The following is a 71,630-nucleotide window of genomic DNA, read 5'->3' as shown; positions in this document are numbered from 1 at the left end:
ATTTAGAATTGCTATTTACATAGATTCCCACTCATTTATTTCAATGGGCTTTCTTCAACGGGATTACTCTTCTCTGGTTAAATGTTCACACCGTCTGGAAATTTATAGCATAGAATGGAGTTGGAAGGGACTTGGAGGTCTTCTAGCCCAGTGGTCGCCAACCAGCGGGCCAGGGACTACTGGTGGTCCGTGAGAAAATTTTGGTGGTCTGCAGAGAAATGTCTTCCCCCCCAAAGCAATTAATCCAGGCTGCGCAGGAACACAAGGCTGCGCCACCCACATGGCCTGCGGGAACACAAGGCTTGTGTCGCTTGCATTGCGAACAACATGAGTTAGTGAGGGGGGGGGAAGGGCGGAGGGGGGGGGAACTTGCCCCACACGCCTCGCCTGGCCACCAGGCTGTTTCTTTCTGCTTCTTTCGTCTGCTTTTGGCTGTACGCAAGGAAAGCAAAAGCCTTTCTTTCTCTCCCCCAAACTCTACCAGAAATGAGTCTTTGGGACCCTCCCCACTTTATCTCCTTAAGTCCCAGTTCCCAGGTGTGGCTTGTGAAGAGGGGCGGGGCGCTCTCCTCCCAAGTTGTCGGGTCGGCCTACGCTGTTCCTGCCTCCTCTCCACTCTCCTTGCTCAGGGATCAGGAGGGAGCCGTCCTTGCTCATCGACTGAGCTCCATCGCGCCTCATCTCCACTGCCTGTCCTCTCTTCCCCCCCTCTCGGTCGTCCTGCCTCTGTTCAGCCATCCCAAGCCTGAGGGACTCATGGCTGCCTCACCCTGCTCCTCCCCGTGTTCCTCCGAAGCCAGCGAGGCCGCCCCACCAACCTCCGTCGGCCCCAGCTCTGGCGGGTCATCCTCCGCGGACTCAGGCTCTGAGGGGGCTATGACAATCATGCTAATGGTTTGTCTGGAGTTGTACAGGTGTTCCTTGACTTACAACAGTTCACTTAGTGACCCTTCAAAGTCACAATGGCAGTGAAAAAAGTGACTTTAGGACCATTTTTCACACTTTATGACGGTTGCAGCTGCCCTATGATCATGTGACCAAAATTCAGATGTTTGGCAACTGGCTTGTACTCATGACGGTTGCAGTGTCTCTGGATCACGTAATCCCATTTGGCGACCTGACAAGCAAAGCCAGTAGGGAAGCCAGATTCACTGAATAACCATGGTAGTAACGAATCAACTGCAGCAATTTGTTTAACCACTGTGACAAGAAAGGTCATAAAATGGGGCAACACTCAAATTCCTCACTTAATGACAAACATTTTAGGCTGAGTTGTGGCCGTAAGTCGAGGACTACCTCTATAGTCATTCTCAGTGGCTCCTGAGCTTATCCTGAAATGATGACTTTGAAACCAGGCAATATTTTCCATTCATCTAAGCCAGGTTTTTTTTTTCTAAACTTTAGCAATTTCCAGGTATAATTTCCAACATAACCGTTGCTGAGACTTCTGGGAGTTGAAGTCCACGCACCTGGAAATTGCCAATGTTGAGAAACCTGGATCAAACCTTGATCAACCGCAACAAAGATGCCGTTATTTTAATTGGGGGAAGCATCTGTTTCAAGGTCTACGTTGGAGAAAACATGGTGCTAAAATCAAAACCAGAGATGTTTTATTTGAATTGGATTGACTAGCTCATGAAGACATATCTAATACCATGATACCAGATAGAATGAACAAAGACCAATTGCTCTGAATTCTGCCCAAGCTTCCCTGAAGCCATCAAATAAAGATCCCATTTTTTAAAAAAAAATATATAATTACACATTACAAGCTTTCTGAATTGAAAGAGGAGATCTATCATGCCTCCAGGTAAACTGAGAGCAGAGTTTGCAATATATGGTATATTGTCTCTCCGGATGAAATGGGCAGTTAAGAAAAAATGAAAAATAAATGTAAATAAGTTAAGTTGGTGTAGGTAATTTCAGGCGTGGGAACTTAAACATTGTCATTGCATGTTGTATGAAATGAGGTGTTTACTAAGCCATAATTTACTCCCTTTTTGGTATAGGATCATGTGTTTTGTGCAAGTATTTTCAGAGTTGGTTTGCAAAAATTATAATGACCACAAGATGGCAGCAGAGATGATGAAACCTGCAACCTTTTTCTGCCACCTAGTGGCCATTGAATTCTGCAGACCAGATCTGATAGCTCTAGAGCAGCGGTGAGCAACTATGGCTCCCTCTATGACACGTGGACTTCAACTCCCAGAATTCCTAAGCCAGCCACAGGTCATAAAAGGGCCATAGTTGCCCACCTCTGATCTAGTTTAACTCATTCTATAAACTCAGCCAACACATATTCCATCTTATGAAGCTGGATAGCATCACATGAACAAAAGTTCAGGACTGATGGTTCCTGGCACAATCCCTCAAAAGATACTATGCAACGATTCTATATTTTATATGTGGCTGATTTTTCTGGGGATGAGAATGTCTCAGGGAAACCTGCCCTCTCAAATTTTACAGACAAGCTTAAAGTAATCTGGATTGGTCATCGGGACTAGAGGTTTTGTCTTCCGAATTTTTGGACTCATGCGTAAGATCTAGATTGTTGGACAAGCAGGCTCAAAAACAGCCAGGGAAGTGATTGAAGCCTGGGAAACACACCCCACAGCAGTCAACAGAAGTGTGATGACCCAGGGTGGGGGATACAAAATAGACACAGTCACAAAAACCGGGTGAAGCCCCTTTTATTCCTTCACTTTGCTTCCAAGCTCCAAATATCCTTGGCGGAATACAAAAAAACCTCCCACATGAACAGTTACAAGAAGGAGGAAAAAAGCAACATAAACCAGGCAAGAATAAGGGCTGGAGGACGTCCGTAGGTAACACAAAATACTTAGAAGGCGAGGGCTGGGTACAGAGGTGGGATTCTGCGTCAGACTGGTTCAAACACCCAGTTGATGGTCACCTGGCCAAATGTTCCTCGGCTATGTTAGCCTTGCCGTACTCATATCTGCCCCGGGGGGGGGGGGGGGGGGCTGCCCCCCCCCTTTTTCTTCCCAGTAACATTGAAAGTAATTTTGAAAGCTGTGCACGTGCGCAAAGCGTGCAATTAGCAAACCGGTCAGTGGTGGTATTCAACCGGTTCTGCCCGGTTCTGGAGAGCCGGTAGGAGCGATGAGCACCGGAGACCAAACCGGTTCTTTCCACTGCTCTAATGGCTCCGCTGTTGGGCCCACCTGGGCTCCCATACTCACCTTTATCTGCTGAATTTGACGCGCAGCCGCTTTGCGCTGCACAGAATAGCGCCGCGTGGCAGCTGCTGAAGCGACCAGGATCGTGCAGGCTTGCAGGGGGTGAGTTAGAATGCCTCTGCGCCTGTGCAAAGTGTGCGTTTGGCGCGTGCAGGCACCGCAAAGTGTGTGCACATGCACAAAGCATGCCCACCAAGCCACACCCACCGAACCAGTGGCAACAATATTTGAATCTCACCACTGGAACCGGTTGTTTACACCGGCGGCATCCCACCACTGGCTGGGTAGCGCAAACAACAGCCGACACACCCCAATCAACACCTAAAAAGCCACTGACAACAGGCCACTATAAACACCGTGCACAGAACACCACACATTCTGTTGAAAGAAGTTCCCTAAGGATGGGTTCCAACATGCATCCAAAAGCTTGGAAGACAAAATCTCTGATCCCAGTAACCAACCCAGATTGAATCCTGCAACATTATCCTGGGACACGTATATTCTCCTTCATAATTTCAAGGTAAGGATAAAGGTTTCTCGTCTCTCCAGTCGTGTCCGACTCTAGGGTGCACTGCCCATCTCAGTTGCTTGGCAGAGGGAATCGGTGCTGTCCGAATACATTTTCCATGGTCATGTGGCCAGCATGGCAACACAACCTAAGATGGATAGGAATGCTGTTAGTGATACCTAGTTATCTACTTGCATTTGCATGCTGTCGAACTGCTCAGTGAGCAGGATCTCACCCCCTTCTGTCTTGAACTTTCCGGCTGACAAGCTCAGCGTCTTTAATTGTTGAGCCATCACGCCCCCTCGGACAAGTTTAGCAGTTACAGTAGAAACAAGTATGAAAGATCCTTCAATGGAAACTAGGTTAGGGTGGTTGAAGGGGCGGGAGGAAGGCTGAAACCTGGGGACACTCAAGAGAAATGAAACACCTTAGCCATGATCTCATGAGACACCTAAGGTAGCTACTTAATTAACTCCGTTTTTGAGGTCATACAATCACACTGAATCATAATCTTAATAGATTACCTTGGTACCAAAAACGTTGAGTACCAAACAAATCTCTCCCATAAGGAATAATATAATGAGTCACCAACCAGCTGACACCGAAAAATTCTAGTTTGTGCATCGAGTACACAACAAATAGCAATAGCACTTAGACTTATATTGCTTCACAATGCTTTTACAGCCCTCTCTAAGCAATTTTACAGGGTCAGCCTCTGGCCCCCAACAACCTGGGTGTGGTGTCCCAGGATGGGATACAAAAGCAACAAAGTCACAAAAACAGGTGAAGTCCCTTTAATTCCTTCAACTTGCCTTCAAAGGTCCAATTATCTGACTGGAGAAAAAACTCCCCCACAAACAGTTGTGAAAAGGAAGAACTTCCGTTCAAACTCAAAATACATATAAATTATAAATAGAAAAAACAACAACACAAACCACACTGAAGCAATTAATGAGACAAGGCAGGATAAGGGCTTGAAGATGTCCACAGATATCGAAATACACGCACTAGGAAGGACACCAGATAAGATAAGAACTGACAGACTACAAATATTTTCATGCTTTGCTTCCAAAACTGGCCCATGCGCAGTTTGTCCTTTTAAACATTCCTCCCAGCTGCAGCCCATGAAGGGGATCAAGGCCCTTTCCTCCCCCGTAGACCACGCCATTCACGTTTCTCCCTTATCCGCTCCTCCCTGCGTGCCCTAGGATGAAGAGGGGATGGGCCTGGGTCTTCCTCTGAATGCCCAGCCGGACTGTCCCCTTCCCCAGTTTCTTCTACAACCTCCGGAGCCACACTCCCACTCCCTGTAGGATGTTCCTCCTCTCCCTCGGAGTCAGATTCTAACAGGGGCATGACACTGTGTCCTCATTTTACCCACCTTGGAAGGACGGAAGGCTGAGTCGGCCTGGAGCCTGGTGAGATTCAAACTGCCAAATTGCAGGCAGCCGGCAGTTAGCAGAAATAGCCTGCAGTACTGCACTCTAACCACTGCGCCCCTGCGGCTCAATGGATGAGTACCAGGACAAAAGTTTTACGCCAAAACGCATTGAATACCAAATTCGATGAATTTCAAAGCAATTGAATACCGAGATTCCACGTTACAAGTAGTCCTTGACTTACAACCACAACTGAGCCCAAACTAGATGTTGCTAAGTGAGAAATTGGTTACGTGAACTTTGCCCCATTTTTATGACTTTTCTTGCCAGTGGATCACTGCAGTTGTTTAATTGGTAACACCATTGTGAAGTGAATCTAGCTTTCCCCATTGACTCTGCTCATCAGATGGTCACAAAAGGGGATTACGTAACCCTGGGACCCTGCAACCTTCATAAATATGAGTCACTTGCCACTGTCACAAATATAAACCAATTGTCAAGCCTCTGAACGTAAATCATGGATGCCGCAACAGTTGTCAGTGTGAAAAAATAGTCGAAAGTCACTTTTTCAGCTCCGTCATATCTATGAACAGTCACTAAATGAACTGTTGTAAGTCAAGGGCTACCTATATATGCAAGACAATATCTCTAACACGCATCAAACAATCCAGCCATAGTAACACTCCTGTTGATTTTTCAGCAGAACACGAAGCAATATGAGGACAAAAGTCAAAACTATGAGAATTAATGTTCCGGTCCATGAATTTCCAACATCAAAGGGATTGCAATCAATCTTATTACGAAACCAACATTTTTGGATTGGGGGGGAAAAAAGCTATGGTTTCCCCACATTATCTTAATGGAATAAAATGCCTTCATCCAGTTATCTTTAGAAATCCTTGACATAAAAAAGTTTGTCAACTCATAAAATATTTCTGTGGTCTTTTTAGAGTTGGCAACAGAAAGGGAGGGAGGAGCAGTGCGGCAGCTTGCAAACCGAAACTGCATTCCATAAATGTTTCAAAGATAGTAAGTAGGTGATTGATGTTTCTGCCGAGCAAATATGTAACCGGAGAGCATGATTGATGACTTTTGGCTATGGATATGTCCCATTGGAGAATATGAATTATGATATACCCAGGGGGTGGGGGAAAACCAGGGTCAAGGGTGACAATGAATGATGTGTCTCAGAGTTGGCTACACCCAGGCAGTGCTGGCATGTTTACTCCTAATAAATTTTCTTTAAATTTTGGAAGTTTGGCTCGAGACTCATGATTTAAATGGAGGGTAACTACCGGAGCCCTGACACTACCTGTATGTGCAGATCCAAGCAGTTGTTATGGTTTGTCACACAATCAGCCAGGCCAATCGCAGCTCAGTCACAGTCTGGATATTATTGACCTCCTCGGATTCCCTCGCTTCAACTTCTTCCATGTCTTTTGAAAAGATTCAGTGTGCCTTTGTCTATTTAATTGTACCCCACATTTATTATTTTTGCAAATAACTCAAGGCAGCAAATATATCCACGTTCCTCCTATTTTCCCCACAACAATCACTGTATGAGGGGGGGGTTGAACTGAGATGGTGTGACAAGTCCAAGGTCACCCAGTTGGTTTTCATGCCTGAGGCGTAACTAGAACTCACCGCCTCCTGGTGATTGGCCAAAAGTCATCCAGCCAGCTTTCATGCCTAAAGCAGGACTAGAACTCACACTCTCCTGGTGATTGGCTCAAAGTTGACTAAGACTTCCATCCTTCCGAGGTCCATATAATGAGGACCCAGATTGTTGGAGGCAATAGGCTGGCCCTGTAAACCAATTCGAGAGGGCTGTAAATCATTATGAAGCAGTGTATAAGTCTAAGGGCTGTTGCTATGTGTTCAAAAAGCAATTAAGATCCTACAAAAAAAAAAAACCATTTTAACAATGTTGGTCTCCTTCCCAAGCAACTCACTCAGTAGTGGGATTCAAATTTTTTTACTATCAGTTCTGTGGGCGTGGCTTGGTGGGCGTGGCAGGGGAAGGATGCTGTAAAATCTCCAGTCAGAGGCGGTATTTGCCGGTTCTCTGAACTACCCAAAATTTCCGCTACCGGTTCTCCAGAACTGGTCAGAACCTGCTGAATTCACCACCTCTGAACTCACTCAACCTTGAGCAGGTCAGCATCGAACTGCAGACTGCGGCAGACTTAGCCTGCAATACTGGCATGACATGGCATGGCATAGCATAGCATAGCATAGAATAACCACTTAGGCTTATATACCACTTCACAGTGCTTTTACAGCCCTCTCTAAGCAGTTTACAGAGTCAGAATTCTGCCCCCAACAACCTGAGTCCTCATTTTACCGACCTTGGAAGGATGGAAGGCTGAGTCAACCTTGAGCCGGTCAGCATCAAACTCCTGGCAGTGGGAATTCAGAATTAGCCTGTAATACTGCATTCTAACCACTGCACCACCAAGGCTCTTTTCCCAGCCAGTTGAGGTCACGTGATCACTGCTTGCAATCTTTTTGGCCAATTTCCAGCGGCAAAACATCCACTTGGGGGGTGGGGGGAGGGTACTGGATTCCCTTAATGACTGCAGAATTCTCTTAAAGGCCATTGTGGAACCGGTCATAAAATCAGGTCTGACTCGTCTTACGATCACAACAACTTACAATAGAAATTCCAGTTCCAGCTGTCATTGTACGTCGAGGTCTATGCGTATTCAATTGCATGTTTGCAAGAATGTGGTAAATATTGATTTTTCAGCACTGGCTGCGTTAAACACATTAAAGGAGGAGGAGGAAGTGGTGGAACCACCACAATGAGCATGGTGATTCTTGCAACAAAATTTTGATGCTGCAAAAGGGATTCAGAATAGGAAAGGAGGCTCCTGTTGGGTTTCTTGTGCCAACATCACCCCCATGTGGTTAAAAAAGCAATTTCAATTTACTGCTTATGCCTTATGCTGCGGCTTTTTTTTTTTCCATAGTTTTTCATTTGCATGGATGTCTCAAAGGTGCTTTTTGTTTGTGATCCAATATTTTATGAGCTTATCCAAATATAAAATACAAAAGAAAATACTGGGAAAATAAGGGAGGGGAAAGAGCAGGGTGAAGGGAAACAGAAAAGCGTTGACTTCCGATTCCATTTGGTGCAGTAGAATAATATAATAACATCTAACCTCAACTTTTTACTTCTGTATAATAATACGTATAAGCTAGCCATTTCTATAACAACAAATCTATCTAGATCAGCAAAAGCCAAAATCAAAAGCACAAAGTTCAAAACTGGTTTCCAATCAGAAACAAAGTTAATAGTGTTCTTTTCTTGCAGCAAATTTGGCCATCTCTGCTAACTTTAACAGATTAACAGAGTTGGAAGGGACCTTGTAGGTCATCTAGTCCAACCCCTCCCCCACCCAAGCGGGAGACCCCACACCATTTCTGACAAATGGCAGTCCAATCTCTTCTTGAAAGCCTCAAGTGATGATGCTCCCACAACTTCTTAAGGCAACTTCTGTTCCATTGGTTGATTGTTCTCACTGTCAGAAAGTTTCTCCTTATTTCCAGGTTAAATCTCTCCTTCCACCCATTGTTTCTTGTCCTGCCCTCTGGTGCTTTGGAAAATAAATTGATCCCCTCCTCTTTGTGGCAGCCTCTCAAACACTGGAATACTGCTATCATGTCACACACACCCCCAATCCTTTCCTCTAGACTAGCCAAATCCAAATCCTGCAGCCCAGTGGTGAGATTCAATTTTTTTTTACTACAGGTTCTGTGGGCATGGCGTGGTGGGTGTGGCAGGGGAAAGATACTATAAAATCTCCATTCTCACCCAACTCCAGAGGAAGAATACTGCAAAATCCCCATTCCCTCCCCACCCCACTAACCTGCTTTCCAGCTCCATTCTCCTCTGCAGGCAATCAAAGAAGACCCAGCCAATCAGCTGGGACTTGGGAGGCAGAGAATAGATGGGGGTGGGACCAGTCAGAGGTGGGATTTGCCGGTTCTCCAAACTACTCCAAACTTCCGCTACTGGTTCTCCAGAACTGGTCAGAACCTGCTGAATACCACCTCTGCTGCAGCAGTTCTTCATGTTTTGTCTCCAGACTTTTAATCATCTTAGTTGCTCTTCTCTGCACCTTTTACAAAGTCTCAACATCTTCTCCATAATGTGGAGATCAAAACTGGATGTAATATTCCAGGTGTGGCTTTACTAAGGCTTTATAAAATGATACTAATACTTCATGTGATTTTTATTCTATGCCTCTGTTTATACAAGCAAGGATTGCATTAGCTTTGTTGGCTGCTGCTGCACACTGCTGGCTCATGTTTAAGTAATCGTCTACTGGGAGTCCAAGCAGAGGTGGTATTCAGCAGGTTCTGACCAGTTCTGGAGAACTGGTAGTGGATATTTTGAGTAGTTTGGAGAACTGGCAAATGCCACCTCTGATTGGAGATTTTACAGTATCCTTCCTCTGCCATGCCCACCAAGCCACGCCCACAGAACTGGTAGTAAAAATAATAATAATCCCACCACTGAGTCCAAGGTACTAATGGTCCAAAGTCCTAGTGGTCAAAGGTCCAAGTCTAAGAGTTATTGCTATTTCTGATGCTATGGTTTCAAAGGCCGGCCACTGACACCAGCAAAGTAGCTGGTATTATGTGAAATGTAGGTTGGAGGTTGTGGATGATTAGGCTTCTTTACAATATGCAAAGCATATTTTGATCTGGGTTTGAAACAAAGACCAGATCCTGAAATATCCATGAAACTGGTTTGAATCAGTCGCAGATGGAAGGAATAAAGCTCGAAACCGTGTGAACATTCTATAATTTGTTGAAACAAAATGTAAAACCATTTTGACTGTTTTCAGCTTTGGGGAACAGGGGGAATTCAAAAGAGGCCCACCTGGTTGGAAGGAAGGTGGGTTACCCCTGTTCATTTGCACATCAGAGTAGCCACACTGCTCTGTTGATGGATCTTTTTCACCCAATACTGAGGGGATCCACCACAGCATCTTGAAACCTCCCTGTAGCAGAGGTGGTATTCAGCAGGTTCTGACCGGTTCTAGAGAACCGGTAGCAGAAATTTTGAGTCATTTAGAGCAGGGGTCCCCAACCACCAGTCCCCGGACCGGTACCGGTCCGTGGATAATTTTGTACCGGGCCGCAAAGAATGAATAATCGTGAAACTGGGCACCGCCATCTTGTTTCGACGGTGCTTGAGAAAGTGCTTCCGGGTGAGCTTGTTGGTCGTCGGTTGGAAAGCGGCGTTGGGGTGCTGAAGGAATCCTCGCGCCTTAGTTTCGTCGAAGGGGGGGCGGCTTCGAACGAAGAGCCGTCCCAATGGCGGTGGAGTCTCGCGTTACTCAGAAGGAGATTAAGAAAGAGCCTGAAAAGCCCATCGACCGCGAGAAGGTACAAAGGAGGAGTTGAAGGTGGCGGGCTGATTAACAAAGTCAGCCAATGGGAGCTGAATTGGGGGCTGAGAGTTGTGCGTGGCTTAGCTCTCTGCTCTCAATTCTGAAAGTGAAACTAGTAATCTGTTCTGAGCTCCTGAGTTGCTGTTTGTGTTTTGCTTATGTTACGTTGGAAGAAACTACTGGTATTGTGAACTTTACTTCAATAGGTTATTATGTATATAAAGAAGTTAATGATCCTGCTGAATCAGTCATCTGTGTGTTTTCTGGACGTGAATTTCTGCTGCAAATGCTCACAGATGGAACTCATTCTATCTGACCCAGGAGGCAAGGAATGTTGCAGATTCTGCCCCCTAAGGAGATATATCTGGCAGGACCCAGAAGAAGGGGCTTCTCTGTGGTGGCTCCCTCCCTCCCTCTGGAACATCATCCCTCCAGAAATTAGACTGGCCCCTACTTCAACACTCTTTTGGAAGGCCCTGAAGAAGTGGTTTTGCCAGCGGACCTGGCAAAAGGAGCCCATTAAATGGTTAGTATGAATGTGTGTTGTCGCTGGGATAGGAGAGTGGGGGATTATTATTTTAGAATTGGTTTTTGAAATTATTTTTATTTCTTTTATATGGTGCTATGTCCTTATATGCTGCCTCCTAGGCAGCAATATTTTTTTAAAAAATAAAAAATAAAATAGCAATAGCAATTAGACTTATATACCGCTTTACAGTGCTTTACGGTCCTCTCTAAGCGGTTTACAGAGACAGCCTGTGGCCCCAACAATTTTGGGTCCTCATTTTACTCACCTCAGAAGGACGGAAGGCTGAGTCAATCTTGAGCCTGGGGAGATTCGAACTGCCAAATTGCAGGCAGCCGGCAGGCAGCAGAAGTAGCCTGCAGGACTGCACTCTAACCACTGCGCCACCGTGGCTCAAAATAAAATTTCTCTGATTTTATTGTTTTGATCATGGTCTCCAGGCTGACAACAATGAGCTCCGGAATTGCTGAAAATCACCGAGGAACAGTGTCTCGATGTAAATGTACGCCGGTTAAATGCTGGAGTTTTGTGGGACTTTGTTAACTCCTAGTGGTGTGTGGATGGGTAAGATCTGCTGAGGGTAAACATTCATCTCTGTAGTGTTGGTGGAGCTTTTTAGTCTTCAAAAGTCTGCACAGGTCGATCTGCGTGAAGAAACAAAGGAAATTCCAGCTCTTTTCTGCCATCTAAGGAGCATTTTGATCTTTGAAGCTCCGATATAGAATATAGAACATAGAACAATAGGGTTAGAAGGGGCCTTGGAGGTCTCCTAGTCCCACCCCTGCTCAAGCAGGAGACCTTATATCATTCCTTTGTTTGCTGCCACCATTCTTGTGGCAGGATGGGTGGCGAGAAAATTCAGTTAATAATAATAATAATAATAATAATAATAATAATAATAATAATAATAATAATAATAATAATAATAATAATAATAATATATGATAATTGAACTTATTCTTGCAACCCAAGAACAAGCCATCAGAATGAATGCAATCAAAGCCAGAATAGAAAAATCTGCTGATGACCCCAAATGCAGACTGCAAAGAAGTGGACGAAACCATCAATCACATACTGAGCTGTTGCAAGACAATCACTCAGACTGACTACAAACAACATCACAACACAGTCGCTCAGATGGTCCATTGGAACTTGTGTCACAACTACCACCTGCCTGTAGCAATGGTGGGATCATAAGCCTAAGAAAGTGGTAGAAAATGAGCATGCAAAACTACTGTGGGACTTCCAATTACAGACTGACAGTTTTGAACACAATACCCCGGATATCATGATTGTGGAGAAGAAAAAAGTGTGGATCATCGACAGTGCCATACCTGGTGACAGAATCGACGAGAAACAACTTGAAAAAATCACCAGCTATCAGGAGTTGAAAATTGAACCACAGAGACTGGTATAAACCAGTGCAGGTGGTTCCAGTGGTACTTGGCACACTGGGTGCTGTGCCTAAAGATCTAGGCAAGCCCTTGAAAACAATTGGTGCTGACAAGATCACCATTGGTCAGCTGTAGAAGGCCACCTTACTGGGATCTGCTCGCATAATCTGCCGACACATCACGCTGTCCTAAACACTTGGGAAATGTTCGACTCGTGATTTGTGATATGAAACCCAGCATAGTTATCTCATTTGCTGTGTAAAAAAAGACAACAATAACAAGAACAACAATAACAATAATTCCAGATACGTGGCTGTCCAGTCTCTTCTTGAAAACCTCCAGTGTTGGAGTATCCATAACTTCAGGTGGCAAGCTCTTCCATTGATTAATTGTTCTCACTGATATTTTGTTTATAATTGTTCTCACTGATATTGTTCTCACTACTCGTTGTAGAATACCTTATGCCACCAGACTTGAAATTCTAGACCTAGAAAACCTAGAACTACACTGCCTTCAGTCCAATCTAAGTATGGTATATAAAATCATACATTGCAATGTCCTACCTGTCAATGAATACTTCAGCTTCAACCATAACAACACAAGAGCACACAATAGATACAAACTCAAGGTTAATCACACCAAACTTGATTGCAGGAAATACGACTTCAGCAACAGAGTGGTCAATGTCTGGAATACTCCACCTGACTCTGTGGTTTCTTCCCCAAACCCAAAAACTTTAACCTTAAGACTTTCTACTATTGACCTCACCCCTTTCCTAAAAGGTCTGTAGTGCATAAGGCGTGCATAAGCGCACCAACGTGTCTACCGTCCCTGTGCTATTCTTTTTATTTTTCTTTATATGTATCCATGTATTCATAACTATGTTTATACTTATACCTGTTATCTTGTAAGCGATTGACAAATCAATCGCTGGCTGGAGAATTCTGGGAGTTGAAGTCCAAAAGTCTTAAAGTTGCCAAGTTTGGGGACCCCTGGTCTACAAAAATCTGCATGAAGAAATAAAGGAAATCCCAGCTGCTTCTTGCTCTCTAATGCTCATCTAGATATTTGAAGCTCCATATGTGTTCAGATCCCATTCTAGACTGCCTGCTCGGGTTGTCCCACACCCCATTGTTTTCACCTGTGGGTCTTCCCTCCACCCTGCCTTCTCTCACCTTCAGCCTAGGTACTGTAACAAAGGTGTTTTTTAAAGAGGCAACTGGGCAATCTGGTTTTTCTTTGAAGATGTTTCACTTCTCATCCAATAAGCTTTTTCAGTTTTGAAGAAGAAGCAGCAGCTTCTTGGATGAAGAACTGAAGATGCTTCTTGGATGAGAAGCAAAACATCTTCAAAGAAAAACCAGAAAGTCCAGTTTGCTTCTTGAAAAAAATAAAAAAAGCACCTTTGGGACAACCATGACTTGGATGACTTGAGAATCTCCACAGACACCTAGATAAACTGTAGTGAAAGAAATATAGCTGGGGGATGTCCTAGGTGGTGTGGAAATGGGATGAAGGGGAACTAGGATCCAGGTAAGCCTTACACCAGATTAGAGCTTGATATAGAGGTGATAAATGGGAAGGTGCTTTAGTGGCAATGATCTCTGGCTGTGAAATAAATTCCAGGCAATTTTATGGGTGTTAAAGAGGCAAGAGATTTCTCAGCCTTCCCAATTAACCTGGAGGGTTGTGAATGCTACTTTTTAGATCTATGTGGTGATGAACATTCCCACCAAGCTGGGGTACAGCTGTCCAAGTATGGTTTTTAGCCTATTGGAAGGCCAAGTGTCTCTTAGCAATATGACTGTGTCCTTCTTCTTCTTCTTCTTCTTCTTCTTCTTCTTCTTCTTCTTCTTCTTCTTCTTCTTCTTCTTCTTCTTCTTCTTCTTCTTCTTCTTCTTCTTCTTCTTCTTCTTCTTCTTCTTCTTCTCCTCCTCCTCCTCCTCCTCCTCCTCCTCCTCCTCCTCCTCACTTGTACTCCTCCTCCCTGTCCTCATCTTCCTTTCTCCTCCTTCTCCTATTACTTGTACTCCTCCTCCCTCTCTGTCCCTCTCTTCCTTCCTTCCTTCCTTTCTCCTCCACCTCCTCCTTTTCCTCTTCCTCCTCTTCCTCCTCCTTCTGTCCCCATCTTCCTTCCTTCCTTTCTCCACCACCTCCTCTTCCTCCTCCTTGTACTCCTCCTCCCTCTCTGTCCCCATTTCTTCCTTCTTCTTCCTTCTTCTTCCTTCCTTCCTTCCTTCCTTCCTTCCTTCCTTCCTTCCTCCACCTCCTTCCTCCTTTTCTCTTCCTCCTCTTCCTCCTCCTTCTGTCCCCATCTTCTTTCCTTCCTTTCTCCACCACCTCCTCTTCCTCCTCCTTGTACTCCTCCTCCCTCTCTGTCCCCATCTTCCTTCCTTCGTTCTTTCCTTTCTCCCTCCCTCTGTCCCTTCCTTCCTCTCCCTCCCCCGCCCTGCGTGTCATAGTTGTCATCTTGACATTTTTTTTTTGGTCTGGAGACCCTCTTGTTTGGTTCCATCATCAGAACAGATAAGACGAACAATGCTACAGATTCCCAAGAAGCCAAACTTCTCTTGATTAAACTGTTCAGGTGAACTTTGCAACGTCTTACATACAAATGAAAATTAATAGGCGTAAAACAAAATCCGGAGCGTTTTTCTTGCTTTCGGGGAATAAAAATCTATATATTGATGGGATGATGTTAAGCTGAACGGCTGGTGTGCAGGATGAAGAAATGAGCAAGGAACTCATCAGAATGACAGAACGGTGCAAAATGGAGGAATTGCAGAATTTGAGAAATGAATGCAGAAATTAAATTGGAATTTATTGGCAGAGGAACGCTTAATGTTTTGTTCAGAGAGGGACCATTTTCAAATTAAGCTTTCTGCCATTGAGGTCAGCAAGGGATACGGTGGTAACATGGGGGTGTTGTTATTAAAGAATGGCTCCAAATTTGGTTCGCTTTTTCCGTTTTTGAGATTTGTAAAAATAAAATGGACCTTGAAAAGAAAGAAAAAGAAGGAACATTCTGATTCAGTGTTCTTTGATGGAACTTCTGCATGGGTAGTCCTCGACTTACGGCCACAACTGAGCCCAACATTTCTGTTGCTAAGTGAGACAGTTGCTGAGTGAGTTTTGCCCTATTTTATGACATTTCTTGCCACAGTTATTCAGTAAATCACTGCAGTTGTTAAGTTAGTAACAAGGTTGTTAAGTGAAAACTGGCTTTCCCATTGACATTGCCTGTCAGAAAGTCACAAAAGGGAGACTGCATGATCCTGGAAGGCTGCAACCGACACAAAGATGAACCAATTGCCAAGCATCTGAATTTTGATCATATGACTGTGGAGATGCTGCAGGGTCAGAAGTTTGAAAAACAACCATGTCATGTTAGAAATTGTATTTATATGTAGCACCACAGAGCAAACAAAGAGTACAGTCACCATGTGCTTTACTGCTCAACTGTTTAATTGTAACAGGAAACAGGAAAGTCTACTTAGAACAAAAGAGCATAGAGTGTATACCAGAGATCCAAACTTGTAGACACTGCCATCTATTGGCTGAATACTACTGTAGTTGTTGCATAGAAATACATTCCAACGATGAATTCCAACATGTCACTTTTTTCAGTGCCACTGTAACTTTGAAATTATCCTCAATTTATTTCCAACCACATAGTGACCCTTTGAAGTTCCGATGGACCTCAAAAAGGGGGCTTATGATTGGATCCAAAATTGTGAGTCACCCCCACCCCCACGAACACAAGACATTAGCAATGGAGAGCAACCATTTGCAGAGTCTGGTTCACGATCACCATTTTTTGATAGTCTTGCTGAAAACCAGCAGTTACTTTTCAGGTTTTGGTGAAACCGCATCCAGAGCCAACCATTGATTTGCTTAACAACTGTGGTGTTTGTTTAATGACCATGGATTCACTTAATGACCACAGTGATTCATTTAATGACCACTGTAAAAAAGTAATAAAATCGGTCACATGTTTTACAACCATTATGACTTACAGCCATAACGGGCAGTTAGTAACACCCTTGAGGAGGAAAAAGAGACAGATTGAAGGAAGTCAATTAAAACTTTATCACCCTGGTTATTCCTAAATATCTTATATCAGTTTAATAACTCTGTTGGAAGAAATATCCAGGTCCAGGTCCAAGCCGGGAGAAAGGCACCAGAGAGAAAATGGAGGCTGGAGGCTGATTGGAAAAATAGTTCATTTATTGATGAAGCAGAACCACCAAGCACATGTGATTCTGGACAGCTGACACATGGAGTTGAGAGGTGGGGGTTATACCTTCTCTGAGCTTTGCACTTGAGCTTCCTGTTCCTGTGCAAGAACATATATTCTATTGGTTGTTGTAGGGGTTATGTAGGGGTCATAGCTGGCTCTATAGGTTGTCTGAGCTCCCAGGTTTGGTTGAACTTTGGACTGCTGAGATGATACAATGAAGAGGCTTGTGTTCTGAAAGGGTGTTGGGCAATTCCTATTATGGCTTAATGGTTTTGTCCTGGTTTGGATCTTTATCACTCTGCCTTTGTTCGATTTTGCTACAGGGAGTAATGGATTACCAGATTTGCATTTCTAAAAGCTGCCCCAACTTTATCTGCTTGGGGGGCAGGTAGCTGGGGCTCTGAGTTTCTGTCTCCCTTAAGAATTTTTTAATTTCTCTTTTAGGGGAAATATTTTAACCTGCCTTTTTTAAAAAAAATATTCCTCAAAATATTTCATTCTTCTAGGATGATGGTGGCCGCTTCCCAGAGCTTCATGATTGATCAATATTTATATGCTTTCTATTCCAGATACAGCCGATGTTTCGCTGTGAAGACTTAATCTGGAAAGAAGAACATTTCGACTCGAGAAAGTTTATATTCTTATTATTTGCTTTCGATGTAGCATTCATTACTCATTATCATCCTTTTTCCCAGCAGAGATAAGACTAAATTTCCCTTAGGATCTTATTATAAATCAATTTTCCAATTTATCACTCCTGAAATGTTTCATGCATTGCACTTTCAATTCACCTGGTGTATTTTATATGACCTCTCTTATACCACCAAACATGTTTTCTTTGCCATTAATATAGAAACAGCTTCTTAAAACTCATAGATTTGAGGTCTGTGAAACTCCAGTGCTTGTGAACTTGGAAATGTCTGATGTAGAGGTTTTTTTTAGAAATAATTCCTATACCTGTTTTGCATATAGAGCAGGAATAGCATGAATCCAAAAACAGGGGTATATGGATCAGGTTAAATCCAATACCCAGTGAGATTGTTGTATTTTTTTTATCAAATCTCTGCTTTTTCACTTTTAAAAATGCTGCAGAAATCTTAGTGTCTTGTTATATCCTTTTTACCTAACAATCTCTGCGCACAGTTTGTATCAACACTCCTAAATAAATGTAGATTTGCCTATAATATTCCTTACTCCAGCTAGTCTTTAACTTATGACCACAATTGAGCCCAACATTTCTGTTGTTCAGTGAGACATTTGTGAAGTGAACTTTGCCCCATTTTACAACCTTACTTGCTGCAGTTGTTAAATGAATCTGGCTTCCCCATCGGTTTTTCATGTCAGAAAGTCAGAAAAGGGGATCACACAACTGCAAGATGTTGCAATCGTTGTAAGCAGGAGTCGGTTGCCAAACATTTGAATTTTGATCACATGACGATGGGGATGTTGCAATGGTCGTAAGTGTGAAAAACAGCCATAAGTCACTTTTTAGTGCTGTTGTAACTCTGAATGGTCACTAAACAAATTGTTGTAAGTTGAGGACTACCTGTCATCATCATCATCTTCTTCTTCTTCTTTTAATGACCCCATAATCCCTTGCAGGGCGGAGTCTGGGCAACTGAATGGAGCAAGCAGAGTGTTTTAATGGCCAGGTGCCCTTCCTGTCACCAATGCGGAGTTTTGTTCAGCAGATATATTCGCATTGTGCCCAGAGAGAAAAATATTTGCTGATTATGAGGTGAGAGCTCCACCTCTAGGCCACCATACCACTTTTAAGTCAAGGACTATCTGTATACTAATATTTTTTTACAGCACTCTTAGCTCTAATATATGGGAATCTCCCTCCCACCCCAACTTTTTCAAACCAGCTTTCCCAACTGTGCGCTTTTGTGTTATTTATTATGATTTGTTTTATTTATTAACTTTATATGCTGCCTGTCCGGTGGTGGGCTTCAATTTTTTTTTACTACCGGTTCTGTGGGCGTGGATTGGTGGCTGTGGCAGGGGAAGGATACTGCAAAATCCCCATTCCCTCCCCACCCCACTAACCTGCTTTCCAGCTCCGTTCTCCTGTGCAGGGCAACAAAAGGAGACTCAGCCAATCAGCTGGGACTCGTGAGGTGGAGAATAGATGGGGGCGGGGCCAGTCAGAGGTGGTATTTGCTGGTTCTCCAAACTACTCAGAATTTCCACTACCGATTCTCCAGAACTGGTCAGAACCTGCTGAATACCACCTCTGATACACTGACAATTGATAAAAGGATTGTTTTACAACTGATAAGGAGTACAGATGGGGGTTCAAAGAAATATGGACATCCCTGTATCTAGAAAGGGCATTTATAGCCTTTGAGGAGTATGAATGTCAAACAAAATTATTACTATTCCAACTGTTTGATCCTGGATCGCACTTTGAACAGGAAGAAAGAGTAAATCAGTATCCTTGAAAATGTTGCTGTTTATGGAGACGTATGGTCCAACTGATGTACAAAAGTTATAATTTCAGGAAGATGCATCTCTTGAGGTCACATTCCATGGGGAAAATGGTTTTGCAATTAAGCTGTAGTGCTGGATTCCTTGACTTTTACATTAAACAAGCAAGCAAGAGCAGAAATATTCACACTAGCTCGTCCCACTGTCAATCGACTTTGGGAGGTTTGCAACATCATAAAATAGCATTATAAAACAATTTAGAACGGGAAACGGTTTCTGTCTACCTACCTTTGAAAGTGAGAATGGCGCCCTCTAGAGGTGGATCCCAGCATTTCACTGCAAAAAAGCTTAAAATAGATTTGTCCTTGGTGTCATCTAAGGTTGGCCCACCTGTCTCAAGTTTCATCCAAGCTCTGTTGTTCCAGTCCAAAAAATCATCTCAAGAATGTCGGTGAAACTGATGAAGACAGATTCTAAGAGAGTCCCAAAGGTGCTTTTTTCAAATGGCAACTGGACTTTCTTGTCTTTTTTCCTTTGAAAATGTTTAGTTTCTCATCCAAAAAGCTTTTTCGGTTCTAACTAGTGAAGAATGAAAAGATTTATATTCTTACATATTTATATTCTATTTATTTATGTTTATATGTGGAATCTTGTTGCTGATGGTGGGGGAAGTCTTTGCAAAATTCTTGAATATTGCAATTAAGCAAGTTGCAAAACTGTGTTTAGAGTGATGATTTTATTGCCTTGAGGTATTTTTATTGTATTATTTATTGATTAAATTTATTCACTGCCCATCTGGCTGACAAGCAACACTGGCTCTAAACTGTTTAGCATGGAGTATACCTTGCTTTTCTCCATGATCTAATGTGAAAACTAACTATAGCAATATAATCTATATTTAAACATTTCATTCACCTCCAATTCGTTTGCAACCTTCTCATAATCCAAGGTCCCTTCCAACTCTTGTTATTCTGTTCTATTCTATTCTATTCTATTCTATTCTATTCTACTCTACTCTACTCTACTCTATTCTGATTCTAATTCTATTCCATTCCACTCCATTCTATTCTATTCTATTCTATTCTACCCTACTCTACTCTACTCTACTTCTATTCTATAATTTTATCCTCTCTCATTCCTAAACGGAGTCACTCCAATCTGGCAGAAGATGCTTCTCCAGGATCAAAACATTTAGGAGTTAAAAAGGGCTTCTGGAAAACAGATTTGGAAATGCAACTATTCCTCGTGTTGTAAGCTCCAGTCCTCCAATCATCTTTCTTGCTCTTATCTGTACCCTTTTCTAGAGTCTCAACATCATTTTTATATCGTGGCGAGCAAAACTGGATGCGTTATTCCAAGCATGGTCTTACCAAGGCATTATAAAGTGGTATTAATATTTCATGTGATCTTGTTAATGCAGCCTAGTTAATGACTGCCCTAAATTAGAAAACGATGGTGAAGTTTTGCATATGCCTAACCAGCCAGCCAGCCAATCAGAATTTCTGAAAATTTAATTGACTTTTGAGTTTCCAAATCATTTCACATCAACCAGTTGTCAGAACGATGATTTGAACTGAACCAATTATTCAGAGCGAAACTGATCCACAGCTCCTATGGGTTTGCACTTTTAGGATAAGGTAAAAGGTAAAGGTTCCCCTCGCACATACGTGCTAGTCGTTTCTGGCACTAGGGGGCAGTGCTCATCTCTGTTACAAAGCCGAAGAGCCAGCGCTGTCCCAAGACGTCTCCGTGGTCATGTGGCCGGCATGACTAAATGCCGAAGGCGCACGGAACACTGTTATGTTTCCACCAAGGTGGTCCCTATTTTTCTACTGGCATATTTACATGCTTTCGAACTGCTAGGTTGGCAGAAGCTGGGACAAGTAATGGGAGCTCATTCCGTTATGCGGCGCTAGGGATTCAAACCTCCAAACTGCTGACGTTTCTGATCGATAAGGTCAGTGTCTTAGCCACTGAGCCACCGTGTCCCTTTCACTTTTAGGATACATTTAATTGTGAGTCACACCAGGGTGACTGAGTCTGCGGGACAAACGGTACATATGGAACTAAAGCAAAGTACGCTTCATTTTGTAGCAGTGTCATGCCCCTGTCGGAGTCTGAATCTGAGGAGGAAGATGAACAGTTGACAGGGAGTGGGAGTGTGGCTCCGTTGGCTGTGGAGAAAACTGGGGAAGGGCAAAGTCCGACTGGGCAGAGCAGGAGAGAGGTAGAACAAGGGAGAGGGAGTTCAGAGGAAGACCCAGGCCCACCCCCTCTTCATCCTAGGGCATGCAGGGAGGAACGGAGAAGAGAGCAATGTTGGTTGCATGGCTTACGGGGTAGGAAAGGGCCCTGATTTCCTTCATTAGCCACAGCTGGGAAGAGAGTTTAAAAGAAATGCATGCTGAATGCGGCAGCTTCTGGGAACAAATGTGAGTTTATCTTGTATTGACTTTGGTTATCTGCGTTCCTGGCGTCTTCCCAACCATGTGGAGTTATTTGCTCTGTCTTCACGTCTGGAATTCTTGCTTCTGCCCTGCTGGACTCATTACCTCATCTTCCCTTGATTGGATTTATAGTTACAGTTTTTGTTGACCACATTTTGGATTTGAATCTCTGCAGCTAAAGGCTGTTCCTTGGAGAGTTTTTCTCCAGCCCAGAAGGTAACCAGGACATTGGGGGCAAAGTTGGAGCTAATAAAGGGACTCCTACTGATTATCTGACTGTGTTGCCTTTGTGCATGCCCTGGATCATGATAAGCAGTGACATGAAACTAAGGAATGTACAGATCTTGATGGGAGCAGAGAGGGGGCAAATATATATATGTCAGGGACTTCCCCTTGGGAGTTTTATTTCCTTTTCTAAGACGGTTTAATGGCTTACTTTCACATCGCCTATATCAACATGTCACAAAACCCTGTACTTATTTTGGGTAATCTGGGTCAAAGGGGACTTCCTGGATCAAGAGGAGGAGTGTGAGACCTGCGGAGTTGGCTCAATGGGGAAGCATCATCCACAAATGAAGTCTCTCCTCTCAAGTTCCCATCTAAAGCTGCACGTTAGGGTGGGCCAACTGAAGAGGGATGATGGTCCCAAAGGTGCTTTTTTCAAAAGGCAACTGGACTTTTTTTTTTTTCCCCTTGAAGACGTTTCGCTTCTCATCCAAGAAGCTTCTTGGGCGAGAAGCTGAACGTCGTCAAGGAACCATCAAGTCGAGTTGCCTTTTGAAAAAGCACTTTTGGGACAACCATAACTTGAGAATCTCCATAGACAATTGGGACTGATAAGTAAAGCATGAGAGATCTTTGACATTTTGTGATTACTCCACAAAGCAGGAAGGTTTGATTTCTGAGGAACAGCGCCACACTGGAGATTTCTGGAAAGGATGTGGGGAAATTGTTTTGTCTTGCTTCTCGACAGCAGACCTAGGCATTTTAAACCCCTGGCCACATCTGGCTCCTTTGGTTGCCCTTATCCAGCCCATGTAGATTGATTTTATTTTGAAGGTGAATAGAATAACAGAGTTGGAAGGGACCTTGGAAGTCTTCTAGCCTAGTTCTAGTCTTTCGGGCCTTTCTAGGTGGTCATGTGACTGGGTGGGCGTGGCCAACTCAATGTCACTCATGTTGACGGGTGCCTCACTGTCCTCTACTCCCCCCCTCCCCCCCTTCCAGCCACTCCTTGCATGCCTGCCTGGGCTCCTTAGGGCCCCAACAGGAAGCTGTCGTTGGAGCTAAGCAGCCCTCAGGAGAGAGTTGGCCAAGCAGCTCAGTTCAAAATGGATCTGACCGAGAAGGAAACTCAGCAGAAACACCTCACTGAGAACTAGCAGCATAGGCTTTCCAAGCAGAGGGAAAATCTGCGGGAGTGCAAGGCCAGGTCCGGGCGCCTGGAGGCTCAGATGGTCAGCCAGTTCCAGGCCACGAGGCAGCCCCACTGGAACGAGGCCCTCCAGCCTTCGCCCAAAGCCCCACAGCAGGAGGCTGAGGCAGACCCCGAGTCAGAATTTCTGCCCCCCTCTGCCCCACACAAAAAGACTTCAAAGGGGGAGACTCTCTGCAGCAACACACTCATTGTACATATCCAGCCCAGGGACCGGAGTTTGAGGACCCCTGGTTTAGTGCAATATAAAAAATGCAAATCATTTTTCTGCCGACCACCAATATTTTCTCGCAGACCACCAGCTGGTGACCGCTGTCCTAGTCCAACCCCCTGCTCAGGCAGGATACCGTACACCACTTCAGACAAACGGTTATCCAATCTTTTCTTAAAACCTTCCAGTGTTGGGAGCATTTACAACTTCTGGAGGGAAGCTGTTCAACGGATTAATTGTTCTGTCAACAAAGGAGAATATTTGCAGCTCCTGGTTGAGAGGAGGGGTCCTTGGTGCTCTCTGAGCTTGGTTGTTTTCTTGCAGACGTTTTATTACCCAAATTAGGCACCATCATCAGTGTTAGTGACAATTTCTGGACAATTTCTCTATGCACACAAAAAAAAATCCACACATTAAAATAAAAATCATGATCTACATAGTTTCTGAACTGGCAAGAGAAATCACTTACACCTGGACAGCAAACAGCACTCATTAAATGACACGATTCACTTAACGGTCATCTTGCTTAGCAAGAAGTTCTAATTGCAGTTCTAAGTCAACTGGACCCTTCACTGATTCAATCAAACAATCAGAGTAGGGCTGGAAGGGATCTTGATGGTCTTCTTGTGCAACCCCCCTGCTCAAGATCCTATATCATTTAAGACAAGTGACTGCCCAGTCTTTTCTTCAACATGTCCATTGATGAAGCCCCCATATCTGAAGGGAAGCCATTCCACTGTTTAATTGTCCTAAGTTTCTTAATTCCAGGTTGCTACTCTCCTTGATTAGTTTCCATCTGTTGCTTCTTGTCCTCCCTTCAGGTGCTTTGCAGAACAGATCGATTCCCCCCTTCTTTAGGGCAGCCCCCCAAATCCTGGAATACTGTTATCATATCACCCCTACTCCGTCTTTTCTCTAGACTAGCCAAACCCAAATCCTGCAACCATTCCATGTTTGAGTCTCCAGGCCAACATCTCAGTTGCTCCTTTGCACTTTTTCCAAAGTCTCAACAACTTTCTTGTAATGTGGTGACCAAAACTGGATGCAGTATTGCAGGGGGGGGGGTCATATTAAGGCTTTATAAAGCAGGACTTTATATGATTTTGATTCTGTGCCTGTTTATAAAACCAAGGATTGTATCAGCTTTTTTGGCTGCTGCTGCATACTGCTGGCTCATGTTTAAGTCATGAGTATTCATTACAGACAATTCTAATATTTCCGGTATGTTTGCCCAAAGAATATATATGTATATTGGAAGTGGAGACACTTTGAGAGCTGTATGCAACAAAATTTCATTTTAATGTATGCCAATTAGTGCTTATCACCCATCCCCTCCCACTTGTGATTGTAGGACTGTAACTTTGTCGCTTGTATCCATCCTTACAATTTATATTGACTGTTTCCTAGTATGATTTGATTGATTGTACCCTATGACTATCATTTAAGTGTTGTACATTATGATTCTTGATCCTTAACGAATGTATCGTTTCTTTATGTATACGGAGTATTTACACCAAGACAAATTCCTTGTGTGTCCACACTTGACCAATAAAAGTATTCTATTCTATATTCAAAGTGACAATAGAGATATTCTAAGATATTCCCAAAGCAAATCCTTTGTTCCACTAATATGGGGGATCAGACTACAAATCCTAAACAAGCTGTCTGTGTGATAGGTCAGCTAACCCATCAGTTCAGGTCTAAGTTGATGTCAACCAACATAAAGAAAAACAATTAAACTGAACCATCGTATTTTTCCTCCTTTCCCTCATTCCTGATAGACTTGCCCGACACAATGTGAATTGATGGAGGCAAGTTTAGCTATTTGATAAGAGAATAGAAATGCTTAAACAGGTAGTACTCGACTCACAATCACAACCAAGCCCAAAATTTCTATTTGCTAAGTGAGAGTTTGAGTTCTGCGCCATTTTACAACTTGGTCTTGCCACAGTTGTTAAAGTGAATCACTGCAGCTGATAAGCTAGTAACGTGGCTGTTAAGTGAATTTGGCTTCCCCATTGACTCTGCTTGTCAAAAGGCCGCAAAAGTTGATCCCATGACCTTAGGGCACAGCAATTCCCAAGCACCTGAATTTTGATATTACGGGGATGCTGCAAACATCACTGTGAAAAATTTATTAGTAGTCTGGATTTGGGTGCACAAAGGACAGAAGATCCTGACACCCTTCATCTTATGTACGAAGGGTGTGTGCTTAAGTACTGCCCTTTCTTCTTGGAGGACACCCCTAGGAGAGCAGAAACAAACAAGTTTTGAGTCCTAGAAGCTGTCTACCCCACTACCAGCCTTAACGTGAAGGTCTCTCATCTTTTTAACCCATCTTAGCGAAGAAGGAAAGTGGTGCGAAGAACTGGCAGGAGCCTGAAGGCCAAATAAAGGGAGAGGGAAGAAATGAAAGAACGTCACACTTGCTAAGTAGGTATTATTTATTAAGGCTTGTATTCTCCTAGAGGAAAAAGTTAATCTGATGCTGCTCCATTACTCCTTACATCAGAAGTAACAGACAAAGCTATATGTTCTAAATACAAGTCTAAATGATACAGCTTAAAACTTTCATTTAAATTGGAGGTCCTCTTGTGTAAATATTGTTTTTCAGAAGATATCTGCTTTCTAATATAAGTAAAAGATCCTCTACAATTAAACACGTGCAGAATCAATGTGCTAGAGCAACAGGCATGAGCACCAAGAATTCATGCTAAATTTTTGAAAACTCCGGTTGGTGGCCACTTCTTCCGACAGCTTCCTCATTCCACAAAAACATGACAGAAGATTCATTTCTTAAAACAATTGTTTTTTTTTTTTTTACTCATCCAACAGAAGAAATAGGCACACGCACACACAATCAATTTTAAACATCTGAAGCATAATCCATCGTATGAGTCTGAACTAAGATTCGAGATTAAAGCTCACCATTATTAGTATAAAATCTTAAGTGTCTTCCTTGAGAGGGTGAGTGGGGGAAAAAAGGGGGGGGAGAGATTAAAAGTAATGAATTTAATAATATTAAAAAGCAGGGGGAAATTAAAAGCCACGTTTTGCCCAAGCCCCTGCAATGTTGAACATATATTTAAAATGATTAAAAGCTACAGATAAAAGCAAAAAATTATGGTAGGAAACTTGTCAGCTTTTTCTTGCAAGATATGATACAACGCAGATGTTCACTAAAGTTCACCAATTATAGACAAAATAATTTAAGACGTAAAGTACAATCCATGAGGAATATTTCTCATGCAATATCCACAAAAAAATAACTGCAAATGATGAAAATGTACAATTGTATTTGTGTGAAATCCCATTTATACTTCTTGCATGTGAAATTGCCCCAGTGAATTACGCCTTTTTGATTTTCTGTAAGGAAGGCAGAAGTATACTTTAAAAAAAAAAATGTTTTAAAAATAACGAATGTGACAGATAAAATTGAACTTCATAAAATAACCCGAGCTTGCTAAATTAAATGTCAATACTTTTGACACAGGTTATTTCTAAAAAAAAATACAAAACAAACTGGTATTTTTGTTTCTACTTGCCATAAGAATGAAACTGACTGTGGGAATGGTGAGACAAGGGGATCTGTGGTACATAAATATAAAAGCAATGACGTTTATTGTTTAGAAACATAATTTGTGCCGCAATTAAAAGTCTTTGGAAAAAGGCTAATATTTTCAAAATCTTCAGTTGTGGATAAACTTGTTTAACCAACTTAAATTTTTTTTTAAAAAAAAAAACAAGAAATATCTTTATTAATGGATTCTACAGCATTTTACATAGAAAAGATTACAACTTAATGCATATTCAGCTGGGCAAACAAAAAACAAAACCCAACCCCTCCCACTACAGTGTACTTAAAAGATGCAAGATTTGAATTTCCCCTGCAAAAAAGAGATATTGGAGCTGAAAGCTTTATAATCTCCTGATGCCAGAATACACAGCACCAAGGCATTTTTAAAAAAAGATTCAATTTTTCATAATCAAATTTAATATCAGTTCTAGTATGTATATATATATATATAGAGATATGTATATATATATAGCAAACCATATATGCTTATTCTTATTGTTTATTTTGATTCTGACGTTCCTGCAAAGAGAAAAACAGGAAATTAGAATGTGAAAACCCAATAAAAACTCTTTATCCGTCCTAATTTTTTTACAAGCCGCGTCACCCTAAAACAATGGGATACCCAATCTTTTAAAATATGTTTTTGTTGCATGTACCCTGTGGCCTGCATATGATGTAGCAAGATTTACTTAAAATAAAAAACAAGGAAACTGCTTTCATGCCATGCTATGTTTTAAACATACCACAATATAGCTTTTCATGATAATTTTAACTCTTAAAGCTAAACTAGGATACCTAAAGTCAGTGTTTTCTGTAAAATTAAGAAATACTCCAAATACAGAGAAGTACATTTCTTTGTAAATTACAAGTAACACCTTAAAACCAGGTTTAAAGGAGTATGTTTTGTAGTTTCTAGAACTCTATGGAAAGTGACTTTACTGATGGAAAGTAATGTAATCCATGGTACATTTAACTTTGTCTCTGCTGGGGGGGTGTTCATAGAAAATAGATATGAATGGATTATATAACGCGAAAACATTTTTCCAAGAGTGTATATAAGGAACTTTAATCTTCAATGTAGCCTTCTTCTCATCAGAAATAGGTATCATAAAGTACATAGTTTCAGCACAGACCCACAAGCCTGTTATTTTAAGGGGAGAAAAACATTTTATAGTTTGGCCCAAAGGTGCTTTTTCAAAAAGCAAGGGGGCTTTGTTTTTTTCTTGAAGATGTTTCGCTTCTCATCCAAGAAGCTTCTTCAGATTTCTGTTCAGTTCAACTGAAGAAGCTTCTTGGATGAGAAGGAAAACATCTTCAAGGCAAAAACAAGAAAGTCCAGTTGCCTTTTGAAAAAGCACCTTTGGGACAGCCATGACCTGGATGACTGAGAATCTTCACAATTTGTAGTTTGGGATTTTCTTCTGTGAAAACTTTCTGAATCACAATTTTAAAAATGGTGGCTTCAATACCCTGAACAAGTGATGGCTTCTGTTTGGATGTGGTCTTCAACAAGATGGTATAGCATCTATTTCCCATTCAACATCCTCTCATTCCTATTATTTTCATGGTTTTCAAAGGGCTTAGATTAATAAATAGTTTGTCTCCTCAATTTTTTAAATGTTAAAAGGCCTTAAAACCTCTGTGAGCGAAAACCCTTTGGCTGATCAACAGGATAAAAAAGTATATATCCTAATCGAGGTAAATCATGCAAATATTTTGAAGGGTACATTAGACCTGCATGTCTTCAAGCACAGTCTCAGCCATTTGCAGGTTCTGCATCACTTCTGAAACTGAATGGGATCTTAAAAACAAGGAAATACAGTACTCGAAATCTTCCAAGTTTGCTTAGGCCGATGACTACTCCTTAGAAACAAAACTACTGCAGATGCACACTTCACTGCCTAAAGCATGTTCGTGCTAAAAAAAAAGGGCTACGTGGAAGCTTTTACATTTCAGTAACTCCAAAGCCACAATCCATGGTGATCTTTTAAGGTGAAAGAAGCAGAAAACGCTATCCAGAAGGCAAGTTTATTTTGCACCAAGAAATCTGCTTCTTTTTTCCCCCGTGGGTATCAGTTGTATGCATTAATTTATATGTCAGCCTAAATCTAATTGCTCTGTTGTGTTCTGTAAATTATTTGCAAATATTTGATAGTTACTGGTGTAGCTAAAATAACATTTTTGTAAAATAAATAATGCCATTTGAATAGAATGACCTGTCATGCCATTATTGCAATGCAAGGTGAGATCATTTTGTTCTGAGCTTCAGTGTAAACAATTTAAGCTGGTGCAAGCACACACAGAAATTCTACAAGCAAATATTCAGTTGAGAACATTCTCTTCTGTTCCTAATGGAATTTGGGAAGTAAAGATACCACCTGAAATTTCAGGTAATTCAACTAAGCTTACAAAAAGAACAGAAATACTCCAGTCTTACATTATTCCGGGGCAGAACCACATCCTTACAACTCACAAACTAATAAGTCATCTTCAATTGGACTCCACTCGTGATGACATATACTGCAGTATTTCTGCCACTTTCTCAGGGTGATATGAAACTACAGGTAGTCCTTGATTTACAACAGTTCATTTGGTGACCATCCGAAGTTACAATGGTGCTAAAAAAAGTGATTCATGACTGTTTTTCACATGATCGTTGGAAGCATTTCCATGGTCACACGATCAAAATTTGGATGCTCAGCAACTGGTTCAAATTTAATGACAGGTTCAGGGGTCCCGTGATCCCCTTTTGCAACCTCCTGACAAGCAAAGTCAATGGGGAAGCCAGATTCACTTAACTACCTTGTCACTAACTTAACAGTTGCAGCGATTCACTTAACAAGAAAGACATGGCAAGAAAGGTCATAAAACAGGGCAAAATTCACCCAACCAGGATCTCACTTAGCAACATAAATTTGGGGCTCAACTGTGGTTGTAAGTGAAGGAGTATCTGTAGTTTGCCTTTGCTTTTTATCTATATGTGCCAGTCAGCATACATCTCCAATTTTCCAGTTAATGTGATATGCACATAGGAAGCTAAGTCAGCCATACTTGATTAGATGCTGCAATCTACCTGGGCAACGTGTAGACCAAAGAGCTCTTAAAACCAGTAACTATAAGCCTGACACCAGTGGAAAAACTGCAGCTGAGATACAACATAGTGCAGTGGAACCAACCATTTTTAACAGCAGCTGATAAAAAGAAATTAATTCTGTAAGCCTAATAGGCACCTAACTGTGGCCGATTAATATAAATATACAGAAACATTTCCCAGATCTCACTTTTAACAATGAACTCAGTGTCACAGCAACTCTTGTTTACTCACACTTCTGACTTTTGTGCTTATTTTACCCTCCATTTTTATTTTACGCCAGGTACCTGAGAAAACTCATGAGTTCTACCATAATGTGGATTTGCAATTACTATTTTTTAAAATAAGGATAAATTCTTATGTTCCAGCATTTTGGAGAAACTAAACAGTCTATGCTTCTATTTTGTGCTATGGCTTAGTTATTAATGACCTTAAAGAGATATTTGATAAATCTCATTTACAGGTGAATTTTATAATCTTTATAGTGTTTTCCTTTTAAAACCTCAATGGTTCTTTTGGTTTTGGTTAAATCTATCATTGCCACAATGTTTCATTGAGGATGCACTATCATATTGTATTAATAATGTTACAATCAATCAGTTTTACACATATTAAAATAGATCCTATAATTGAGAAGTACACTAATATTTTTTTTCTAAATAGGAGTATTGTGCAAAATTTCAAATTCAAAATACTTCACGTCAAGATAGAATCAATTGTTCTGTGTTTGAAACGGGCTTGCTCAATAATTCTGAAAGCATAATGAGCTTGAGACACCTCAAAAAAGGTTGAAACAGACCACTTTGAACATCAAATAATTGCTTTTGGACAAAATGTGGCATTCTGGATTTGTAAGGTTTTGCATGCCTGTGCTAAGGAGATACCAATATCCAATTTGTGTAAAAAGGCTTTCATTTCCACATGGATACTTTTTAAGCCCTTCCTTCAAATAGCAGCCAGAATATCCCATGTAAGGAACAAAAAACTGCCAATTGTGAGTTTCTTTCTTGCACTCCTCTTTAAAGTAGAAACACATCTAGCTCTTGCATGGATGAGCGATTTATATTTCACTTACAGGTAGTCCTCGACTTATAACCGTTTAGTGACAGTTCTAAGTCACAATGGCACTAAAGAAAGGGACTTATGACCATTTTTCATGCTTATGACCATTGCAGCACCCATGATCACCTGATCAAAATTCAGTCTTATTTATGACAGTTGTGGTGTATTGGGGGGTCATGTGATCCCTTTTTTGTGACCTTCCGACAAGCAAAATCAATGGAGAAGCCAGATTCATTCAACAACCACATTGCTAATTTAACAATTGCAACAAGAAAGGTCATAAAATGGGGCAAAACTCACTAAACCAATGTTTCACTTAGCCACAGAAATTTTAGGCTCGGTTATGGTCGTATGTCGAGGACTACCTGTATTTTCCTGTATCAGCCTACATCCATTACAGCACTGAAAACTAAGCCATATTTAACAAAGCAAACACATCTCAACTTTTTGGCCTATTACAATAAAGCAGGTTTTAAAAAAAGAAAGTGGTAGGGTTGAAGCCTTGTGGGTTAAATCTGAAGAACACGCAATATCTACCTTCGAAATAAGTTTCCTTTAAAAAAAAAAAAAAAAAAGGACAGTCCCTTTGCAAACCACTCAACTCCCATTTCACCTCCAGGGTGGACTTCTTCCCCCAACTGAATTAAAATGTTCTAAAGCCAGTTTACCTTTCGTACCACTTCTTCCTCCTCCTGGCGCTTTTCGTAATGGGAAAAGTCATCGAAGATGGAGGTCGTGTGCTTGTACATAGCAATAATTTTAAGCACTTGCTTCGCTTTTTCTAAGGGCACCTCCTGAGTGTCACGGGAGTTTGTCACTGGCTTGTTGTCATTGTTCTCCAGCCTGATGTGTCGAAGCTGGTTGTTGGGAACATCTTTCACAAAGATCCACTTGACGTCAAACTTCCCCTTCCATTTGTCCTGGGACCACACGCCGGCACTGGTGCCGTAGTCCACCGACGACTTCATTTCTGCTACGCCACAAAAATGTCCACTGCCGTTGACGCTGAAGAGTAAATAGACCGGGCCTTTACTATTCATCGAGCGGAACGCGCTGTCCAAACGTTTGTTGCCATGTTCTGTGCTACACCAAATGGAGTATTTGATGGAACGGTGGATATCGTCCTCGGAGTAACTCTTGATGATGAATATGCGTCCGTTTTTGAGGTTCCACTCGAAATCCTTGGGGTTGTAACTGTGAGCAGCCTTCAGTTTTTCGAGAACGGGGTGGGACTCGCTGCCGGCTCCTCCTCCACTAGGGATGGTGTTCGCTGGAGTATTCCCGGGTGGGTTGCTTTCATTACCGGTTCCTACGCTTTGGCCAAAAGCTGCATTGCGGTTGCGGGGTGCCACCCATCGGTTTTGAGGGGGCGGCGGCTGAGGGTTCTGGTAGGGCAGCTGGGTCAGCGGGGGCGGCTGGGCTGGAATTGGCTGAATGATCTGTGGCTGTGGGATGGACTGAGGAGAAGGGATCGGTTGTTGAGGAGTCGGGATTTTGGGCATGGGGCCTTTATTGTCCCAAGTACCTATGTCCATGTTATGTTTGATAGGCGGCGGAGGCAAAGCCCCTCCTATTACAGGCCCGCTTTTCACTTTCATTTTGGGTTGGGGCTTTGCAGGTTTGCTAGCAATAGCGGCCCAAGAGGTTGGCTTTGATACTGGCAGGTTGAGATTCGATCCGCCATTGCCGGACAATGCATTCGCCATCCCAGCACTGTTTACCACCGAGCCTACGGTTTTCACGGCAGAAGCCGTGACGTCCCCGCCGATCTTCAGTCCAACCATTCCCTGTTCGATGCTATTCATTCCGGGCGCTTTATTCAAAGTATCGTTATGAAATCCCGTTTGCCCGTCCACAATCGTACCCCCAAGGGAGCTAGGTGGGTAACTGTAACTGCTTCCGTAAGCCGAGTTCTGGGTCTGCTGCCCCTGAGAGCCACTCGTTCCCCATGCTGAGAAAGGAGGGTTTTCAGGGAAAAAATTAAACCGGTGTGGATAAATGTTGTTCCCCAGTCCGCCAGGCTGTCCAAACACAGCATCGTGCATGAAGTGATGATCGCCATTACTCAGCTGTCCATAGGGTGTAAGGTATGGGATAGGAGGGTCTCCTCCGGTTGACCAGGGAGCTTCACTCAGAGAGTAGGGAAAGCTAATAGAAGGTGGATAATAACTGGACAAGTAGGGATCGGTCATTGATGGATAGCTGTTGCTCTGTTAAACGACAAAGCCGCAATTTCAGTTTACCACATTATTTAAAGTCGAAAAATATTCAGGAAAGTTCAAATCCACTCTACAATATAAAAGACTATGAGGTTCTTGGGTTCTCTTTTATTGATAAAAGACTTTAAATGCCTTAAAAACATGAATACATGTCTCTTGCTTCTTAACTCTTTCAAAATTAAGGCAGGACAATTCTTTCACATGGTTTCTCACTGACTACTTCAAGGATTCATCACAAGATCACAAAGCAATTTGAATAGACATGTTTTGTTTGAAAATCTGCAGTTCAGATAAGTGAGAAGTTATTTTTAAACTTCTTTCACAGTACAGTAATATGTTAGAGCTAAATTAATTTGACTGTTTTTGAACTGTTCTCAAACATATAACATTATGCAGTTATATTAAATCTTAGTAAAATCAAATATTTGTAGATTGACTAAACCATGTACTGATCTGAAACAAAATCTGTGCAAATTATGCATTTTAACAAAAAGAACCTGAAGACTAAATGCAGACTCAAGTGCGTTCATATTAAGGAATATAATAAAAATTCCCCATTTGATTTATTAATCTGTCATGTTACTTAATTTTCCATAACCACACAAATTCTGGCCTTTTAAAATCATTGTCTCTTTGTTTCACGTTTTGTTTGCTCACATCATTAATTTTCTTTGCATTCCACACCCATTCTCGATTCAACTTACCTATTTAAAATCACATTGCTTAACTGTCCATTTTGCTAGCTATTTTTGAAACCATCCTTCTACTTAGTGATTCCAGTTCAATTCACCTCTAGCCTGATCCCAGCAGTGTCATTCTTTCTCAATATTTTCTGCAAATCTACCTTCTTTGCGAGGTACATTGGCTCATTTTCTGTCAATGCTCATAGAACTCTCACATTGCTTTTAAACTCCGTACCATATGAATCGGGAGTCTTCGTGTTATATCATGTAGCCAGTGCTATCTTCACTCAATCTCTCTGAAAGCTTACCTCTTCTGTTCACCTTTTTCTACAGCTTGAAATGCTCCCCAGTACAATGCCCTGATATGTGCTTTAGAGCAGAGTTCTCCAATGTTTCTGGCTTTGCGGACTGGGGTGGGGAGGGGGGATGGTTCCACGCAAGCGGCCAGCAAGCCCACACGCAGCTCCATTTGCACAAATGGCATGCATGTGCGCCTGCTGCTCACCCAAATGGAACATGTGCACGCTTCTTGTGCAAGTGAGGATGCGTGCACATGGGTGTGTGCTCACTGGCCATTTCTGCAGCCCAGTTGCTATCCCCTTGCAGCCACTAGTGGGCCACGGACCATAGCTTGGGGGGGGGGGGGCTGCTTTAGAGGATTGGCTTAACCTTCAAGGTAAACCCGAGCAGTACATGGAATGGAAAATTTGAGCGGATGCTGTTCTATCACTATTGACTACACAGGGGTGTCAAACTCGATTTCACTGAAGGACACATTAGGGTTGTGTTTGACCTTGGGGGGGGGGAGGCTGGTGGGGCCAGGGGGCACGGCCAGCTGGATGTCAGTTGTGTCGGGGGCACCTGTGGTGCCCAAGCGCTCTGCCAGTAAAAATGGGCTTCCAAGCTTTTTTTTGGCTGCGACGGCTTCCTACAACCCTCTGCCAGCAAAAATGGAGCTCGAGGGCTGCCTGCAGCCCTCCTGAGCTCCCTTTGCATTGGCAGAGCCACCACGGGCCACTCCTTTGCTGTTTCCAGGGCAGCCCCACAGGCCAAATCTAAGCACCCCACGGGCCAAATCCAGCACAGGGGCCTTGAGTTTTTCACCCCGTACTACACATTAGTTTTTCAGAAGACTATTATATCCTTTGAATGGGCATACACACACAAATCTTTCAAAATTGCGTACCGTTAACCCCTTCTGGGAAACTGAAGCCCATTTTAGTCAATTATTGACTACCAAAAATATAGAAGGCAGTCATAAGACAAGATACACAGTCAAAATAGAGTTCTTATCATTAAGAAGAACCTATCGCATCTGGCAGAAGAGGGGTGCTATGGGTGCCATCTGCCAAAGAGCTACGTATTGGGTGGAACCCAAGAGGTGGGCTTTTTCTAAATTGGTGCCCACCTTATGGAATATCACGACTCCATGTCATAAACCTGGTTGTGTCATCAGGCCTGGGGACCCCAAGGAACTGGTGAGGTGCTGAGTGATTCCATTAAGCACCCCACGGTTTTTTGCCTTTCAATAACATTTTTAAATTCTTTGTACTTGTACCACTGTTTTATGGTTTTTATTGTCAGGTTTTTCATGAGGTGGGTAGCCATATAAATATGATCAATAAACAAGCCAATAAAATTTGAAATAGGAAGTCCTAAAGCTGGATTACAGAGTAAAAAGATACTATATAATTTAATAAAAATTGGAAATATCAAGTTAATCCTGATCCAGTCAATCCAATTTAATATTCTAAAATGGTAACAGTTTCAACTTTAACTCACAAGAAAAATAGTTTTACTTTGAAAATGAGTACTGTACAAAGAATTCATAAAATTCAGGGCTAATGTGGATTTACTTAAGCCAGTACTATTATTATAAATTCAATGAGAATAATATGTATTCAACAAGGATAATATGAATTATAAGTGGCGTTTGATTGTGTCTGTGCTAGAAAAAAATCCTTTTAAACAAATTTCACTGCTTCCAACTGACAAGTTTAAAATCCCTTTTAAAAAATCAAATCACTTTTCAGGCATATAGACTAACCTGATTTGACTGTCCAGAAAGATAAGGCTCAAAATCATTGTCATGCACTGTATCCTTCTGATGAAGTGAACCATTTTGCACTGAAACAAAAGAGCTGCAATTATAACAAGTATACTTTGAAGTTTCAGTAAAGATCTGTTTTCTAAAGTATGACAGTATACACAAATAGAACTGTTTTATTTCTATTTAGAGAGGGGAGGGAAAGGTCAGATTTCAACAGGATGAAAAACACTTCCACATGCCCTCAAGATACCATTGTTCCTTATAAAAACTATCTAAATGACAGTTACTGAATACCCCACAAACAGGTTTTTCAACAACCAGCAACAGAGTTTTGTTAAGATCATGAGTAAGACTCTCAGAATGAATTAAAATGTACTTGTCCAGGAAAGGAAAGCTGGAGTATTTAGTGTAAGCAGGAAGCCAAAACTGAGAGGCCTTCAAGTCAGCTAGCATGCCAGAAAAAAGATCAATAACATGCTGAATGAATGGCCTTTATAAAGCTCAACCCCTGAAGGTGACATGGATTCTGTATATTGTATAGCACTTGTTAGGGGCAAGTTAAATAGACTTCTGTGTTTTTGATGATATGCACCTCATTATTTAGTAACTTGTAATGGTTTCTGCAACCTTTTGAATTTCACTCTAATAAGCTTTTTACATGTCCTTCAATGTGATAAATCATTAGCACATTTGTTTTTTAACAAAACACAAGCTGCCAATCACGGACCACATCCTGTTGCCAATCATGGATTACATTCTGTCATAACAAATAATGAAGACGAATGCTAGACATGCTCTTATTTCACTCAAGACCCCAATGTGATTTTTAAAAAACTTCTGATTTATCTTTGAATTTAAATTGGTTGTTTTAATGTTTTTTATGTATTTTTATTGCTTTATTAGGTATGCATGCCACCCAGTATCCTCATGTGAGACGGGCAGTTATAGGAATGAGATTAAATAATTTACATATGTACAGAAACATATACAGAAATTCCAGAGTATAAACTATACAGAAAGTTGCTAACCAAGAAAAAATGACAGCCATTAATAAAACTGCTTATTATGCATGCTGCAATCATCAGAAAAGTATGATTTATGTATATTATATTGATCATTAACATTTACGTAGTCGTCCTCATTTAGTGACCAATGGTACTGAATAAAAGTGACTTTTGACCAGTTTTACACTTAAGACTGCTACAGCACCCCCGTGGACACATAATCAAAATTCAGATGTTTGGCAATTGACTTATATTTATGACGGTTCCAATGTCCTGGGATCATGTGATCTCCTTTTGCAAACTTCTGATAAGCAAACTCAATGGGGAAGTGAAATTCACTTAACTGTGTTATTAACTTAACCACACTGATTCACTTAACTTTGGCAAGAAAGGTCATAAAATGGGGGCAAACTTACCATCTTGCTTATCGAGAGAAATTTTTGGCTCCATTGTGGTCGTTACATTGAGGACTACTTTTATGTACATTGTGTGCAGCTGAATTTATTGTGCTAATTAAACTTTAGCTTATGGAATTAAATTTGCTCCAGTGCTATTGCACTGAGGAATAATTTGATTTTAATTCTATGTTACTTCATTTTGCATATGTAGTTTATATTGCGTATTGTTAAAGAAAAGCTTAGTTAACAGTATGAAATAAGCAATTAAACTATGCCATAAATATAAACACAACCATCAGATACTTTACTTTTTTAATATATATATTTTAATAATATGTTTTTTAAACATATACAGGTAGTGCTTAACTTACATTTCTTTTAGTGACAGAATTTACAACAGCAATGAAAAAATTGACCTACGACTGTTTTTCCCATTTACAACCATTGCCGTATCCCTGTAGTCATGTGATCAAAATCCAGATGCTTGGTAACTGACTCCTATTTATGATGGTTGCAGTGTCCTGGGGACATGTGATCACCTTGTGTGACCTTCAACAAGGAAAATCAATGGGGAAGACAGATTCACTTAACAACTGTGTTACTAACTTGACAATTGCAGGGATTCCCTTAAGAACTGTGGCAAGAAAGGTCAGAAAATGAGGCAAAACTCACTTAACCGTTTCACTTAGCAACAGAAATGCTGGGCTCAATTGTTGTCGTAAGTCGAAGACTACCCATACATGTATATGCTACAAATACAAGGTTAATTTTTTTTGAAAGATTAAAATTCCACATTATCTACAAATGTAAACATAGAATCTTTCATAATAAGCATTTCTTTGAACATGTAAATGTTATCTTATTTTTGCACTTTGATGCTAAAATATGAGAATTAGTTTGCTATTACTAAAAATAAGATGTACTAATTATGTCCAAATTCACAGCAGGTTTAACAGGATTGGCGATTTTGCCATTGATCTGTCTTTCAGGAACTCCCCCATCAAATACTACTATTTCAGATATAAGATCTACATCTTGCACTCCCAAACAAGTTCAACTTTTTGGAAGAAGTGCTCCCAAAATAGCTTCAGTGGGAAAAGAGGGATGATGTGTCAAGTCTCATGATTTATAATCTCATAATGTTCCAATGACAGAAGAAGGAGTTGTACTTGCAGTACAAAATTATTACTATCTTGGAAATTTATTATTTTTTACTTTTGATTTTTCTTAAGGAAAAACACTCTTTCAAAGAGAACGTTCTGACTTTTAGAAACAAGTGTCTGCAGAAAACATTATTTTAATTATTTTGAAGATTTAAGTTTGTTACAACTTGCTTTGTGAGGTTTTTATTCTGAAAAATACAGAAATTAATAAATTTTAAGATTAAATCCTAGATAAAAATCCAATAAGCTGCACAGACACTTGTAGGACTGAATGTATATATATGAATTACCTCACTGAGAATTATAAAGAAACAACAAAACACAGGCTTTTCATTTTTTAATGAATCACAACCAAACATTTGCATGAATATATTCATATAAATCTGTTATCAGAAGAACTATCTTTAAGATTAGAACATTTCTTACCTTTATTATCCTGACCTTTCGCTCTCTGTCATGCCATAGCACAGGGTACAATAAAAGAGACAAAACAAATATTTGTCATTTGTTGAGACCTCAGAATAAAGCAAACTATCATCTACTGAAAATGTGCAACAGTGATACAATATTGTATTATATATTCAAGACAAATGAGCCTGTTTAGGTATTTAAAACTAGGTAATTCTCAACCACAAGATCTTCTCTGGCTTTAACTTTACTTTCTACAAGTGTAATGTCTTTGATCAAATATAGCATGATTTTGAAAATATTTACATATATTAAATCAGCTTACTAATTGTATAATAGGGTTTCGTGGCCTTTCAGGATATTGGAAACAAATAGCCACCTGTTAATAATATAATGTAATAATGTGATTAAGGATTCAGTATTTTTTAAAGAGGAAATAAAAGGGATGGTAAGAAATTCAGAGTTACAGACTATAGGGAAAACATGTAGCCTTTCTATTCTATTCTTTCTACATATAAATATTACCATATACAATATTGATATGCAGTACATTTTGAATCTGAAATGCCTCCCAAATCTCTTTTGCATCTGAAGTGGGCATTGCTTACCACTGAGAAATGTTATGAGCACAAACTATTCTTTTTCAACAGTTGTTTTGACCATGAGTTTGAATTCAAAACTTTTCACAAATCCTTAATATGCATTTTAAGTTACCAGATAAACATATAAAAGAAAAAGGAATGGTTCTTGGAGGACCTAGAAAAGCAGCAAGCCTTGAAATATTATCCGATATGCAAGATGTTGGATTTCAACAGGGATATGCACATAGACATATGTATATGTTCTCTCAGTATATAAAGAGAAAAGGGGAGGGGGCAAAAATGTCAAGAAAAAAGTCTTGAGAAATTCAGAGAAATGTCTCTCCACACAATGAAATGGTAGCATGTAAAGAAACAAGAAATGAGAAATAAACTTAAGTACCACCTATGTCCCCTTAGGCAAGTCATGATGTCTGAGACTCCGATTTCTTAACATGTGAATTATACTATTCATTTTACAGCACCAGTAAGATTACAAGAAATAATACTGAACTATTTAAATACTACAAAGCAATTATAAGGGCAATATATACTTTTGAAGTCATGAGCAATAGTGCTTTTGGAAGTTCTCTCTTTTTTTTAAAAAAAAAAAATCTTCTTGGGATACAAAATTAGATGGGAATATTTACTCCCATCTAAAAGCCAAACTCCTAGAATAAGACTGATCTTTAAAACTGAAAGTGGGAGGGCCTGGATCTATGAAGACTGAAACAGCTGACACAAGAAGAAACAATTATAGTAAAATTATTAAACGTCTGCCTAAGGATTGATGCTCAAAACAGAAACACACCGACATCAAGTACAGTAAAGAAAATAAAAGTAGGGCCTAGAAGAGAAACAGGAAGCTAGAAGCTAGCAAGGACATTCCTAGGAACTAGTGCGGAACTAGTAACTTAAAGCTGCTCAGGACACAGAAACTTAATATCCAGGGGGATCTGGTCTTCAGTAACTAGCTAAAAATGGCTTTGGGTGGCTTGCTCCAACCTAACCCAAGAGTCCAAATTCAGATCCACCACCCAAAGGTGCGTTGTAAAATGTTGCTGATCAGGGTTTCTCTTGGACTCTGAGCTCAGCAGGAGGGTCGTCCTCTCTTTTTATATTCTGACATTAAGTGGGGACTCAAAAGCTACCAGGCCCAGTCCTCCAAAGCAGTTAAGAAAGTGAGGGGGGGTTGGGGGGGGGAAACGACACAGCCAAGCAACCCAAAATCGAACAGGGCCAGGTAATCTTTTAGGGGCCAAGAAGACTCGCACTTAACAAAGGCATGAAGGAAGAGAAGAAGGGAAAGGACGGGAGGGAGGAAGAGAAGGAAGGGACGAGAAAGCCAAAGCCGTTCGCCCAAAGAGCAGAGAAGGGGCTTTCTTCTTCCTTTGAACCTCGCTGGCTGGGTTGCTTCCTCCCCCCCCCCCGCACGGGCTTGGACTACATCTCCCATCATGCTCCCTTTGCGAAGCCTGGCTTCGATCAAGGCTGGCGGGCCGGGGGGAGAGAAAGGAAGCAGAGCGCCTTCCCCGCATCCATGGGAAAAAAACAACGCGTTATGCCCGAGGAAGGATTGGTCGAGAGCCAAGGAAGGCAGAGCTGGAGACCGGGGGGGAGAAGGAAGGAAAGAAGGGGAGCTGGGAAAAATAAAAGAGGGATGCGGCCGGGCCTTCCACCCCCTCCTATTGACTTACCTGGGGGTCAACGCTAGTGGCAGACATCTCTCATGCGCCCTGAAATAGAGGGGAGGGGGGCTGGGAGGGGGAAAGGGAAGAGGAGTGAAGGGGCGGGGCCAAGCACGAGCGCGCGCTCTCCCTCCCCGCTCCTCCTCCTCTCCCCCAAGAGAAGGGGGCCTAAGCGCACGCGCGGGGGTGCGTGGGAAGGCGGGGGCTGTAAGAAAGGAGAGCGGGAGCGTTAGGTCAAGGAAAAGAGGGAGGGGGGAAAAGAGGGCCGCGCGCACGCGCGCTGGCTCGTCCGTGCGCGTGCTCGTTTCTTTCCCTCACATCCTTCGCCTCCACACACGCACGCACAAGGAGATGAGGGAGGGGGGGAGGGGAAAAGAGAAAAGGCCAGCCGCTGCTGCTGTTTGCTGCTGCGCGCTCGCCGGTCCTTCTTCTCGCTTTCCCCGGCTCTTAGCCTCGAGACTTCTGTATCCTCGCCGCCGCCTCCCTCGCCTTTCCTTGAAAAAAAAAAAAACGGCGGGGCCGGAAGGCAAAAGGAGACTCCCAGGCAGCCGGAGGAGCCTTCGAACTCCAATGGCGGCGGAGACCGGGCTCCGGTGACGTCAACGCCTCGGCTGCGCGGAGCATGCCGGGAAGGGAAGGAAAAAAAAAAAAAAAGCAAAGGGCCACCGCGCGCTCGCCGACCAAGGTGGGGGGGGGAGAGGAAAGCATCACCTGCCGGGCATGCGCACGAACGAGATGGCCGTTACGCCGACCAGTTCTGCCCAGTTTTTAAGTTCCCGCCCAATCCTCCATGGAGGTCGGGTGATTGGCAGGCTGGCGGGTGGGATCAGGAAAGAGTCGGAGCCAATCGGAATAACAGAAAAAGCTGAGGGGGATATCATGGCCGATCTCTGTCTCCCAAAATAGCTCCATTCATGTCTAATCCCCATACTCACTTTGAGGATGGGTGTGGGAAATGGACACTTTCCCCCATGAGGCGGCTTCGTTTTTGATTGTCGCGTGGCAGGTAGAAGTTCAACCGGTGTGGCCCGGACATGTGGCCTAATGCTACCTGTTGAACTTTGATACCTCAATAGCAGAAAAAAGCCTGCCTTCTTCTGGCCTTATTAAGGAGGACCAGGCGATGGTTGAGTTCAGACAAAAAGCTCAAATCATAGTTTGTGTAACTGGATTATTGGGGTCATGTCACATCCTCTTCTGGAGAACATTAACGAGTTCCCTGATGAACATAATTATCAATTTTGTTTTGCGCCCCTTTGAGTATGATAAGCAGGACAGTACATTGTACTAAACTATGGTTTTTTTAATCATGGTTCGTTATTATCTTTATTGTCAGACTACAACATGCATACAATAAAACTGGCTGAGCCTCCCTTCGTGCACCCTCCCCCCAACACAACTCACAGTGAGGACAGAAGTCCCTAACCCAGACCCAATCTTATTACACTATCTGACCTTGTTGCACAACGCACCATCCCTGCAAGTCTATCCTACTATGTTGACATGAAGTTATTTTCCATTCAGGACTCTGACAGCCCACGGGTAGAAACTGTTCTTCACCCTGTTGGTGTGGCTGGCTATGCCTTTATATCTCCTACCGGATGATAGGAGAGTGCAGAAGTGCTGACTGGGGTGTGAGTAGACCCTGGGAATTTTCCTCGCTCTTCTAAGGCAGCGAGCCCTAGCGGGGTCATCTAGTGCAGGGGTTGCCAATCTTTTGGACCTCAGGGACCACCAAACTCATAATTTTAAATCCCGGGAACCACTAATATGAATTTTGACTGATGGCTTGCTGACGGGTAGAGACAGAGAGTAAGAGAGAGATCTGATCTAACCTCTCTCTCCACATACACACACACACACTCACACACACAGAGGCAAGGGTGGGATTCAATAACAACCGGTTCTTGGGCGTGGCCTAATTTGTGGATGTGGCTTGGTGGTCATGTGATTGGCTGGGCATTGCTTGTATGTAAATATTATAAATATTTATGTAAATATTGAATTTTTTTTATATAAAAAAGCAACTTTTACCCAAAATCAGGCAAAGCAGGCAGGCAGATTGTGTTGCTCACAGAATCACAGATTCAGAGATCTATCTTTCTGCCATCGGCTACCTGAGTCTGTCACATAAAATTTGCTTGCAAGCAAACTCACAAAATTAACTCACAACACACCATGTATGTAAATATTGAATTATTATTTTTTTAAAGAAACTTTTACCCCAAATCAGGCAAAGCAGGCAGACAGATTGAGTTTCTCACAGAATCACAGAATCGCTTAGACATCTGTGCTTCTGCCATTGGCTATCTGAATCTGCACTGAATAATAGAACCTTCAGTCCTAAGGGAGGTTCAGCTCTGCTTAAAAGCAGAGCTGAAGATCTAAAGATTAGCTAAAAAGCAAGAAATCCAATGATTTCCTGCTTTCTAGCTACTCTAAATCTCCTGGCACAGCAGAACAGCTAATGATCGGGAAAAAAGAAAGGAAAAATAGCAACTTAGCAGGCAAATTTGCCAGGTAAGGAGTGAGTGGGTGGGGACGGTTCCCACAGGCCATGTGGGCAGCGCAGCCTTGTGTTCCCGGGCAGCCTGGATTAATTGCTTTGGGGGGGTGCTCTGAAGGTGACATTTCTCTGCAGACCACCAAAATTTTCTCACGGACCACCAGTGGGCTGCGACCCACCAGTTGACGACCACTGATCTAGTGGTATCAAGGAACAGCCCATGATGTTTTGTGCTGTGCTCACAACCCTCTGTAATGTCTTTTTATCCGTGGCTGTCAAGCCAGCATACCACACCGTAATGCAATATGAGAGGACGCTTTCTATTGTGGACTGGTAAAAGGAGGTCATCAGTCATTCTTCCACTTTATTGTTTCACAAGACCCTAAGGAAATGGAGTCTCTGTTGGGCCTTTCTGGCCACCTGGGTTGTGTTGATTTTCCAGATGAGATCTTTGCTGAGGTAGACTCCCAGGAATTTAAAGGAGGAAATTCTCTCCACACAGGCCCCCTCAGTGTAAAGTAGGGTGGGTTCCTCTCTCTTCTTCTGGAAGTCTAACACCATCTCCTTTGCTTGCTGATGTTTAGGTGCAGGTTATTTTCTAGGCACCATGAGGATAATTTTTGAACCTCCCCCCTGTACACTGTTTTGTCTCCACCTGTAATAAGACCCAATACGGTAGTATCATCTGCAAATGTAATGATCATAGTGGATGGCTCAAACGATACACAATCATCTGTGTACAGTGAGTACAGGTAGGGACTGAGCACACAGCCCTGTGAGGAGCCAGTGCTAAGCTTCAGGGAGGTGGATGTGACAGACCCAGCCCTCACTGTGGTCGCTCCCTCAGAAAGCCTTTGATCCAGTCGCAGATGGAAGAGGGAAAATCCAAGTCAGTCAGCTTTTCGATAAGGATGCTCGGTAGGATAGTATTGAAGGCCGAGCTGTAGTCAATGAAAAGCATCCTGACATAGTTTCCGGGTTTCTCCAGATGGCTCACTACAGAATGTAAGGCAGTAGCTATGGGTCTGTCGACCTGTTCCCCCTGTAGGCAATCTGATGTTTGTCAAAGTCTGGTGGAGGCATGTCCTAAGGTGCTGGAGAACCAGTCTTTGGAAGCATTTCATCACTACTGATGTTAACGCAAGAGGTCTGTAGTCATTTAGACAGTTAATTGCTGTTTTCTTGGGGACTGGGACAATAGTGGCTGTTTTCAAGCATGATGGAACACAGGCCGTTTGCAGGGAGATGTTAAAGATCTTTGTCAGGACCCCTGCTAATTGATGGTCTTTACCACTATCCCCAGCACCCCATCTGGACCTGCAGCTTTCCTGGGATTCACAGCCTTCAATGCAGCTCTCACTTGATGTTCGTATAGGGTGACTGGCTGGGAATCAGAAGGCTGGCAGGCAGAAGCTACGGGGTCTGGTCTGGGCGAAGAAGATGTTCAACTCCTCTACCACCGAGGCGTCAGCATTGACTGTGTTCCTCATGTTGCCCTTATAGTTAGATGCTGCAGTCCCTGACACACTTGCTTCAGGTTGTTATCTGCTAGGTGATTCTCCACCTTATATTTGTATTGTTGTTTTGCCATCTGAATGCCTCTTCTAAGGTTTGCCCTGGCCTCTCTCTATATATCCCTGTCCCCTGTCTTAAAGGCAGAATCCTGGGCTCTCAGAAGTTTCCATACCTCGGCAGTCATCCAGGGTTTACAATTCCCATAGACTCTGATGCAAGTACATACAACTTGGGTTGAAAGCTACTGCTAAAGCTACAATTAACCCTGCTTGCAACCACATGGACAGCTGGATTCAGCCATTCAAATAAGTCTAGATTCAGTATCTGCAGGGCTCAGCACGTTGTGTGAATGAACTTAACACCTAAAGCAAAACCTTGATTGATTGAAAAGAGTTTGCTGAATTTGCTAAGCTGATACACGCTGCAGTAACCACAATGCACAAAATACGAGTAGTTTCGACTTAACAATCACAACTGACCCCCAAATTTTGGTTGCTAAGTGAGACAAATCTGGATTCCTTCATTGACTTTTCTCATTGAAGCTGGCTGGGAAAGTTGCAAATGGTGATCACTTGACCCTGGGACACTGCAACAGTTATAAATACCATTATTTACCATTATATATAAGACAGGTACTCCTGGGCTTACAACCACAATTGAACCCAAAATTTCTGTTGCTGAGTGAGGTATGTGAATTTTGCTCCATTTTACAACCGTTCTTGCCACAGTTGTTAAGTGAATCACTGCAGTTGCTCAATTAGTAACACACCTATAAAGTGAATGTGGCTTCCCCACTGACTGTTTGCCAGAAGGTAGCAAAAGTTGATCACATGACCCCAGGACACTACAATAGTCATAAATGCGAGTCAGTTCCCAAGTATCTGAATTTTGATCATGTGACCATGGGGGATGCTGCAACGGTCATAAAGGTGAAAAATGGTCATAAGTCCCTTTTTTCAGTGTTGTAACTTCAAATGGTCACTAAATGAATTGCAGCCCAAACCACTGGCGGGCCACAACACCAGAGTGTTATGCCAAGGAGAGTTGCACACATTAATTTAGCTAAAGCAGCATATGACATTTCTCCTTACATACAATTAATTTACAGGAAGTCTTATTACATCCTGCTAAGCTAAAAGGGCCTCTCATATTAGGCTGCAAAGATCTAAAAGATTATTAGTTGGTAATAGAAAGCTAAAAAAAGTTTATATCTCTTTGCTATCGTTTTACTGTCTGGATTCTTGCAGCCCAGATATAGCAATCCTATATTATTTATTTATTTATTTATTGAATTTATATTGCCACCTATTCGCGCAAGGCGACTCAAGGCAGCTTACGGAATATAAAATCACATTTAAAACAATTAAAAACTAACAAAAAGAATCAAATACATTAATATAGTACAATATAACAAAATCACTCCCCAACTCCCGTCCTCAACTTAGAACAGAGGTCGTATTCAGCAGGTTCTGACCTGTTCTGAAGAACCGGTAGTGGAAATGTTGAGTAGTTCAGAGAACCAGCAAATATCACCTCTGACTGGCCCCACCCCCATCTATTCTCCGCCTCCCGAGTCCCAGCTAATCGGCTGGGTCTCCTTTTGTTACCCTGCACAGGAGAACGGAGCTGGAAAGCAGGTTAGTGGGGTGGGGAGGGAATGGGGATTTTGCAGTATCCTTCCCCTACCATGCCCACCAAGCCATGCCACCAAGCCATGCCATGCCCACAGAACTGGTAGTAAAAAATGTAGAATCCCACCACTGACTTAGAACCATTCATTTAATGACAGTTCAAAGTTACAATGGCACTAAAAACAGTAACTTATAATAGTTGTTCATATGACTATTTCAGCATCCCTGTGGTCACATGATCAAAATTTGAAAGCTTAGCAACTGGCATGTATTTATGATGGTTGCGGCATCCCGGGGTCATGTGACCACCTTTTGAACCTGACAAAGTCAATGGGGAAGCCAGATTCACTTTATAATCATGTTACTAAGTGATTCACTTAACTGTGGCAAGAAAGATCATAAAATGGGGTAAAACTCACTTGTCTTGCTTAGCAATAGAAATCTGGGGCTCAATTGGGGTAAGTTGAGGACTACCTGTGTTGCGTTATTACAACCTGGCCTCTTTATCAATGAGTGACCTGAGCAGCTCCAGCAAATACAGTATTTGGGGAAGGATTAGAATAGGAGAAAAGAATCCTTGACATTTTTGGACTTAACTGATACTTGTGAAAAGAAAGTTATGAACACTTGCCAATGTTCTGAGGTTTTAGCTAGATAGACCTTTCAGTCAAAGGCAAGGCACAGCTGTGGTCTTTTAAAAAAATCTTATCTAATAGGCAAATACTAGTCCAACAGTTTCTAAAAGCGTCCTGAAAATAATCATTTTATGCTCTGTCCTTTGTGTCAAAAACATTTTATGCTGCAGAACACTAGCCTTTTGGCCCAAATAGCACTTGGACCAAAGGCTTTCATTATGCAAAACTGACAAAATAACCAGGACAAACATAAATGTCCATAACAAAATGTTTGGCCCCTGACTTGATCTCATTATTTATTTGGGCAAATGGATAATGAATTGTTCCTTGAGTTTGTGTATCTTGAGTGACTAAGGTCCATTGGCCCTTTGCCATATGTCATTTTGCTGCTATTCCCTCACTTAAATTGAGTGTTGGCATTTGACTGGGGAATTGAGGCAGGATATAAAGAAGAAATGTATTGCTTTTAGAAATATTGTTCAGCATTTGGCAAATGAAAGATCAACTTTTGGAGCAATAATTCAGCAACAGAAAAAATGGGATTATTTAAAATTATATTTTAATCTACAGTATTTCCTCTTTCTACTGGGCCATTTTAGAGGGACTACATTGAAATAAGCAAGATTAAAACAGCATAGCCAACTCACTAAATTCCATGGCAGAATTAAGGTAGATATTTGATTACTCTAACCACTAGCCACACCATAGTAGTTTGTATCCATAAATCAGGCTGGGAAGTGGTTGCAGCTTTAAATGGCTTATTCGTTACACAAGTTAAGTAATTACCAGGGTGGGGTTAGGAATTTAAAGGCAGCCCAGAAGGCAGTGTTCTAGTTGTGTTTCTAGTTTGTGGCTGAAGAAAGTTTGTGTGTGTATGTTCAGTTCTAGTTAGGTAAGTACAAGAATAATAGCACTGTGTTCTGAATTATTTGTGTTGTTGGTTTTAAGACTGAGGTGTAGCTGGCTTGTTCCATAGGCTGCTACATATTTAGCTTCCATATGTGTTTTTCCTGGATATAATTTACAGCTTGTGCTACAATGCAGTTTGTTTCACAAGACGAAATTGGCTGGCTTTTCAATGAGCTTAACTGTGGTTTGCAAGACAAGCAAACTTTTAAGCCAAAGCATGCTAGACTTAAGAGTTCAGTGAAATGTGCATACATTACAATTCTTCTACTCTAAATTGTGGTTTATTTGGTAAACCACAAGCTGTGGCTTGTTGCAGCATAAGAGGCAGGCTGCTGTGTTTTGAGTAGGTGGTGGAAAGAATATTTAAGATTCTATGTTTTTGAAGGTGATAGATTTTGAAGGTGATAGATTTCAGATTTATTTATATATTTGTTTGAGGTAAAATTAAAAAGAGTTGTGTCTGACTGCTGATCATTAAATTGCTGTATCTGTCAATGTAGCTAAATGTCTTAGGTGTGTTGCTTTATTAAACATTCTGGTTTGTCAAAAAAGATTCCTTTAAAAGGGATGTGGGGGTATGTCCTCTTTTTTTTTTTTTTTCCTTTTGGCATGGTGAATTGGAGATGCAATATTCAATGAAAATACTTTCTAAACTGTTCTATACATTTAATGCTTTTGTAAATGGAGTAACCACTAAGCATGGTTACTCACAAAATGAGTCACCAAGTGACTGTCCCCTTTTTTCCCCCTGGCATTAACCATGTACACAAAGAATGAAAAGGTTAAAAAAATGGGTTCTTTCTGAAAAGTTTTCCTGCAATTTGTGGAGCCGACGATTGTCTCCAAATACACCCACCCAGAAAACTGATTTTTAGGCTTGAAACAGATTTTAAAGGCTTTATTTTAAAAGCTTCTCCTTTTCTTCCTTCCCTCTCCAGGCCCAAGAAGAACCGGACAGAAAGGCAGTCATTGTCCCAACCCCAACAAATTGGCAGGCTCTAGAAAACCCAGTATCCTTTTTCCATCTGCTTGTTTGGGAGTCTGTTTGGCCTCGGAGTTCAGAGTTTTCCAGAATTTACAGTTGGTCGAGTCAGAGAAGGTTTAGAAATGCAGGCTGGTACGGTGTCAAAACATTTCATCTCATCGGGTGTCCAGCTTGTTACTGATGTTTTGACTAGTCTCCTGTCCAGCAGCTGGGAAATGGGAGATAGCTTTTCTCCAGAGGGGACTCAGGATGAGGGGAGCAGCTCATCTTCAGAGGACACGCAGTGGAGCCCTTTGCATTGGTCAAGATCCAGCATGCAGTTGGAGATAAAGCGCCTCCAGACATTTCGGTTCTGGCCGGTGAGCGTTCCTATTTCTCCAACGGATCTGGCAGCTGCTGGTTTTTATTTTGTCGGTCCTGCCGACACCGTCCAGTGTTTCTGCTGTGGTGGGTTGTTGTACAATTGGGTAGCTGACGAGGATCCTATGGTAGAGCACAAGAAATTCTTCCCGTCGTGCCTGTATGTCCAGGACAAAATGGTAGGAAATTGCCGACAGATGCCTTGGAGCGAAGAACACCATGACTGCATAGATGGTCAATTTCTTGGCATGCTACAAAGTTTAAATGTGGAGGAGAGCCCTGCAGGGGGTCAGCCAGAGTACCCATATATGGAGACAGAAGGAGATCGGTTGGTGTCGTTTGAGAATTGGCCATCTTACTCTCCAGTGTCTCCCCAGTTGTTGGCCAGAGCTGGCTTCTTCTATACAGGTATGTGAGAACTGCTTTTGCTGGGTATAACCCAGGTTCCATCTATGTTAATGTAGGGCTTTTGTTATTCCTGAAAGCCCTGGGAGTAGCTCATGAAACTGGTGGCCTTAATATTCTATTTTGTATTTATGTCTGTATTGAATGTATATATATATATATATTTGCATCCCACCTTTATTTTTATAAATAACTGAAGGTGGGGAATATATTTAACACAAGTTTCTCCTCTTTCCTCCACAACAACCACCCTGTGAGGTGGGTTGGGCTGAAAGAGGGACTGGCACAAAGTCACCCAGCTGGCTTTCATGACTCAGGTGGGAAGTTGAAACACACTTGGAGGTTCCATTGGAGGCTTGCAGTAAAGATGTTCCATTAAGAAGCCTGGTGCCTTAACCACTAAATTTTGTATAACTCGGAGAGGCATAACTAATGTTCCTGCCTCCTTATTTTCCCCACAACAGCCCTGTGAAGTGGAGTGGGTTAAGAATAATTTGTACAATATCACCTGGTTGGCTTTCATGCCTAAAAGAGGCTCAGGACACACAATCTCATTTGTAGTCTCTGGCACTTTTGTTCCACTGGAGACTTACTGTAAAGGTGTGCCATTAAAAAAGGAGAATTTACAGTTGCTGTTAGATGTGTCTACAGCAACCTGCAAATGGTTCCCTATTAAAGAGCAGAGAGTATAATGTGGACTGTGGAAATTGTTGACAATTTGCACCTGTCATAGACTTTCTTATTCCTTTGGGAGGAATCCTTGCTTCCAGAGGTGTGCAGCACCTCTCCCCTCCCCCTTCTCCTAAATATTTGGCACCCTATGGAAAACACATAGCCGTAGCTTCAGCTGAATATTGAATTTGTAAAGTTGCCCATTTCAACAAGTGACTCTGGGCAGTGAGCAATAACACATTTTTCCCCCCTGCTGCCAGAAAAGGAAGGATTTTTCCATGGAAGTGAATTTACGGGTGCAGAAGTTTCTCTAACCTGCCATCGGTTTTGAACTCTTCGGTGTAACATTTTGGCGATGGTATGCAGGCTTGCAAGCACCTCTTGAAATAGCAAAACAAACTAAAATGGGGGAATACTTCAGGCTTTGGTTACTAGGAATAGAATTCAATTCTGTCCGGCTTACCTCTCTTCTCCTCCACCATTTCCCATGTTAGAATGTCTTATATTCTGTACGGCTATATAGGCATCAGGCATCATGTCCTAAGTGAAAAGTGAATCTGGCCTTGTCACCCCTTGATTGGATATAAAGATAGATGGACTTTGAGTGGATTTCCTGAATTCTGGACCAATTCTTCGTTTCGTTTGCTTGTTACTATTACTGGGCCCAGCAGCCAGAAAAATCATAACCATCAAAAGCTGTAGCAGGAAGGGTAGTAATTAATCCATGGCCAGAGAATTCTGGGAGTTGAAGTCCACAAGTGTTAAAGTTGCCATGTTTGGGGGTCTCTGTTTAAAACTATGGCAGGGATTAATTACTGGCAATGATTTTTGTTGGTTTGTTTCTGTTGCTCTTGACCAACATGTTGATCTTTTGTCATGGATGTTTTCAGGCCAACAAGATTATGTGCGGTGTTTCTACTGTGATGGTGCCCTGAGGAACTGGGAACAAGGGGATGATCCCTGGATAGAGCACGCCAGGTGGTTTCCAAGGTGATCCATTCTGAAGTACCTATTTTTCTTCCATCCTCCATATCTTGTAGGAACTGACATGGGCAGGCTTTTTTGGGCCCCGAGGTTCAAATGATCTCTTGGGTGTAACTGATAATAGGGAGGGAGGAGAACCACACACTCCTTGGATTGAAGGATTGTGTCAGCCATGGCTGTTCCCCACCATTCAGTTAGAACAGAAGAAGCTTCTTGGAGAAGTGAAACATTTTTAAGGGAAAAAAACCAAAAACAAACGTCCAATTGCCTTTTGGGAAAAACACCCTTGGGACCACCATGATCTGCGTGCCTGAGAATCCCCATAGACAGATCCAATGGAAGAGATAACATTTTATACCTCTATGTTGCAATTTGGTACTAAGTCGCAAACAATATTTACAACTAACCTTTTATCAGTCTTCTCCCTTACCCCTCTTACCCCAACTTCCACAGATGTGCATTTCTGCTCCAGTCCAGAGGGAGAGATTTCATAAACCACACTCAAGAATCTAATGTAATGTTGGTGAGTAGGCATGCCTCTTCTGATTACAGATTAACAATTGGAAGGGACCTTGTAGGTCATCTAGTCCAACCCCCTGCCCAAGCGGGAGACCCTACACCATTTCTGACAAATGGCAGTCCAATCCCTTCTTGAAAGCCTCCAGTGATGAAGCTCCCACAACTTCCAAAGGCAACTTCTGTTCCATGGGTTGATTGTTCTCCCTATCAGAAAATTTATTTCTCCTTGTTCAGTTTCCATTCATTATTCCTTGTCTGACCTTCAGGTGATTTAGAAAATAGCATGACCCCTTCCTCCTCTCTGTGACAGCCCCTCAAATATTGGAAGACCGTTATCCTGTCTCCCCTGGTCCTGTATGACTGTAGCTTAAATAATACCCGATGCTGTTAAAATGTGTAACAGGGGCTCTCTTATTATCTTATTGTGGGTAAAGTGACTGTCCTCCTGGCATGTGTTGGAGGGGGTTCTTCCTCTCTGAGATAATACCCAGCCGGGTTTTGGATTTGGCACCAGGGTTGGGGTGGCAGTTTATCATCTAGGAAGTTTTGGAAGCTTTACAGTGCAGCTAACTTGGATGTAAGATCCTGTGGTTTAAACTTGGGTTCCAGGGAACAATTTGGCTAGTGGTTGCTGTTATGTCCTCCTTGTTGCCCAGTGACATCCTTGACCTAACTGCTTGAATCCATCAGCAAGCTGGCAGTGGAATCCCCCAAGACCCCCTAGTACCGGGCAGGAGTGGGCTTCAAAAATTTTAGCAACGGGTTCTCTGCCCGGTTGCTGGGTGGGGCGTGGCCTCGTTGGCCTCCTGCACCACAGCCAGGGGTGGGGATTTTTGCCTTCCTGGGCTCTGGAGGCTTTCCGGAAGCTCTCTGGGAGGGCAAAAATGGCCTCCCCAGACTCTGGAAGCTCTCTGGAAGCTGGAAACGGGCCCATTTCCGGCCTTCCCGAACTTCCGGGAGTCCCATTTTTCACCCTCCCTGAGCCTCGGTGCATGCCTTGCACTTACCTGCATCCAAAATGGGCCACGTGCAGACTCCTGGGAGGGGAGGGGTGAGCGGGGCCAGCCAGGAGTGGGATTTGGGGGTTCTCTGAACTGCACAGAATACCTGCAAACCCCCAGCAGCCCAGCCCTGGTACTGGGAGTACTGGTACTGGAATCATGCCTGATATGGCTCAGGCAGGGGTGGGATTCAAATTTTTAACAAGCGGTTCTGTGGGCGTGGCTTAGGTGGTGGGTGTGGCTTGGTCATGTGACTGGGTGGGTGTGGCTTGGTGGTCATGTTATTGGCTGGGCGTGGCCAACTCAATATCACTCACATCGAGGCACGCATCTCCTCACCTGGCCTCTCATGACTGTGGGGATGCTGCAACAGTCGTAAGTGTGAAAAATGGTCATAAGTCACTTTTTTTCAGTGCCATTGTAACTTTGAATGGTCACTCCACACAAGCAAAGTACTAGCAAAGGAGGGGGAAAAAAACTCCAGAGAAATTCCTGAGACAGGAAGTCTAGTCCTGCCAAGAATGTAATAAGGGTTAACGGAGAGGCAGTTTCTGTAAGCAACACCAGAATGTTTCCTTCCTGCCTTCCTTACAGGATTAGGCCAGTAATTCTAACAACCAGTTCTCTGAACTGCTTAGGATGTTAACAACAGGTTCTAGTGAATAGGTGCAAACTGGTAGAATCCCACCCCTGGGCTCAGGGGTTCATGACCTTTATGACAGACATAGACCTGACCAAGTTGCTGAGGGCCCAACACCTATAAGTAGTCCATATGCTAGGTCTCCTTTATTTTTACTCCAAGCAGCTGCAACTTGATTGGAAGGTGAAGGATATCACACAATCACTTTGTCATATTCAAATCTCTCTCTAATTGCTGTTTGGGTTGCTGATGCTTCCCTTTCCATGTAGGGAGATAAGACCTATTTAATTGGTCTGTTCTGATTGACTAACATTCTGGGTGGGTTCCAAAACCTGTTTTTTCCTCTTTAGCCTGTGGATGTGGACAGTTTGTTCAAGGCCTTTGTCCCTTCCGCCTGGAAGGGAGGCATGATAAAGATCTCCAACTGGATTGCTCCCATATGACCTTTGGAATTCCCTGGTTTTCTGATGAGTTTCAGGGGATTTAAAAAAAAAAGACTCTTTTGAGCACAGTTTGAGGAAAAACTGCACACTAATCTGACTATATTAAGGTCATATTAAGAATTACATAGCAGCAATTACAAGAGCAAAATGCACTTCTTCAGTTCACAGTTGATTAGTAGCTCTGTTGAAAGTGACTGATTCTGTATTTGAAGAATGGAAGGGTCACAAGGCTATTGACCAAATGACATTATGCCAAATGTTCTAGGCATTTGACAAACACTCAGATCCCCTCTTGAGTTAACCTGTGACTGATCAGGCCCAAAGGGATGGTTGTGTCACGTAGGAAATGATTGACTCTTTGTCAACAGGGTTTGTTAATCCAGCCACTTGTGATTTAGATCTATGCCCCTCTTTCTTGACGGACCCCACCCCACCCCAGGAAATGTGTAAGTTGCATTTGGGCTGTGATCAATTAATTCTTGAGAGAGGGGAGACCGTTCTGCCTGTCTTGAAGGAAGCAGTAGTAAGGCCTGCCCTCAAAGCTTTTGCTGGGTACAAGAGTTCTGGAGAATTTTCAACAGAGCTCCAACCTTCCATGTTTGAATAAGATTGTTTGAGAAGGTGATTAGAATGCAGCTCTAGAAAACATTGGAAGAAGGTAATTATCTGGACCAGAGGTGGTATTCAGCAGGTTCTGACCAGTTCTGGAGAACCAGTAGCGGAAATTCTGAGTAGTTTGGAGAGCTATTTATTTATTTATTTATTTATTTATTTGTTTATTTATTTATTTATTTGATTTGCCAATTGTTTACAAGATAATAAGTATAAGTGTATACATAGTTGTGAATACATGAAATGGGTACATATAAGAAAAATAAAGAAGAATAAGAGAAACAATAGGACAGGGACGGTAGGCACGTTGGTGCAAGCTTATGCACGCACCCTACAGACCTCTTAGGATAAAAAGTGAGGTCAATAGTAGACAGTCAAGGTTAAAGTTTTGGGGTTTGGGAAGAAACTACAGAGTCGGGTAGAGTATTCCAGACATTGACCTTTCTATTGCTGAAAGCCATTTCCTGCAATCAAGTTTGTGCGGTTAACTTTGAGTTTTTTGATGTGTGCTCTTGTGAGGTTATGGTTGAAGCTAAGTATTCATTGACAAGAGGACATTGCATTGTATGATTTTATATACCAAATACTAGCAAATACCACCTGATCCTGGCACAGCTGATCGTAGGAACAGCTGATTGGGGGGAAATACCTTAAGGAGTGACTGGGCGGGGCGAGCATCAGGCGGGCAGGGCGAGCGAGGGAGCGGCGACTGGATCAGGGGCGTGGCCAGCCAGAAGTTACTACCAGTTCAGTGACCCACACCAAATCCTTGGCTACCAGTTTGTCCGAACCAGTGCGAACTGGCTGAATACCACCACTGATTATGGGGGCATCCTCTATGCCCACATAACACCACTGGTCTGATTACCAGGAAGCACCTGGCTGCCATTCAAGGCGCCGGTTGTCCTTTATTTAATAAATCATCCTCCCACTAGGGGCTGCCTCTCTTTCACATTTCTGCCATCCCAGTAAGATCTGACATATCCATCATGTCCTTTTTGTTAAGCAACGGTATCTAATGGGACCTAGTGAGTGTGTTTTCTCTGGCACATCCCACCCACACCTCCCAGGTTTAGACTGCCCCAACCTGCAAGTCTTTAAACCATCTCTGAAAATCTGTATTTTTCCCAAGACATTGGGGTGGGTCACGGAGTTGCTCATCTGGCATGCAGTGTCTGGTTCAGGTAAAGTACACATAGATGTCCATTTAGAGCAGGGGTGTCCAACCTTGGCAACTTTAAGACTTGTGGACTTCAACTCCCAGAGTTCCTCAGCCAGCAAAGCTGGCTGAGGAACTCTGGGAGTTGAAGTCCACAAGTCTTAAAGTTGCCAAGGTTGGACACCCTGATTTAGAGTCATTTGTTTCTAGTGACCACTCGGCATTGACAAAAATGACCCAGGACTATTTTTCACACAACTGTTGCAGCATCCCCATGGCCGCGTGATCCAAATTCAAAGGCCTGGTTTGTATTGATGATGGTTGCAGTGTCCTGGGGGGGGGTCATGTGATCCCCTTTGTGACCTCCTGACAAGCAAATTCATTGGAGAAGCCAGATTCACTTAGCTGCGTTACTCACTTAATAACTGCAGTGATTCTCTTAGCCATGGTGTCAAGAAATGTTGTAAAATGGGGCAAAACTCATTCAACTACTGCCTGGCTTAGCAACGGAAATGTTGGGCTGTGGTCGTAATTTAAGGACTCCCTGTGTGTCCGTTACTCCAGTTTTTATCTTTGCTGTTACATTTACCTTTGTTTTGTTTTTGATATTTGCCTTTCATCTCTATGCCATTCAGAACCTGTGAGTTTGGTGGCTCAATACCTTAGAAATTAATACAGTCTTCTCCTTGGTGACACCTACTTTGTCTTGGTTTTCAGGAAGACAGCTTGCATTGGTCTGAATATTCAGAAAGCTCTCACGGTAGGTAAAAAAAGAGGTTTATGTCTTGCTTAATGTTGGTAACATTGTTAGTGCTGACTTCTTAGGCTTTGAACTTCAGGTGGGAGACCCCAGTGCTCTTTGCACAGTATCCCACAATCCTACATTTTAGACTTAACCTATAAGGATGGATGTCTTATTTCCACCTTATTATGTGCATTTTTAGTATCAGCAACAGTTTTTTTTAGCAACAGGTAACTTCACTTGACAACTTAGTGCCTTTCAAACAGCATTGGAAAAAAAACTGGATTGAAATTGGTTCTCACGCTTAAAGCTATTGCAGTAGCCCTACAGTCATGTGACTAAAATTCAGCCACTTGCCAATTGTGTTAATGATGGTTACAGTATCCCAGGGTCATGTGTTCATCGTTTACAGCCTTCCCAGACATATTCTGGAAAGTAAAGTCATTGAGGGAAGCTTGATTTGTTTAACAACCATGCCAAAAATGCAGATTACAGATAATCAGAGTTGGATTGGACTAGATGACCAATCCCCCCCAAGTGGGAGACCCTACACCATTTCTGACAAATGGCAGTCCAATCTCTTCTTGAAAGTCTCAAGTGATGAAGCTCCCACAACTTCTGAGGGCAAGCTGTTCCATTGGTTGATTGTTCTCACTGTCAGAAAGTTTCTCCTAATTTCCAGGTTAAATCTCTCCTTGTTCAATTTCCATCCATTATTTCTTGTCTGGCCTGCAGGCACTTTAGAAAATAGCTTGATTCCTTCCTCCCTGTGGCAGCCCCTCAAATATTGGAAGACCTCTATACTGTCTCCCCTGGTCCTTCACTAGACTAGTTCCATGCCCAGTTCTTCATATGTTTTAGCCTCTAGTCCCCTAATCATCCTTGGTTGCTCTTCTCTGTACTTTTTCTAGAGTCTCAACAGCTTTTTTTTTTATAGTGTAGTGACCAAAACTGGATGCAGTACTCTGGGTGTGGTCTTACTAAGGCTTTATAGAGTGGTATTAGTACCTCATTTGATCTTGATTGTATCCCTCTGTTAATGCTTGTAAAATCTTCCTCCTTAGGACCGCATTAAGCACACTTCAACGTGCTTGTGTTTTCTGTGACTTCCCTGGAGATCACTGTCCCACAATTTTTTTGAACACTGACTCACTTCTGATTTAAATATAATTGTTGACCTGATCCCTTGTCCTTTTTTTTTTTTTTTTTAAATCCTGTCTTCAATCATATAGGGTGATTGTAACTCTGGGCATGCTGCTAAAAGCCTCATGCAGACTAAGGCCTACCCAAAGATGAGCAACTAGTGATTTCCAGAGCATGTTTGTTACGTAAAAGGTGTACATAGAATGACAGCATGGGGTCTCTAATAAGAGTTTATACTTCCGTTGTCAATCAGACCTGTTTAAAAAAAACCTTGCACAGACAAAGAGGTGTAATTGTCTTAATACGTCAGTATTCTCTGCAGGTAAAAACATTTTCACCATGGATACTACGAAACTCCATTCTTTCCATCTGTATTATGTCATTTAGCTTATCTGTGAGCAAAATCTGGAAAATTCTCTCTATTAGAGAAACAAAACAAGGCTTCCCATTTTTGTTTGATGCCAAATAAAAGTGTAGGTATCTTGAAAGCTGCATTGCCACGCTGGCTTGCAGTTCACAGATTATTATTATTATTTATTAGACTTACAAGCTGCCCATTTTGCCATCTAAATTAGATAATCCGTGTGTGTTTACATATATATGGAGTGGTGTGTACTAGGTCAGCCCCCTCTTCCTCTTAATAGAAGAAAATGGAGAGAATAGTTGCATTGAAATACTTGATTGGAATAAACAAAACTCAAAAGTTCCATATAAGGCAGCTTCAGTGTCATATTTAGTCAAAGTCAAAGCTTCATATAGAAAATACGTATATTGTAAACCGTAATTTACACAGCTCTATGTTTTAAAAAAAGTTGAATCTGTTTAATACACCAGCATAACATGTGAATTGAGTAATGTGTCTATGCCTCGTGTGGATTCTTTCCTAAGCTCCTATTCTTGGCAGCTTTAGCTCTAACAATAAATAGAGAAACTTCTAAAGAAAACTACAACAATGAATAACTATCCATTAGGTCAGTGATCCCCAACCTTTTTACGCCGCAGCCCGGTATCCCCAACCTTTTATGGCGCGCCCGGTACGACATCAGCTGGCGCCGCCATCTTGTTTTGATGAAAAAGTGCTTCACCGAAGCACTTTTAATCAAAACAAGATGGCGCCGCCACAGCTTCGGTGAGCTTTTCCGGTAGAAATGGCTTTCTACCCGGAAAAGCTCACCGAAGCGCTCATGCTACCATCTTGTTTTGATGAAAAGTGCCCGGTGAGCTTTCTACCCGGAAAAGCTCACCGGAAGCACTTTTTCATCAAAACAAGATGGCGGCGTCCAGCAAGCCAGCGCCCGGTAGGACTTGTTCCACGGACGGTACCGGTCCGCGGACCGTGGTTGGGGACCCCTGCATTAGGTGCTAACTATCCATTAGGTGCTATCCATTAGGTACCTCCACCGATACCATTGTTTCCAAGAAGTCACCGTGTGCTCTGCACCACTTGCCTCCAGCAGAAATGAAAAATTACTGTTGATGGAAATATGGAATATGCATGTGCAGATGGTCCAAAATCAAGGGAAGGATCTTGTTACTTCTGGCGAGCATTTCAACATAAAGTACACGTTCAGAAGTTTGTTCTGACGGTGTCCTTTGAAGATTGAACTGTGTACAGAAACGTCTGTGGAGATTCTCAGTTATCCAGGTCATGGTTGTCCCAAAGGTGCTTTTTTTCAAGAGGCGACTGGATTTCCTTTGTTTTTCCTGCAGAGCTTTCGCTTCTCATCCAAAAACGTCTTCAGTTCTTCTCATCCATCTTCTTGAACAAGAAGCAAAACGTCTTCAAGGAAAAACAAAAAGTCCAGTTGGGTTTTGAAAAGGCAACTTTGGGACAACTGTGTAGGGAGTTATTTTGGATAACTTCTGCAAAGGTCTTTGACCTACTGACAGACTTCCTTTTGGACAAAGGCAGATATCCTTCTGAGCATTGTCTTTTAATGCACTCTCTTATTCTTCTCCTATCCATACAGAGTCTATGGAAAGAGAACCAGATCCTTGGAGAGTAAGAAGAGAGACACAAGTGGAATGCTCCCATAAGCCAGGTAAAGATTCCTGCAGGTGGAGAACAATTGCAAAGAAAAAGTAACAAGTATGTTACTAGTAGCAAATGCTAGCAGCAAATCATTACTATTTACTACTAGTATCTATTAGATACAGAAAACTGATGTCAGAAAAAAGACCTCGTGATCCATCGAGTCTGCCCTTTAAGTTGTTTTTAATTTTGTTTATTTTTAACATTTTTGTCGGATGATGGACATGTATAGATCCCAAGCATGTTTAAACTCGGCTACTGATGATTGACCTGCTACCTCCGCTGGAAGTTGGTTCCAAGCTTCCACTACTTTTTCGGTGGACTAAAATTTTCTAACATGGCTTTTTGAACTTCCCGCCTGTCATTCGGAGGTTATGCCCCCATGTTCGTGATTTTTTCTTAATATTGAAAACGCTGCCTTCTAGAACCTTATTCACTCCCTTAATACAGTGGTCCCCAACCTTTATGCCGCGCCCGGTACCGGCATCAGCTGGGCGCCGCGCCCCGTACCGCATCAGCTGGCGCGCCATCTTGTTTTGATGAAAAAGTGCTTCCGTGAGCTCACCGGAAGCACTTTTTCATCAAAACAAGATGGTGGCGCCAGCGCTTTCAGTGAGCTTTTCCGGGTAGAAATGGCTTTCTACCCGAAAAGCTCACCGAGCTAGCGTTGGCGCGCCATCTGTTTTGATGAAGTGCTTCCGGTGAGCTTTCACCCGGAAAAGCTCACCGGAAGGACTTTTTCATCAAAACAAGATGGCGGCGCTTGCAGCATACCAGCTGCCCGGTAGGATTTGTTCCACGGACTGCACGGTCCACAGACCGGTGGTTGGGGACCCCTGCCTTAATATATTGAAAGGTTTCCATCAAATCCCCCTTCCCCTTCTATCCTCCAGGCTATATTCAGTTCCTCCAAACTCTCCTGAGATTGTCAGTTTTGTCCTTAGACCATGTACCACTTTTGTTGCCCGTCTCTGGACTCCCTCGATCTTGTCGATATCTTTTTTAAGTAGGTCTCCAGAACTGCACACAGTATTCCACATGGGATCTGCCCAAAGCCCCATATAGTGAGAGTAGCTCGATCCCCGTGCTTCGCTATGAAACTCTGTGGTTGGGCTTAGTTTTGGGGGAGGAAAATAAGGGGGAAAATTGTGCCTCTGCCTACCAGCATCCATCGGTATTCATCTGGCTGGCGTCCTGTCAGTGTGCGAGAGAGTTGAGGGCTGTTTGGAAAGTGAAACAGTATTTGCTATGCGAGCAAGAAGGAGACAGCAAGGAGCCTGGGTGTGGCTTAACTCAACTGTTCTGTACTAAAGCTGGTTGTTGCTGTGAAAGTAAAACTGAAACTCCTCTCCTCTGCTTGTGTTTTGCATTTGGAACAGATTTCTTTCCAGGTGGGGAGGGGGAGTAGAACTCCTTAGCATCAGAGCGTGTTAATAATAATAATAATAATAATAATAATAATAATAATAATAATAATAATATAGGAAATAGTAATGCTCTGATGGTCATTTCGAAAAATCCTTTCTTAGTGAGCACCTAGAAGCCAAGAGGAACATACATGTCAAATTTCAACTTTTTTAGGCTTTACGGTTCTGGAGATTTTGTGATGTTGCTCAAGTGATATTTCATTTTTATATATACAGATTAGGACCTCCTTTATCCTGCTGGTGATCCCTTTAGTGATACATCCCAGAGTTTTGTTTTCCTTCGCAGTTTCATAGACCACACCGTTCACTCATTTGGCAGTCACCTGCTATGAACAATGTCCTTTTCTTCGCTTATTCTGTCTAACATTGTATCTCCAGTTCCATACCCTGCCAGAGGATTCTTCCCCCCCCGCCCCCCTGAAGTCAGACTAGACTAGAAATCAGTCCATGGTCATGACTTTGGGTGCTTCCACATCCCAGACCAATTTGAAAGCATCTTTTCTCCCCTGTGTCAACACGAAGGTGGCAGACTTGAATTAGACTGAAGCTGAATAATTACTGCCCTTAGCTGCAAAGTGCAAAACCACGACAAAAATGGGTGGCATTTTGTCTTCGGAGCTCTTTCCTGGATCCTGAATTGTTTGAGTCTTGTAAAAGAATCAATAGTTTGATAGCTTTACTTCCATTCAGTAACAAAGCCAGAAGGAGCAGGAGCGATGTCAACGAGGGTTTAAATTAGTCGCTCGCTTAATCAGAACATTAATCAGAGTAGAGTTGTAAGGGACCTTGGAGGTCTTCTAGTCCACCCCCCCATGCTCAAGCAGGAGATCCTATACCATTTCGGACAGGTGACTGTCCAGTCCCTTCTTAAAGAGGCTTCTAGTTTCTCTTCAGCGTGAGAAAATACCTCTGTAAAGTGCCAGGTTGCTGGGTTTGTTTTTCGGAATCACCTTTGTGTGGGATGAGAGTGAAGGACCAGGACAATGATATCTGCTGTGTTGAATTGATCTGCAATGTTCTCAGCATATACAATGGGCAGAACAGAGGACCGCTGCAGGTTGCTTTCAGATTGCATGGGGGGTTTGAGTGAATGAAATCCTTGACAATCCGAATGTGCCTTAAGTCTAAATCAAATTAAGTGTATGAACCTGGAATCATTACAATGGGCTGTCAAGTCAGTCGTCAGCTTTTAGCAACCATGGAGATAATTTTTATCCCCCAATTGCGTCCTGCAGGTCTTCTAACAGGATAGCCATTTTTTTGGTAATTGAGTCCATCCCACCCTGATAGTTGAGTCTTCTTCTTCTTTTCTCTTCCATTTCTTGGAATAGCTAAGCGTCACTTCTTCTTGGAAACGTGAGAATAAGCACTGTTCTTACGTAACACAACTCTTCTACTGCAAAAGCAGTCTTTTTTAGCTTCATGCTTCCTAATGTGCTGGCTGGGGAATGCTGGGAGTTGCCATCCACCACATCTTAAAGTCACTGAGGTTGAGAAACATTGAAAACGTATTGTGCCTTGACAACATGGTCAGTGATAAAACTCGCAGTTCATCTTACCTAAATGACAGTTGATGGATAAAGTTGGTACATGTCTATGGAGATTCTCAGTCATCCAGGTCATGGTTGTTCCAAAAGATGCTTTTTCAGGAGGCAACTGGACTTTCTTGGTTTTTCTTTGAAGATGTTTCGTTTCTCATCCAAGAAGCTTCTTCAGCTCTGACTGGGTAGTGGAGAATGGAAGAATTTACATTCCTTGCAGACTGCTGGTCATTTGCGTTCTTTTAGAGAGTATTTCAGGCCACTTGGGAGGTTTGTCTGTGTCCTCAGGGTCACCGGAGTAATGCAAATAGGTGTGGAGCTTTCTTGGAACTGCTGAATGCTGTGTTGTGGAGCTGTGTTTTCTGCAAGATGTTTTCTGCCCTGTTTTCTTTCACTGTTGAGCACAGGCACAGAAGCTTCTGGGATAAGAAGCAAAATATCTTCAAAAAAAAGGAAAGAAAGTCCAGTTGCCTCTTTAAAAAAGCATCTTTGGGATAAAATTGGTGCATACTATTTTGGTGAATCTAGTTGTGAGGCTTTTTATGCAAGACAACAACTTCATATAACGACTTTCCCCCGCAAAAATGGGATGTGCCGCTTGACTTATGTGCACAAACGATATTCCAATAGATTCCCCATAAATTAAAATTGAGCTCATTATCACTGCATCAAACTTTACAATCTCCCACGTAGTCCTAGATTGCGAGTGCAGAGTAAGGTGGACTCGTCCTTCCAAGGTTGATAAAATGAGGACCCAGATCGTTGGGGGCAATAGGCTGACTCTGTAAACCACTTAGAGAGGGCTGTAAAAAGCACTGTGACCGTTGGCATCTGACACCAATGAGATTGGCCAAAATGTACCCTAATATGAATCCAAGATGCTGGAAATGCAAACAGAACCAAGGTACCTTCCATCATATGTGGTGGTCATGCCCAGAAGTCCAAAAGTACTGCACTAAAATATGGAGTTGGATACAAGAAATAGTGGAAGATCGGATAGAGTTTAAACCGGAATTGTTCTTGTTAGGAATAATTAAAGGAAAATATAGTAAAAAAGATTAAATATATTCTACTACATATATTGACAGCAGCAAGAGTAGCATTCACACAATGTTGGAAACAAAATAACACACTGTCAGAGGAATTAGTAATTTAAAAATTTTTAGATTGTGCTCAAATGGATAAACTTACATTAAAATTAAAGGGTAAAGAAGAATCAGAGTATTACGAAGTTTGGGACAATTGGTACAATTGGTTGAACAATAGAAATAAGAAAAATAGAGATAAAATTATAGACAAATGTATATGAATGTATATAAATGTATATATTTATATGAGATTGGTATAGGTAATAATGATGTCACTGTACCGTTAATGTTAAGATCAAGATTTGTAAAATGTGAAAAAGAACAATTTTTTTAAAAAGCACTGTGAAGCTGTATATAAGTCTTTAGTGCTATGGCTAATGCTAATCCAACTTCCAACTGCCTTCCTAAGGGATCTCTTCTCTATCTCCAGAATCGACCACCAGCATGGAAGAAAAACTGCGCCGGCTTCAAGAGGAGCGGATGTGCAAGGTGTGCATGGACAAAGACGTGTCCATTGTGCTGGTTCCTTGTGGCCACCTAGTGGTGTGTGCTGAATGCGCTCCTAATCTGAGGCGCTGCCCCATCTGCAGAGGGGCCATTCGGGACAGCATGAAGGCCTTCTTGTCCTGACCTGAAAGGTAAGTAAAGCATTTGAATCCTTAACAGAAGAGAACTTGGCAATTTCCGAATGTAGGCAAAGCAGGGTGGGGAATCGAAATGACTTTCAAGTTGAACAAAAATACTGTTAATCTGTGAGGACCTCGGTGCTCTCTGAGCTTGGTGTTTTTAGAATAGAAATAGAAGAATAGAATAGAATAGAATAGAATAGAATAGAATAGAATAGAATAGAATAGAATAGAATAGAATAGAATAGAATAGAATTCTTTATTGGCCAAATGTGATTGGACACAAAAGGAAGTTGTCTTGGTGCAAATGCTCTCAGTAGACATAAAAGAAAAGATACATTCATCAAGAATCAAGAATCATCAGGTGCAACACTTAATGATAGTCATAGGTACACTAAGCAACCAAGTCATACTAGGAAACAGTGAATATAAATCATAAGGATACAAGCGACAAAGTTGCAGGCATACAGTCACAAGTGGGAGGGGATGGGTGATAAGGAGTGATGAGAAGATTAACAGAAATAGTAGTGCAGACTTTGTAAATAGTTGGACAGTGTTGAGGGAATTATTTGTTTAGCAGAGTGATGGCGTTCAGGAAAAAACTCCTTGGGTCTAGATGTTCTGGTGTGCAGTGCTCTATAGCAGTGGTCCCCAACCTTTTTTGTACCAGGGACCGGTTTCAAGCAGAAACATTTTTCAAGGACCGGGGGGAGAGAATCCGAGTTTGGTGGTTTGCTTGCAGACGTTTCATTACCTGACTAGGTAACATCTGATGTTGTTACCTAGTCGGGTAATAAAACGTCTGCCAGCAAACCACCAAGTTCAGGAGCGCCTCGGCCCTGCCTCCCTCAGCCCCATCCCTCAGGTGTCTCCCTCCCTCCCTCCCTCCCTCAGGTGTCTGCCTCGTTCCTCTCTCAGTCACTCTATCGCTCCTCCAGCAGCCCAGAAGCCGGGGTGGGGTGGCTTTTCCTGTCGCCACAGCTTCCCGAGCGCCCGTTTCACCCCACCCGCCCGCCCGCCCGCTCGCGGTTCAATCCCACAGTGCTCCGTTCTACCTGCCTGCCTGCCTTCTTTGTTTCGGAGCAGCTTCGGCTGATAAAAGAGGCGAATAGTTATTATTCTCAGCCGAAGCTGCTCCCAAACAACCAGACAGGCAGGCAGGCAGAACGGAGCACTGTGGATTGAACCGCGAGCGAAGCGGGCGGGCGGGTGGGGTGAAACGGGCGCTCGGGAAGCTGCGGCGACAGGAAAAGCCACCCACCCCTGGCTTCTTTGAAGCAGTTTCTTCCTGGGCTGGTGGAGGAGCGAGAAAGCGACTGAGAGAGCTGAGCCAGAGAGCAGGACAGGCTTTGTTGCTTCCTCCCTCCCCTTCTTTCATTTGTGTCCTTGATCCCCGATCCCAGCAGCATTCACTGAAGGCGAAGAAAGCCGCCATTTTTTTAAATTTTTTTTTCTTTGCGGCCCGGTAAAGAGTGCTCCACGGCCCGGTACCGGTCCGCGGCCCGGTGGTTGGGGACCCCTGCTCTATAGCATCGCTTTGAGGGAAGGAATTGAAGCAGTTTATGTCGGGGATGTGAGGGGTCTGTAAATATTTTCACAGCCCTCTTTTTGACTTGTGCAGTATACAGCTCCTCAATTGAAGGCAGGTGGGTAGTAATTGTGTTTTCTGCAGTCCTAATTATCCTCTGAAGTCTGTGTCTGTCCTGTTGGGTTGCAGAACCAAACTAGGCAGTTATAGAGGTGCAGATGATAGACTTTTCTTGCAGACATTTCATTACCAAACTAGGTAACATCATCAGTGCTTGAAGGGAGCGGGGTTTGATCTTATTTTTATATACTAGTGGCTTGTCCCATCAGTGCTTGGTGGATTCTTGAGTAAGTGGTTGTTTAGTGTTATTTGTCTGTGTTGATAGTTCCTTGACTGGGGTATTATTTACTTGATTACTGGTCTAGTGTTAATTGGGGTATTGTTTACTTGATTACCAGTCGTGTTAATTACCAGTCTAGTGTTGATCTGGGTTCCTTCTACTGGTATAAAGCAGGGTGCCCTCTAATAAGTAGTACTTAATGAAGGCCTGAGGTACTATAACTGAAGGTTCAGGATGGAGAGAGATTTCCTTCATCTTTTCCTTCCATTACCACTTGGCCCTCAATTGGGTAGCTCAAAGGTAGCCCAATCTACTCCAAGCTAGCCAAGTCAAGTGTTTTGAACTTCATCTGTTCCAGCCGGTAGATGCCCAGCTGCTAGTTAAGCTTTCATTGCTTTATCACATTGCCTGGATGGTGGGATAGCCGTGGAAAAATTAGGCAGACGTGTACCAAATTATCAGCTGCCATTCATTCCCCACAATACAGATAGTCCTCTACTTACAGCCGCTGTTGAACCCAAAATTTATGTTGCTAAGCGAGACAGTTGTGAAGTGAGTTTTGTCCCCACGTTACGACTTTTCTTGCCGCAGTTGTGAAGTGAATCACGGCAGTTGTTAAGTCAGTAACGCGGTCATTCAATGAATCGGGCTCCCGCCCATTGACTTTGCTTGCCAGAAGGTCACAAAAGGGGATCACGTGACACACACACACACACACACAGACACACACAGAGGGGACACTGCAATGGTCATACATACGAGTCAGTTGTCAAGGGTCTGAATTTTGATCATGTGACCACAGGGAATGCTGGAACGGTCGTCAGCGTGAAAAAAACAGCCATAAGTCACTTTTTTTTTCAGTGATGTTGTAACTTTTGAATCATGGTCGTTAAACCTAAGTCGAGGATTATCTGTATTTAAGGCAAAGTTGAGAAACAGCAGGCAAATCTGTCACAAGGAAATGTCTTGCCTTTTCAGAGCGTCACTTCACAGCAACTTAACCCTTCCTTTGGCCCAGGAAGACTCGACTCTGCCCAAGGAACCAAACAAGGACTTGAATAAATATACTACCGGGGTGCTTGATTTATTTATTTATTTATTCGACTTTGCTGGTCGGGCTGCCCGTTTCCAAAAACAAAAAGGACTCGCCTCCTTCCTCTGAACCCTACAGTCACCCGATGATCTTGCAGATGTAGCTTCTTTGAGACCTCCTTCAATTTCAAAGATGAAAGATTACAAAAACCATTTCAAGGTTTCTCCTGTGGAGAGACTGACAGCTTCACTGGGGGTGGTGGGTGGGGAATTGTTTAAAGCACATTTGGAAACGTTCAATTCCCAATTCTTACTTGTATAAGTTTTTAAAGCAGATAATTTGGAGTAAAAAAGTATGTGTGTGTGTGTGTTTTGACTTGGAATGGTTTTCTTTCAAGAGAATAAAATAACCTACCTTTGTGGAACCATTTCTAATGATTTCTGTCAACCTTTATCGATTTATGATTGCATTAAATTTACAAACTACCTGAACTCTTGTTATTTCTTTCCCACTTTTATTATTTTTATAAACGACTCTAGGCATGTGAACATGTCTAATATTCTTCCCTCTTCCTATTTTCCCCACAAGAACTCTGTAACCTGAGTTGGGTTGAGGGAGAGAGAGAGAGACTGGTCCAAATTCACCCAACCGGGGGTGGGGAGTGGGGTTCATGAAAAGAGCCTCCCTGAAGATTGTATTACTTTTGGAGTCGGGCATCCCCTGGGCTACCGTGTTATCGCCGGCAAAACCTTCCAACCTAGAAGGACCACTGGTTAGCTTTGCCGGTGCTTTCGACACGAATACAGACAGACCCAACCAGCTTTCATGCCTAAAGTGGGACTAGAACTCATGGTCCTAGTTTCTAGCCTTGTGCTTTAATTATCATCTTCATTTAATGAGTTTGAATGGAGCAAACAGAGGTATTTTAATGGCCGGATGCCCTTCCTGTCACCGATGCAGAGTTTTGTCCAGCAGATATATTCTCATTGTGCCCAGAGAGAGAAAAATATCTGCCTCTACCTAGGATCAAACTCACAGCATCCTGATTGTGAGGCGAGAGCTCCACCTGTAGGCCACTGCACCACTCCATAGCCTTGTGCCTTAATCACTAGATCAAATCGACCCTCTAATGATTAATTATGGCTTTGAGTGGTACACATGACACAAAATAAAATCCGTACAAGGAAAGAATAACATCTGGAAAATATCAGTGGTTAGAATGCTGCTTTGCAAAAATTATTCAGTCCTGTGATTCCCCCCACAAAGAGCTTTTCAATCTGTAAGTATTTACACCAAGTAACACAAAGTACAATTCTTGTTTGCACTCCCGCAGCAGAGGTTCTCCTTCGTTGTGTTTACGCAATGCGCTCTTGCCAAGCCAGTTGAAAACCAGGCAGTTGCATTTGTTCAACATGCTGGGTTGTTTTAACCTTGGTTAGAGCTTATTTGTTCTTCGGTTGCTTAGCACCCTGTGCAAATCCAACCTCTGGCGAGCTTATTTAATGTATTTATATGAAACTGGAGAATGGATTGCTGGGTGGACAATTTGAGTGTATTGTGTAAACACAGCCGTCTCCGAGAAGACTGATCAGACAGCCTTGAGGAGGTCTTAAGAGACCTTATTTTCACAACCATTTCAGTTGTCCGGCTTTGAATCTACCACTAAAAATAGATAGTCAGTAGGAGAGGGGGTTTTGGGTGTCTTCTTTACTGTGGTTAGTAAACAAGATAGTTTCCAGCTGTCTAACTGCAGGGTTCTCCTTGGATTTATTGCAATTATCACTTCTATTCAGAGAGTTGTCCATTAAAGTATGAACTTGAGAGAAGTTTACCTTAGCCCACATCATACATATTCTGTAAATGGGGCTCTGGATATTTATCTGCTGTAGACATAAAGAAATTCAATAGTTCTGTTATATTTACAATAATAGGACAAGTATGGCTATAGGTTCTAGTTGAAAAAGTCAGAGCAGACAGGGTGGACTTACGGGTGATTTGTATAAAAACCAGAGTGTAGGAGAAGAGAACATAGAAATATAATGCTGGAAGGGACCTTGGAGATCTTCTAGTCCAGGGGTGGCTAACCTTTTTGGGCTCCTGTGCCAAAAATTGTGTGCGAGCTTGCACTCGTATGCCAGCACCCAGAAGCCAATGCGCACACACCCCCTGCGCATGTGTGCGCAATCCCCAGCCCCTTTACCTGCACTGCGTTTCCCAGCTGATTTTCGGCCTGTTTGAGGCCTTTTCGGCCTCCCAGGCTTGAGGAAAGCCTCTGCGGCCTGGAAAATAGGCCCATTTTGTCACTTCCGGTATTTCCAGAAATACGGGAAGTAATAAAACGGGCCTATTTTTCAGGCCGCAGAGGCTTTCCTCAAGCCTCTGGGAGGCTAAAAAAGGCCTCAAACTAGCCGAAAATCAGCTGTGAGGTGTGCACATGTGCAGTGAGGTAAGTTTGCCTGTGGCTCATGTGCCGGCACAAATGGCTCTGCATGCCACCTCTGGCATGCATGCCATAGGTTTGTCATCACGGTTCTAGTCCAACCCCACCCATTCATTACAGGTAGTCTTTAACTTACAACCACAATTCAGCCCAAAATTTCTGTTGCTGAGTGAAACACTTGTTCAGTGAGTTTTGCCCTGCGTTACGACCTTTGGTGCCACAATTGCCAATTGTGAATCACTACAGTTGTTAAGCGAGGAACATGGTTGTTGAGTGAATCCGGCTTCCCCACTGACTTTGCTTGTAAGAAGGTCGCAAAAGGTGATCCTGGGACACTGCAACCGTTATAAATATGAGTCAGTTGGCAAGCATCCAAATGTTGATCGTGTGATTACGGGAATACTGCAATGGTGGTAAGTGTGGAAAATAGTCAAAAGTCACTTTTTTCAATGCAGTTGTAACTTTGAATGGCCACTAAATGAACTGTTGTAAGTTGAGAACTACCTTAGTATTCATTAGTCCAATTCATTATTTGCAGACATTTAATATGAATCATAGGGTTGTGAAGGACCCCGGAGGTCTTTTAGTCCAGGGGTCTCCAACCTTGGCAACTTTAAGTCTTGTGGACTTCAACTCCCAGAATTCCTCAGCCAGCTTTGCTGGCTGAGGAATTCTGGGAATTGAAGTCCACAAGTCTTAAAGTTGCCAAGGTTGGAGACCCCTGTTTTAGTCCAAACCCCTGCCCAGGGGAGAAGATCTTATACTATTCTGGTCAAGTGGCTATCCAGTCTATTTTTGAAAACTTCCAATGATGGAGCACCCACAACTCACAGCACCCACTCACAGCACCCACAAGCAAGCTACCCTGTTTTCCCCAAAATATGACCTACCTTGAAAGTAAGCCCTAGCTTGATTTTTACACGTGTGCCCAATATAAGTCCTCCCCTCTCCATAATAAACCCTAATTAAGGCCCCTCCCACTCCAGAATGCATGGTTAAAAATTAAGCTAGGGTGGGGATGAGGTGGTGGTGGAGCTGCCCTACTACTTACCTTTGGACAGCTGTAGCCAGGCCTCACCCAACTCAACAACTGCCTTGCCAGTCCATTTCTTCTGCAGCCGGCAAGGCTGGCAAGGCTTTCCTGAAGGCCTCCGTAGCTGATAAAAAAAGCTCTGGATTGATCCTGAATTCTGTTAACCCCTGCAGAGGCCTTCAGGAAAGCCTTGTTGGCTGCAGAAGAAGAAGTTCTTGAGGCCTGTGACAGTGAAAAGGAGACCGGGGGTGACACACGCAAGTGAGGTTAGTCAATGGATGACATCTCCCCAAAATAAGACCTGGTGCCTTTTTTTGGTGGATATCTATGTATGTATGTATGTATGTATGTATGTATGTATGTATGGTATTCAGCTTTGTTCGGGTATTTTCCCACGTCATTGTAGTTGTGCTTTTAAAGTCGTAGCAACTTTTCGGCAGAATCTCATCTGCCATCATCAGGCTTCTGTATTTTGTTCATCCGTGAGTCAGACTTTCACAGCCATTTCAAAGTCTGACTCACAGACGAACGCAATACAGAAGCCTGATGATGTATATATGATATATATATACTCGGTCTTTTCCACTG

General features: G+C 42.5%; 2 protein-coding genes across 5 annotated transcripts; one reads left to right on the top strand and one right to left on the bottom strand.

Moving 5' to 3' along the window:
• Window positions 1-25,598: 25,598 nt before the first annotated feature.
• YTHDF1 (YTH N6-methyladenosine RNA binding protein F1) lies at window positions 25,599-41,697 on the bottom strand. Of its 2 annotated transcripts, none has more exons than XM_026683404.2 (5): window positions 41,103-41,697; window positions 38,846-38,870; window positions 35,852-35,931; window positions 31,571-33,112; window positions 25,599-27,268 (listed from the first exon to the last, which is right to left on the bottom strand). In XM_026683404.2, the coding sequence occupies exons 1-5, from the start codon at window positions 41,127-41,129 to the stop codon at window positions 27,242-27,244; spliced, it is 1,701 nt and encodes a 566-aa protein (XP_026539189.1). In that variant the 5' UTR covers window positions 41,130-41,697; the 3' UTR covers window positions 25,599-27,241. The 2 variants fall into 2 exon arrangements, with proteins under 2 accessions (XP_026539189.1, XP_026539190.1); XM_026683405.2 differs by having other exon boundaries at window positions 35,852-35,945; window positions 41,103-41,668.
• A 6,077-nt stretch (window positions 41,698-47,774) lies between these two features.
• BIRC7 (baculoviral IAP repeat containing 7) lies at window positions 47,775-68,060 on the top strand. Of its 3 annotated transcripts, none has more exons than XM_026683406.2 (8): window positions 47,775-48,272; window positions 49,228-50,042; window positions 51,602-51,701; window positions 52,149-52,218; window positions 56,787-56,829; window positions 59,925-59,996; window positions 64,473-64,680; window positions 67,515-68,060. In XM_026683406.2, the coding sequence occupies exons 2-7, from the start codon at window positions 49,397-49,399 to the stop codon at window positions 64,670-64,672; spliced, it is 1,131 nt and encodes a 376-aa protein (XP_026539191.1). In that variant the 5' UTR covers window positions 47,775-48,272; window positions 49,228-49,396; the 3' UTR covers window positions 64,673-64,680; window positions 67,515-68,060. The 3 variants fall into 3 exon arrangements, with proteins under 3 accessions (XP_026539191.1, XP_087815308.1, XP_087815309.1); XM_087959182.1 differs by having other exon boundaries at window positions 48,184-48,272; window positions 67,459-68,060; XM_087959183.1 differs by having other exon boundaries at window positions 48,184-48,272; window positions 64,473-64,531; window positions 67,515-67,745.
• Window positions 68,061-71,630: the final 3,570 nt, after the last annotated feature.

This window comes from Notechis scutatus, chromosome 3, assembly GCF_049901735.1.
Source record: "Notechis scutatus isolate UNSWTSFEM ecotype Mainland chromosome 3, rNotScu1.2, whole genome shotgun sequence".
Taxonomy (NCBI): Eukaryota; Metazoa; Chordata; class Lepidosauria; order Squamata; family Elapidae; genus Notechis; species Notechis scutatus.
The sequence above is the reverse complement of the archived record's forward strand: the minus strand, read 5'-3'. Positions and strand labels throughout refer to the sequence as shown.

Bases quoted from the DNA above. Each gene is read 5' to 3' on its own strand.
- YTHDF1 (XM_026683404.2), bottom strand. From the start codon at position 41,129: ATGTCTGCCACTAGCGTTGACCCCCAG. The intron at 38,871-41,102 runs GTAAGTCAATAG...ATGGCATGACAG, and splicing joins CCACTAGCGTTGACCCCCAG to AGAGCGAAAGGTCAGGATAA. The intron at 27,269-31,570 runs GTAAACTGGCTT...TTCTCTTTGCAG, and splicing joins AGGAAGAAGTGGTACGAAAG to GAACGTCAGAATCAAAATAA.
- BIRC7 (XM_026683406.2), top strand. From the start codon at position 49,397: ATGCAGGCTGGTACGGTGTCAAAACATTTCATCTCATCGGGTGTCCAG. The intron at 51,702-52,148 runs GTGATCCATTCT...CAACTTCCACAG, and splicing joins CACGCCAGGTGGTTTCCAAG to ATGTGCATTTCTGCTCCAGT. The intron at 56,830-59,924 runs GTAGGTAAAAAA...CTATCCATACAG, and splicing joins ATATTCAGAAAGCTCTCACG to AGTCTATGGAAAGAGAACCA.